General features: G+C 39.2%; 3 protein-coding genes and 1 long non-coding RNA gene across 4 annotated transcripts; 2 read left to right on the top strand and 2 right to left on the bottom strand.

Annotated features, from left to right (window-relative positions):
• Positions 1-24052: 24052 nt before the first annotated feature.
• Positions 24053-27988, bottom strand: LOC131696322 (uncharacterized protein K02A2.6-like). The gene has a single exon (XM_058984869.1). The coding sequence runs from the start codon at positions 27986-27988 to the stop codon at positions 24053-24055; it is 3936 nt and encodes a 1311-aa protein (XP_058840852.1).
• An 8055-nt stretch (positions 27989-36043) lies between these two features.
• Positions 36044-49104, top strand: LOC131696321 (uncharacterized protein K02A2.6-like). The gene is made up of 2 exons (XM_058984868.1): positions 36044-36964; positions 48964-49104. The coding sequence occupies exons 1-2, from the start codon at positions 36044-36046 to the stop codon at positions 49102-49104; spliced, it is 1062 nt and encodes a 353-aa protein (XP_058840851.1).
• A 112-nt stretch (positions 49105-49216) lies between these two features.
• On the top strand, positions 49217-52787 carry LOC131694035 (uncharacterized). The gene is made up of 5 exons (XR_009306382.1): positions 49217-49562; positions 51378-51542; positions 51595-51917; positions 51977-52651; positions 52716-52787. It is a non-coding gene; the product is annotated as an uncharacterized LOC131694035 (long non-coding RNA).
• A 1191-nt stretch (positions 52788-53978) lies between these two features.
• LOC131696320 (hemiasterlin resistant protein 1-like) lies at positions 53979-54329 on the bottom strand. The gene has a single exon (XM_058984867.1). The coding sequence runs from the start codon at positions 54327-54329 to the stop codon at positions 53979-53981; it is 351 nt and encodes a 116-aa protein (XP_058840850.1).
• Positions 54330-72089: the final 17760 nt, after the last annotated feature.

Here is a 72089-nt window from a genome sequence, read left to right as displayed (position 1 = left end):
TTCAGAACCTAAAATATTAAAATTTAAAACTTTTAGATTCTTAGATTTTGAAATCTGTAAATTTTTAAATTTTTGGATTTTCAAATTCTTAAATTTTAAAATTTTGGAATCTTGAATTTTTAAATTCTTATTTCTTAAAAATTTTAAACTTTTAGAATTCTTAAATCATCAGATTTTAAAATTTTCAAATTCTTAAATTTTTAAATTCCTGAATTTTTAAATTCTTAAGTTTTTAAATCCTTAAATTTTAGAATTTTTGAATATTTAAATTTTTAAATTTTTAGATCTTAAGATTCTTAAATTTCCAAATTTTTGCTATTTAAGAATTTTGAAAATAATTTTAAAATTTTTTGCTATTAGCAGTCAAAGTTGACCATGAAGGTAACCCCAGTACTGGGTACCCCCGGGGTTAGCACCCCGAATTACGAAAATGCTCGTGAATTGAAAAGTAGTGCATGTAATGATCTTATTTTTTTAGGCAACATGGGTCAATGAACTACTAATAAACTAATGTATTTTTACAATAAAAACAATGTTAATTTGAAAATGCGGAAGTTTTTTTCATTTCCTGTAAAAAATTCAAAATGTGGGTTAGCCCCTTTCGGACGCCAACCATTCAAATAACAAAATTCATTGTAAGGTGCACGCTCCACAACGCCTTGATATACTATATATATATATATATATATATATATATATATATATATATATATATATATATATATATATATATATATATATATATATATATATATATATATATATATATATATATATATATATATATATATATATATATATATATATATATATATATATATATATATATATATATATATATATATATATATATATATATATATATATATATATATATATATATATATATATATATATATATATATATATATATATATATATATATATATATATATATATATATATATATATATATATATATATATATATATATATATATATATATATATATATATATATATATATATATATATATATATATATATATATATATATGACGGCTTAAAATGTTAAATGCGCTAACTAGCTTCATGAATGTAGAAAAATGCGCCGCCCACACCTTTGCACTAATGGTGACATATCCCTATTTCATCGTGTTTTCTTCTACTAACAATTTATTTTACGTTATTAAAACATCTAGATGTTTGTAATTTGAAATTATATTGGATCACATAGGTTTCTACGACGTACCGATTTTGCTGTACTGGTTCACGAAACTTCTATAGTAAAATATATTGCGTAAGAGGCCTAAATGAAATTACAAAATAAAAACTAAAATAAGTCTTGTCTACAAACTTCACAATCTGCAAATCTTAAATAGGAAACATTGTTCGAATATTGGTATTTCCAACTTAAGTTTTCTAATATCCGCTCCGCATTCGGCGACTTTTGCTGAAAATTCCACATTATTCAATTTAAAAAAGATTCTGTTATATTTCAAGAAAAGGATTAGTTAACAAATTCTGTTTTGTTGGATTGGAAGAATTCTTTAACACACATCATTTGCTCCGCATTCGGCGACTTTTGCTGAAAATTCCACATTATTCAATTTAAAAAAGATTCTGTTATATTTCAAGAAAAGGATTAGTTAACAAATTCTGTTTTGTTGGATTGGAAGAATTCTTTAACACACATCATTTGCGTGTTTTGTTTTATTGCTTTGAACTGGTGTAATTTTTTTACATAAATATTGTTGATACGATCAATGCAAACAAAGAAGTTCGTTGTTTCAATAATAAAATATGACCACTGTTAGAATCAATAAAACGTTCGGTCGAATTAAGAAATATTAGGGTTCCACCATCATAGTATGCCCCTATAAAAACAATTAATGTTTAGTTGAATTGAAATATGCGCTGTTTGAGTCTGGTTGTAAACCCAAACGCTATCATTTCATACATTTTAACAGCAGTCGGGGTTAGAACATGCCTCAGTTTCGCTTCAAGCAAAAATGATATATTTGTCAACAAATCGAGAACATTCTTCCTACCGATGTACAAAATACAACCGGGACTCGCAAATAGCACAATAATATCCTACGTTACGGTGTTCATAAACAAATTTGAACATCCAGCTCGGAAACAAAAACAACGTGAACGTAAAATCGGAAGGAATCCTAGCTATCCCGGCATAGAATCAATTCCGCACCGGTTGGAGAACAAATCTGTCCACTATCTCATACGCGCCTCTGGTCAAGCCGTTCAAGCATGGGTAGAAGCAAAAGTTATTGACGATATTATTTTTCCTTTCTGAGTGGACGAACATGCTGTCCCACACCAGCAGAAGAATCATTTTACCTGCTTTGGTTCCCTCACACGTTCTCTCCTCTGTTCTAGCCGGTCGGTGGAGAAGCAGAAAAAAGTCGGAGAGTCTGTTCGAGGAATATCGTTGGCAACGATTCTTTTTTGCGTCGGACGCCCGACATGCTACCAACACCATCACATCAACAACCCGAGCGAATCCGAAGATGAAAAAGTCGGGTCGGATCGGATCGGATCGGATCGGATCGGTCTAGTGCGGATAGACCTTTATTCTGCGTCTATGCACGTCACTAGCTTACATTCGAATGCCGCACTCTTCTCTGTTCGAGAGCCGAACCCTATGTCACCACTCAGTCACTCTCTTCCTGATCCCTAACTGCTAACATGGCTGTACTAAGGGGTAGTATAGTATTCCTACAGCTTCCAATCTCCTTATTTCGTTGACGTTGGAAAATGCCTGTATATTTTTATGAAAATATAAGGAAATGAGCAGATTTTCTCCTTGTTTCTATTATCACCCTACCTGTTAGATCAGAAAAGCACCTAAGCCTAAACAAACAGCATATTTACTGTTGGAAAATAATTCAAACAATAATACGTTCAATGTTGCTGATGTATACCAATCACTTAAGGGACCATGTTTTTCTACGTTTTCTGACCCGAACACGAGAATGTAAAATATATTGAGGTCTCTTGCGTAATTAAAAACACACTTTAGTGTTTAAATACAATATTTAGCGACATGCAAAAACTGCTTTACTGCCTTCGGTACCTTGAAGTTGTTTAGGCAAAACAGATGAAAAGCGCAATAGTTGCAATGCGAATTTCGAGAGTCCACAGAGTTCCAAAACAAAGAATAAGCCATAACAGTTTTTGCAACCGGCCGAGACGGTTGTGCCTCCAGGTGGAAGGTTTTGTTCTAGAGAGAGTGACGGAGTGCGAGACGCTGTATGCGTTTTTGTGGGAGAGAGAGAGACCAGTTTGTTAAGTGTGAGTCGACAGTTGATACGTCGGAGGAGTGGTCAACGGCATCCTCGACAAGTGGTGTTTTGACAGCAAACCGCGGGTAGACGAATTTGCCTACCGCGGTGGCAGAAATCGACAGTGATCGTGCCTGTACACACAGAAAAAATATATTGTATTGGTGTCGTCGGGCAATTCTAATCGACGAGAGGGGAAGCGTCACAGGTAGACCCATTTGCTCTATTTGTCTACCGCAGAAGTGGTACGACGAATAAGGAAAACAAGTGGCACCGAAAAGTACCGCATCGACAGTGGGATTTTCGCAGCAAGCCACAGGTAGCCAAATTTGTCTACCGCGGTGGTGGAAACGGAGAGAGCGCGCTTGTGGTGGTGATACCGACGAGCAGCTTAACCGGAGAGAGTTTTGAAGTGTTGCAGGTAGGCCTATTTCTCTACTGAAGAAGCAACGCGACGAAGAAGGACAGCAAGTGTCACATTGTCAAACAACGGGCACCGAGTTTACAATGTAACACATGAGGTGTGTTCTACCGGTATAACAGGTATATTTTCACTCCTTTTTGTGGTAGTTTTTCTTGCTAGGTAAAATGGATGACGAGATGGGAGAACGAGTAACAGACCCTCCCCCTAAGCATGCTGAAAATGTATACCCGATTAGAATTAAAATTTACCCAGAGTCGTCAACGGGACCATGGATTGTATTTATTAGGCGTAAAGTAAAGGCGCTAAATATCATTCAAATTTCGAAAGATTTGACTTCGCGATTCTCGGATGTAAAAGAGATCGTCAAAGTTAATAAAGATAAAATACGCATTGTCGTTGGTAGTCTCAAACAAGCCAATGCAATTGCTTCTTGCGAGCTTTTCACGCGTGAGTATAGAGCGTGTATTCCTTCAAAGGAAATTGAAATTGATGGGGTCATCACAGAATCGAGTTTGACTGTTGATGACATAATTAAGCATGGGGTTGGTCGTTTCAAAGACACCATACTTAAAGACGTAAAGATACTTGAATGCATTCAGTATCACACGAAGGAGATAAAAAAGTTTATCGACTGTCTGACTCGTTTCGAGTGACTTTCGCTGGGTCTGCGCTGCCCAACTATGTCATTATCGATAAGATTTGTCTCCCTGTTCGCCTTTTTATCTCTCGTGTAATGAATTGCCTTAATTGTAAACAGCTTGGCCACACAGCCACTTACTGTTCCAATAAGGCACGGTGTGGCAAATGTGGGGGTTCTCATCAAGAGGATACATGCAATGAAAATTCAGAAAAATGTTTAATGTGCGGAGAAAACTCGCATGAGCTCCCTGCACGCCCCATTTATAAATTGCGCGAGGATAAAATTAAACGATCCTTGAAGGAGAGGTCTAAGCGCTCCTATGCAGAAATGTTGAAAAATGCTACCCCTAAACCCATCTTCTTATAAAACACTTACACATCACTATTTTCGGAACAGTCTGACTCCGACGGAGCGTGCGAAGGTACATCATTTGTTTTACCCGGAAATTCCAGAAAAAGAAAACAGTCTTCTTTTCCCAAACTGCCAAGAAAGGGCCTTAAAATTTCTCCACCAATAGATAAACTGCGCCCAAAACCGAAAAATTCCGATTCAAAACCGAAATCAATTCCGCCCGGTTTTGGGAACGTACAATCCAAACAGAACACCACTACTGGAAATAATAAAATTTCGACTTCCTCTGAGCCTCAGCCGGGCGTGGGATTATTGAAATTTTCTGAAATTGTTGATTGGATTTTTAAAGCATTCAATATTTCTGAACCACTAAAGAGTATACTTTCAGCTTTCCTCCCAACAATTAGAACATTTTTAGAGCAGCTGATTGCTCAATGGCCCATCCTTGCAGCAATTATATCCTTCAATGGTTAATTCAACTCAGGAGTGCTTCTAGGAATTAAAAAGTGCTATTCATTCTATAGAATTACCATTCCCAAGATTGCTGGTATTGAGGCTGTAGCAGTCCAAACGAATATTAAAGGCAAAGACATGTCTATCGCTTCTATATATATATATATATATATATATATATATATATATATATATATATATATATATATATATATATATATATATATATATATATATATATATATATATATATATATATATATATATATATATATATATATATATATATATATATATATATATATATATATATATATATATATATATATATATATATATATATATATATATATATATATATATATATATATATATATATATATATATATATATATATATATATATATATATATATATATATATATATATATACCTCCCAAAGTTCAAATTGGACAACGTCAAATTTTTGAGGTAGTGGAATCCATGGCTGCTCCGCGTCTGATACTGGGAGACTTCAACTCGCACGGAGTATTGTGGGGTTCCCTCTACAATGATAATCGATCCTCTTTGATATACAATGTTTGTGACGAATTTAATATGACAGTTTTAAATACTGGCGAAACAACACGCATCCCCAGACCTCCTGCACGTCCAAGTGCATTAGATCTATCTCTGTGCTCGACATCACTTCGGTTAGATTGCACGTGGAAGGTTGTACCTGATCCTCACGGTAGCGATCATTTGCCAATCGTTGTTTCAATTAACAGTGAATTAGGCCTTACGAATTCAATCAATGTTCCTTATGACTTAACACGAAATATTGATTGGAAAACATACGAAACATTAATTTCCACTTCTCTTGCTTCGACAGAAGAGCTACCCCCTACCGAAGAATATGAATTCCTAGCGGGTTTAATTATTGAAGCAGCAGAACAAGCCCAAACGAAATGCAATCCTGGAATGACAATAAATAGACGGCCCCCTAATCCTTGGTGGGACAAAGAGTGCTCTGATGCATATGAAGCTAAACAAGTTGCCTACAAAGAAATTATGAAACAGAAAGGGGGTATACGTGAGAACTTTGAAAATTATTTCATTTTGCAAAACAAATTTGACAGTATACGTCGTGCCAAAAAGTCTAGTTATTGGAGACGCTTCGTTGATGGCTTGTCAAGAGAAACATCAATGAGTACTCTTTGGAACACAGCCAGAAGAATGAGGAATCGAAACGTGACTAATGAAAGCGAAGATTTTTCGAATAGTTGGATATTTAATTTTGCCAAGAAAATTTGTCCAGATTCTGCTCCTGCGCAGAAAATCATTCGCGATGCTCCCACAAGTAACGATTTCATAGATTCGCCTTTGACAATGATGGAATTTTCAATTGCACTCCTCTCATGCAACAATAATGCTCCGGGACTAGACAGAATTAAATTTAACTTGGTGAAGAATCTGCCTGACCTAGCAAAAACACGCTTGTTAAATTTACTCAACAAGTTTCTTGAGCAGAATATTGTCCCGCGTGATTGGAGACAAGTGAGAGTTATCGCCATTCCAAAACCGGGAAAACCAGCCTCCGATCATAACTCGTATCGACCGATTGCAATGCTATCCTGCATCAGGAAATTGTTGGAAAAAATTATCCTACGACGTCTCGACAATTGGGTTGAGGCGAACGGCTTGCTCTCAGATACCCAGTTTGGTTTTCGGAGAGGAAAGGGAACGAATGATTGCCTGGCGCTACTTTCGTCAGAAATCCAACTCGCTTACGCAAAAAAGAACAAATGGCGTCTGTGTTCTTAGACATAAAAGGAGCATTCGACTCAGTCTCCATTGATGTTCTCTCGGAGAAGCTACATCAATGTGGTCTTTCACCGATATTAAATAATTATTTATACAATTTATTGTCAGAAAAGCACATGCACTTTTCATCTGGCGATTTGGCGACACTCAGAATAAGTTACATGGGCCTCCCACAAGGCTCTTGTCTAAGCCCCCTTCTCTATAATTTTTACGTGAATGACATTGATAATTGTATTGTCAGCCCATGCACTCTAAGACAACTTGCAGATGATGGGGTGGTTTCTGCTACAGGACCAAAAGCTATAAATTTACAACAACCATTGCAAGATAGCTTGGATAATTTATCAATTTGGGCTTTAAAACTGGGCATCGATTTCTCTACGGAGAAAACAGAGTTGGTCGTTTTCTCAAGGAAGCGTGATCCGGCTCAGCTTCAGCTTCAGTTGGTTGGTAGAACGATAGCCCAAGTCTTGACTTTTAAATACCTTGGAATTTGGTTCGATTCTAAAGGCACATGGGGAGGCCACATTAGGTATCTAATAACGAAATGCCAACAAAGGATAATTTTTCTGCGAACAATAACTGGATCATGGTGGGGTTCTCATCCAAGTGACATGATAAGATTGTATCAAACAACAATACTTTCAGTAATGGAATATGGGTGCATCTGTTTCCGTTCAGCTGCGAACACTCACATTATTAAACTGGAACGGATACAGTATCGTTGTTTACGAATTGCCCTAGGTTGCATGCAGTCGACCCATACGATGAGTCTTGAAGTACTAGCGGGAGTTCTTCCTTTAAAAGACCGATTCTGGGATCTCTCCTCTCGTTTACTTATTCGATGTGAGGTTATGAACCCACTGGTAATTGAAAATTTTGAAAGACTTGTTGAGCTTCAACCCCAAACCAGATTCATGACAGTGTATTTCAATCACATGTCACAAGAAATAACGCCTGCTAGGTATGTGTCCACATACGTCAATATACTAGATACTCCTGAATCCACTTTATTCTTCGACACGTCCATGCAAGCAGAGATTCGTGGAATTCCGGATCATCTACGCTCACGGGAGATCCCTAAAATATTCACAAGTAAATATCAACACATAGACTGCCTTAAAATGTTTTACACTGATGGGTCACGAATCAGTAAGGCTGGTTTCGGTATTTTCAACAATATTTTTTCAATTTCTCTCAAACTTGCAGAGCCCGCCTCTGATTATATAGCGGAACTAGCAGCAGTTCACTATAGTTTGCAAATAATAATACTTTACCCCCGAACCATTACTTTATTCTCACTGATAGTCTCAGCACAATTGCAGCTCTACGCTCAAAGAGGATTGATAATCAAGATCCATTCTTTTTGGGGAAGATACGAGAATCTCTGAGTAACCTAACAAGAAAATGTTATAAATTTACCCTAGTGTGGCTCCCCGCTCATTGCTCTATTGCGGGAAATGAGAAAGCTGATAATTTAGCCAAGATTGGTGCACTAGATGGTGAAATATATGAAAGACCCACCGCTTACAATGAATTTTATAGCGCTTCTCGACATAGGACACTTGCTAGTTGGCAAACATCTTGGGACAATGGAGATATGGGACGATGGCTACACTCAATTATCCCTAAAGTATCAACGAAGGCATGGTTCAAAGGATTGGATGTAAGTCGGGACTTTATCCGTGTGATGTCAAGGCTCATGTCCAATCATTATACTCTAGATGCGCATCTCCGTCGTATTGGGCTCGCTGAGGGTAATCATTGTGCTTGTGGAGAGGGTTACCATGACATTGAGCATGTTGTTTGGTCCTGCACTGAATATCGTGAAGCCAGATCACAATTAGTAGATTCTTTACAAGTCCGAGGAAGACCAATCCATGTTCCTGTTAGAGACATCCTGGCGTATCGCGATCCTCTATACATGGAACTTATCTATCATTTTCTAAAAACAGCGTCTGTTAAAATTTAATTAAATTCATCTCCTCATACTCTAATCCAAGGCTAATCATTCACCAATTAAAGTGTCCTAGAATATTCAGTTTTTACATTTAAACAATAACAGAAAAAAGTAAATAAATACACCCGAAAATACTAGATCATTATGAAATATAACAATGTAAGGAAAAAAGCAAACAATAAAGTGATTTCAGTGTTAGTTTTAGACAAATTACTAGTATAGGTAAAATTAGTCTTAAAGATTTTTGTAACGTGCTATGTAAAAAAAGAAACTGGCGTAAAAAGCTTTCGCAAATGCCGTGTCAAATAAACGTATGGAAAAAAAAATGCCAGCAGTCGCTACTTGATGAATGTAAAATTCACAAATTTTACATTGAATGCGGTGTTGTTTTTGTCGAAAGGAATTTTTTAACTTTAATTGGAACGAATTGGAATTTGAATTCGAGTTTGTGTAAAATTGGTCATTTCATATTCTAGAACTTATATGGACCTTAATCCAGTCACCAGTATATGCTTCCGAAAAAAACTCTCTGAGTTTTAGTACTGGATTCATGAAGTTTCAATCTTATTTTAGTTGTGATTTTCTACATGCTTTAAAAATTATTACAAAGGTTTTGAATCAGTTTTATCGATTGACCACATTATCATGTTGGCCAACCGCTTAAAAGACAGTAATATTTACCAAACTCTGAATTTCTAACAAACAATTTGGTTTCAAAAACATTTAAATATGGCTTAAAATAATTTCGAAATTATTCGTTACAAAAATGTTACACCTAACGAAGGCTAACATTTTTCTCGTTGTTTCACTTCATATAGTTTCGTAGTAGGTAAGGGAAAGTGGTCGGTTGCCGTCACTGGTCGGTTGTCGACAATTGATTCGTAGGTTCTGTACTACAATCAAAATATTTGTTGAACAAGTGAAAACCTGCTTAAAAGTTTTTCGATCATTTGCTTAGTGTTATAGAAAGAAGCGGATCGATCGAAAAAGTATGCCCATAGAATATTTACGAAGTGAATTAATTTTATATTGTGGTTCAAAAATTGAATGCCACTGAAACGCTCGCCATAATTGTTTTTATTCTGTTTTTAAAAAGGTTACTAAATCAGTTGTCGGTTCCCAAACATGGTTATGTGCACCCCATTTTTGTGGCAAATGCTTAATTCTCTCTAACCTAATCAATATGGGTATTTTCGGAACAGGCTTTACGAGTAGATACCAGAGATCGATTTTGGACGCAATTCTGAAAACCAAGTTGGCAACTTCCGGTGAACCGTTTTTGATAATTTACATGGGAAAAGCCCATGGGTCGTGTTTTCACCGATGGGTAGCGTTGTATACACGAAATTGTCACGACCAGAGAGACAAGGGGCCATTCATAAACCACGTAGACCAAAATTTGTGAATTTGATTGCATTGCTTGAAAATCTCCCATCACGGTATCACACTTAAATGAGAGCAACAGGAGCACGTCTTACCTGTGAGGCGATCGAAAGCAAAAAGATGGCCGGTCGAGGTTGCTGCGATCAATGAGCCCTTTGGCTCGTCGTTGCTAACGCTGGTGTGCGTATACGAGCAATGCATTAATGGCTCAAGAAATCGTGTTGCTCAAGGCATTTAGCTGAATACAATGCGGTCGTCCCGATCTGCCATGCCAAGCTTTATAGTGGTAATATTTTTTGCTGACGGCGATTTTGTTTTAGTCTTACGATTGATTATATGCAATTATGCGATGCCATTATGCTAGAACAAAAGGAAAACTATTTGTTTTGTGATTTTAATATAATGTGGTTGTGGACAAGTGTGGACAATTCCTAAACCTCTACCTTCTCCCTACGGTGTCCATGTGGACTTTCAAAAAATGGGTAGTTTCATAAAAAAGGGATTTAGAAGAAAATTTTTGTGGAAGACTAATATGAAGCATACCTTATGAAAATCGTTCAAATCTCAACGACTTATGATATTTTATATTTACATTTCAAAGATTCATCACAAAATTGAAATAACCTTTCAATTCTTGAATTGGTTCGCAATTTCAACCTCTAGCTATGAAATCCGAAAATTAATGTGATTAGACCATGTTACAGATGATTGCATCAAGTTATTTAGATAAAAAAAATCTGATTCTTTTTCGTGCGAGTTCTTATGATTTTTTGGATGATAGCTGTCATAAACGAATGGGACTTCCTGAATGGTTGACACGGTGGATATTGTCGTACCTAACCGAACGCTGTGCGTACGTTCGTATTGATGAAATGAGATCATCTCCGTTTGTGATAGAGTCGGGTGTTCCCCAGGGAAGTCATCTAGGCCCGCTACTGTTTATTTTATTCGTAAACGATTTGTGCTCCACTATACAGTCCCCTAAGTACATATTCGCGGATGATCTGAAATTCTTTCGTGTAATTGCTTCGGCAGTCGATCGCTGTGCCATCCAAACCGATATCGATTTGCTGCTAAATTGGTGCACACTAAACGGGATGGAAGTAAACGTACAAAAGTGTAATGTGATCTCGTTCTGTCGTAACAGGCACTTAACAACGTTTGATTATAGAATGTCAACAAGCATTATCAACCGTGTAAACACAGTTAAGGAACTAGGCATTCTTCTCGATAGCAAATTGAGTTTCGCGCAGCACATTGCAATGTCTACAGCCAAAGCATATGCCGTATTGGGGTTCATCAAAAGAAACACGCAACAATTCAACGATGTATACTGCCTAAAATCGCTCTTCTGCGCACTTGTACGTAGCATTCTCGAGTACGGTGTACTTGTGTGGGCACCCTATCATGCTGTACAAATCAACCGCCTCGAACGAATTCAGCGTCACTTTGTTCGTTACGCTCTGCGGTTACTACCTTGGACTGATCCTATTCGTCTACCGCCCTATGAACATCGATGCAATCTTCTACGTTTGCCGACTCTTGCAACTCGGAGGATAATGCTGCAACGGCTTTTCGTGTTTGATATTCTGGGAAACAATATAGATAGCCCGGAGTTGCTGAACCAGCTCCGATTCAACGTACCGCCTAGACCCACCAGACGAACTGATTTCTTTCGATTACCGATGTATCGTACTCTTTTTTCTCAAAACAATCCGTTCAATGTATGCTGTCGTAATTTTAATAATGTAGCTGACAAATATGATTTTAGCATTACTAAGACTACATTTAAACATAGAATTAATATTAATTAAGGAACTGTCTGTACGAGTAACTCGAAGACCAGTAAATAAATAAATATAATAAATAAATGTTTTCAATTTTCACACGTAATGCACACGCACATACTATGCAGTTATAAGCACTTGGACTATTTAAAAATCTTGAAAAAATTTGAATATAACCGCTCACACCAATGACAATACAAACTTGTTTCATTTTTTTATAAAAGACAAAAATATGATGACGTGGACATTACCCATACCCCCACTCCCATCCCAATGGACAAGCATGGACTTTCTCGTGACCTCTACCCTTTCCTAAATTGTCCACGTGGCCCCTAAGGTGATTTTTGCGAAATATAATATATGCATGCTGCTGTTGAGTTTTTTTCTTTGCAGGCTACAAAGCAGCCATTTTTCATGACAGGCGACCAAGCAGCAATTTTGCTAGTATGAAAAGGCACGTGGTTTACACGCTTTCATAATTCTTTTTGTCTTTCGAGTCGCCATATTGTTTTTGGGAAGCCTTTCAGTTTACACGCTTTCACTCTTTCCTTATTTTGGTTACCGCGTGGGGGATTCTAACTGGATTCTGTTTACAATAACCGGCAGGATCGCCAATGTAAGAATTTGATTTTTCCAATGCTCAATCTACTATTAAATTTATGCTACATCATTTGCACATCAATTTGTTCGAACTTTTTCTAGGTTATCCACGATACACAAAACTCTCGCCGAGATACACGCTTGTTTGGAATTATTATATTTTTTTAAAATTTGTGATCATTTATCATTATTCCCGAAAATGTGGTGGGGGAGCGGAGTTCCCTTTAGACTCTCCCTCCTTCCCTCTGGCTTCGTGCCAGCGTGGACTTCAGTCTGATTTGTCCTAATCTTTAGTTAAAATATAGGTTGCCTGAAACTCACTCAATTGCAATGAATGCGATCCGTCAGTGCAATAGTAGTGCGTAATATTCGCACCAGTTTTTCACATTGATACATATATTGTGCATCTAATGAAGTAAGATGTTCAAAATGCCTTTGATGGTAGTTGAAATGAATAAATTTCCTTTTTTTTAATGCAAAAGACTTAGATGTTTTTCTGAAATGCAATGAACTTAGAAGAATTTTGGCAGTTTATTTTTTGCGTGGATTTCGAAATTAACACGGTTTTTTCAAAAAATATTCTAAGTCCTTTTGAATGCAAAAGACTGGATATTTTCGGAATGGTCTTGAACTCCATCTTGACTCCATTTTTAAAACTAAGATGGCGACTTCCGGTTTAGCGAAATTTGCTATAACCGAATCAATGTGGGTAGTACAAATAGCTTTAATTAAACAGTTGAATTTACTTGAATTTTAGCAATGTGTTTAATTTGAATCAATTAAAACCCCCAACTCACATTACATACATCTCTTTTTTCTCTCATTTCCATTTTCACCGCACTTTTCTGGATGAACACATAAAAATATTTTACATTTCGCTGGTTTATGATTAGATCTTATATTCGAGGATGTTTTGGATGATCGCCCAGATTTTTCATTCGGGAATTTCAGTTAACCGGAAGTCGCCGTCTAGAATTTCTAAATGACGTCAAACATCGACATGTGTCTCCTACTCGTCAAAAACCATTCCGAAAATATTCATATTGATTAAGTTGTAGAGAATCTCGCTAAGCCGGAAATTACCATCTTGGATTTCAAAATGGATTCAAAAATCAATTTTTCGTGGACAACCTGAAGATGCAGATTTATTTATTTATTTATTCCTGGCACCTACTCGTTAAGACCATTCCAAAAATACCTATATTGATTGGGTCGGACCGGAAGTCACCATCTTGGATTTCAACATGGCATCAAACATAAATTTCGGGCACCTAATCGTCAAGACTATTCCGACAATACCCATATTGCATGGGTTGTAGAGAATTTCGCTAAACCGGAAGTCGCTATCTTGGATTTCAAAATGACACCAAAAATCAATTTCTGGCACCTACTCGTCAAGACCATTCCGAAAATACCCATATTGTTGAGGTGCGGGACATAAGGAGTCCAGACCCGTCTCTTCCATCTTTCCGAAAATCTTCTAAATCTGTTGCATTCAAAAGGACTAGGCGTATTTTTTTGCAAAAAACGTGATAATTGCGAAATCCGCGCAAAAAAACTGCTACAATTCTTCTAAGTTCTTTGCATTTAAAAGGACTTAGCATTTTTGTAGGAAAAAGTCTAAGTCTTTTGCATTCAAAAGGACTTATTTTTGCAAAACCGTATTAATTGCAAAATCCGTGCAAAAACTTTTAAAAATATTCTAAGTCTTGTGTTTAGTTTTTTTACGCGGATTTTCCAATTAACGTGGTTTTTTTACGCGGTACGTATCCCCCGCGTAAAAAAACCTTGGTGTAATACATTTTCATTATACATGACATGACAACTATATACAAGAAAAGAAATAAATGTTCGAGTTCTAAAATTTTGTAAAAGAAAAAGACCAAATCGAAAACTTGAACCAGTAATCAGCGGTTTGAGTTTGTTCGTCTTGATCAGCTGGTAGGAGAAGCAGGACAATGTTCGCATAATGTATAGGAAGGATACTTTATGCCCAAATGGTCTAAACACCAAAAATGGTTTGGTTAAATTCTCGATGTTTCACGCATTTTAAAGATATCCAAAGTTCGAATTCGATTTCTGATTTTTTTTTAGTTTATTCTTATTGTTTTATTGTTTTATTGTTTTATTTGGGAGCAGGGAAAAGCCCGCTGGAGCTGAAATCCTTTCAATCTCGCTCTCCAGCAGGCATAAAACCTCCTCATCTTTTGTACCAACAGATTACAAACATCCAAATGATACATATAAACGATTCACTATAACTAATACTACGAGTACAATATTTACGCTTACAAACTAACACTGAGATTATTATCGATATGACAGGGTATTATGGAACAATCGCTTTACAACATCTCGGGACAAGTGAAAATCAAAGACATTAGAACAACGATTGAATAGACGACACATACTAGCAAATGGCTCATTATACCCGTAATTGGTCCTGGCATAAGGTATTCTTAAAAAGGGATGAAATCGAAGACTACGAGGTTGAATATTGAAATCCACATATTGTAGGAGATTAGAGCAATCAATTCGTGATTGTAGCAGATCAGCAATGAAAACAGCTTTAGAGACATCTCGTCGAACGGACAGCAGGTCGAGAATAATAAGTTGACAGCGGTCCTGGTAACTCGGGAGGTTTAGTGGATCTCTCCATGGAAGTCGACGAAGAGCGAAACGAATAAATTTGCGTTGAATAGCTTCTATGCGCTGGATATCGATTTGGTAATATGGTGCCCAAATAATAGCACCATATTCAAGCGTTGAACGAACCAGAGCACAGTAAAGTGCCTTTAAGCAGTATATATCGTCGAAGTTCTTCGAAACACGAAAAATAAACCCCAGTAACTTAGAAGCCTTGGAAATTGTATATTCTATGTGATCCTTAAAATTCATTTTAGAGTCTAGTAGAATCCCCAAGTCTTTTACGGATGACTCTCGTTTGAGAATGGTTTGCGAAATCTTGTAGTCATATTTAATTATCGTGCGTTTGCGGGAGAAAGAGATAACGGAACATTTTGAAGGATTCAATACCATCCTATTTACGCTGCACCAATTTGAAAAAATATCCAACTGTGTCTGCAGAAAATCGGTATCTTCAGAATCTTTGATTAGATGAAATAGTTTGAAGTCGTCGGCGAATGACAACTTAAAGCATTCCAATGAAAAGTTTAAATCATTGAGATAGAGTAAAAATATGAAGGGTCCAAGATGACTTCCCTGTGGGACCCCAGAGGTCACTTCGAATGGCATCGTTGAGCAGTCTCCAATTTTCACAGTCATGTCACGACCAGTCAGATATGACTGGATCCAAGCCAGAAAGGAACCATTGAACCCAAGCCTATCGAACTTGGCCATTGCTATCTGGTGATTTATCTTATCGAAAGCAGCAGAGAAATCGGTATATATGCTGTCAACCTGAAGTCGTGCTTGTAAGGACTTGATGATGAAAGATGTATAGCAAACAAGGTTTGTTGAAGTTGACCGTTTGGGCATAAAACCATGCTGGGTATCAGATATGTATCTAGAGCAGTTGTGAGTGATGAATTGGAGCACAATAATTTCAAATAGCTTAGATACTGCACATAAGGCAGCTATCCCGCGATAGTTTGATATAAGGCATTTGTTCCCTTTTTTAAACACGGGAAAAATGTAAGAATGTTTCCATGAATCAGGGAAAATTCCCGAATGCAAAGAGGTATTGAATAGTATTGATAATGGTACGAGGAGACTGCTTATGCATTTCTTTAGCACTATAGATGGAATTCCATCGGGTCCGGCGCTTGACGATGACTTCAATTCAGAACATGCCGTGTTGACAATGGCAGTTGTGATGAGGGGGTGGGGCCCAATGGGAGAATGGGGAGGAATATTTCTGGTTGCAGCTAAAATTTGATGGCTAGTTAAAGTTTCTTTGGTAAACACACTACTGAAATGTTCACGGAATAAGCTGCATATTCCAGACAAGGTTGATGCATATGAATCGTCAAGTGACATCTGAGCGGGTAATCCGGATTCTTTCCTCTGCTCGTTAACGTGGTTCCAAAACAATTTTGGATTTGTTTTAAGACTATTCTGAATGCGACGTTGGTAAGCATAGTGAAGTTTCTTGTTCAGTCGCTTGTAACGATTGTTGAGCTGTATATAAAATGATCTCAGATGAAGGGTGGGATGCTTCGACAGTTTTCTGAGTGCTGTCCGTTTGGTGCATTTATATCGTTTTAAAGTTGGGTTGGACCAAGGTGGATGCATGGGTTCACGGCGTGTCTTTTTAGGAATAAACTGATCAATTGCATAAGATACAATATGCGTCCATAGCGTGGCAGCAGAATTACAATTCCCATTGGATAGAAGAGAGTGCCAGTCCAACCCTAACAGAAACCTGTTCATTGCTTCGAAATTTCCATTTTTATAATCGTAGTAAGTAGATTCACAGACTTCATTGAAGATAACAGGCGAGCAATTCTGAATAGTGATATGGAGAGGGGAGTGATGGCGACAAGTTTTAACAAGCGGTGAAGGTGCAGCGGTGATTGCACAAGTACCGGCGAACTCCTGACTGACAAAGCAGAGATCAAGCAGGCGATTGTTGCTGTTGTAACAATTATTCAATTGAATCACACCAGCGGTATTGTAGTCGTCCAAAAGCCTCCGAGAAGAAACAGTTTGTGAAGAGCAGTTTGCATCAGGGTACAAGTAACTGGACGAATTACTGGTCCATTTTATTCCTGGAAAGTTAAAATCGCCAACAATAATTATCCTGTCATTCAAAGCCATTTGTTTCGTAATCAGGGAAAGAGAGTTCAGATGCTGATCAATTATATCTAAATCATTCACTCGATCGGGCGGAATATAAATAACACAGACATAGAGCGTGTAATGTTGGAGCGAAAGAGCGACCCAGAGCTGTTCGACGTTACAGGTGACATTAGAGAGAGGCACCAGACGAGATTTGAATTTTGAGCGGCATGCTATCAAAACACCTCCTCCTCTCACCTTGGACCTCTTATATGGGAATTTAATGTGACCGGACGATTAACAGTTTATATTTCCGGAACCGTACAATTGATCCGTAGCAGGAAAATATACCTTTAATTTGAGGCATTTGTGATAATCGGCCAAACCATCACCGAGAAACTGATAATAGCAAAAATAACCCGAGAATAGTGAAAAACTATTTGAGCGCAATGAAAACTATCATACAACTGCGCGCATCAATTAGCAACCATTACCATCCTACCAGATGCGAGCCAAAGAGCACCAGAGATGCCAGGTACTTTTTTCAAATGTCTGCAATAATAATTTTAAAAGTCTGGGTAGAACAAAAAATGTCAGGAAAGCTAGTGTAACCAAAAGCCTTTATATTCAAAAATCTGCAAATATCTGCAACCAAACTAAAAAATCTGCAAATATCTGCAACCATACTAAAAAATCTGCAAATAGCTGCGTCATCGAAAAAATCTGCAGCTTAAATTAAAAGTCTGCGAATTTGCAGACTTGTCTGCAAATCTGGCATCTCTGAAGAGCACACTGACGGTGACGCCAAAACTTCGTTGACGGTACACGCATTCTTGAAAGAAGCTTATACAACAGGTAAAAGAAGCGAAAGAGATAGCATGTCTGGGTGTCGACCACGTGTTGTGAGAATGGGAATTTATTTCAGCCAACTGCATGCCCCCACCATCATGCCAAGAACGAATGAGATCATCTGTATGCGCACCGCGCAGTGCTACCAAAAGTACAGATTTTTCTATAAAGCTGCAGATTATTTGAATTGTATAGGTACGGATTAAAATGATGTCTAAGGAAACTACAGCATGGTACATATTTTTGGTGATAAAATGGTAAAACAATAGTTTTATTTGATATTTCTAATACAAAGTAATATTGAGAAATTGTATATAGGATATATAAATTTACGGAAACTGTTTTTCTTTAGTGTGTAATACAAATATATTTTGTAATTTGACTATTCCAAACAAATGATTTGCTGGCGAATGAACTTATGATTGAAACCTTAACAAAAGAACAAACGATTTTTGCACTAAGAACTCAGTGTTCTTTATTTATTATTGACGGAAAAATAAAGCGAGATTGGAAAGGTTGATGTTTAAAACGCCCAAATTAACCAAACATTATTCAACTAGCAAAACGTTTGCATTAACTTTCTTATTGCTGTAAATTTTGGTACAAATTTTCTGAAAAAGTAGCGCGATTTTTTATTTCCGGTAAATAGTATAAAATGTGGCATCACTGGTACCAGCTTATTTTAGTTTCTCTTTGCCGCTCAGCATCGAGAGGGGAATGGGTGTCGCAGCTCTCCAATGTGCAATGTTGCATCCGAAGTTTTGTATATTCACAACAGAGCAAAACTTTCTCTTTTGCTCACCGAAAAGAATCGCGGCGGCCATGTTTAACTCAACAATTTGGTCATCGATGACCAATTGTTGAGCAATGTTGAATTTCGAAACACGCCTATTATCCTTCTACATTCATCTTAGAGCTTCTGAGAAGATAAGACGTGCTTCCGTGTAATCATCAGTTTTTAAGTTTTTGGTGAAACTATCTACCAATGTTAAGCGGTATGGGACATCCGCATTGAAAGCGATAAACTGACTAGGCCTTAGTGAAAACTTGCTCGATACGAAAAGCGGGTTGGGACAACCGCTACCAATAGTTTTAGGGGAAAATATTCTAGAAATAACCTCGAGCGAGTTTGGACAACCGCTAAGGTAGCTGAAGAATGTTGATTAAAACGGGTCGGGACGACACCGCTACAAAAATACGAATGTAAAATATTTTCAAAAAAGACGAGTAGTCACCACGATGACGGACGATAAGAAAAAAAAAACGAATTGCAATATGAACACAATCTGATGTTTATTCATACGCCTTCGTTACAGGTATAGTACAGTACTACGTCATAAAACGAATTGTAATTGCAACACGATGGATAGAGGCAAATACGTGCGAGCCACCGAGCAAACGGAGGAAGACGGCAACGATGTAAATCACAAAGAATAAGTACAGAGCACGAGGCACTTGATCGTAACGGTGAAATCCGTGACGCTGACGTAGAACGCGATTCCGACGACTCTAATAGCGGCGATTCCGACAGAGGTAAATCGGGAAGCAACGACTCCGGTGACAATGAATTTGACGACGAAACGATTGGCACCGATGATGAACCAACACTTACTCCTGATCTACCTCTCGACGAAACAGTTAAGGCGAAAGCGAATATAGGCGGTAATCATGCTGCTATGCGTCAGTCGCCAGTTGCGAGTAACCTGAGTGGAGAGACTGCAAACTAACGAATGGATCGCACTGAAAAAGTCCTCGAGGGTATGGCATCAGTCATGAAATCTTTGCAAGCATACGACCGATCGATACCTTCCTCATCGCGCCCCGGAACCGAGCCAAACTGGAATGTACCAACCGATACCCCTGGCACGGTGGAGAGGAATCAATCCGTAATCCGATGGGATAACATCCAACCGTTCCCTCCCGGCATTCCAGCAAACAAGATGTGGGAGGAATGGAATAGATATATCGAAAATTTCGAGATCGCCGCATCATTGAGCAACGCCAACGACCCTGTTAAAAGAACGCAGCTTTTGTTTCTTTCGATGGGACCCGACCTACAGGCAATAATCAGAGCTGCAAAACTGCGCCCAAGCTTGACAGACGTCAACTGTTACAAAACATGCGTCGCGAACATCCATGATTACTTCAGAACCATGACGGACACAGCGGCGGAACACGAAGCGTTCTCGTCCATGAGACAGGAAAGAAATGAATCTGCCGTTGCATTTCATGCACGTCTGATGTGTAAGGTCAGATTGTGTGGGTACAACATTGAGGATCAGGAGCGATTTGTAAGAGCACAGCTACTGAAAGGACTTCGGAACAAAGAACTAGTTAAAGCAACCACAACGTACGGATACCAAACAAATTTTATCGTGCAGGCTGCTACTCGTGACGAGGCATATGAGGCCGAAACCACAGTACCTGCAGAACATCGTGTATTTCAGATGAGTCGTCAGAATACAACAAACAGTAACCAGAAACGTAGGAATCCAGATGATTCAATCCGCCATACACTGGCTAAACGTCGGCAATTTGACCATGCTCAAGGCCGACGTTCACGCTGTTCACGATGTAATCTCCTATCTCATAAAAACGGGCGATGCCCTGCGATTGATAAAAATTGTATTAACTGTGGCAAGCTAGGACACTTCGCAGCAGCCTGCCGAGGCAAACGCGTGAATGCAGTCCAGTATAAGCGAGAATATGTATCAAGTGACCATGATGATGAACGTGAAAATGAAAAACAGGTATCTAAATGTTAAGACTACATTGATTGTATTAATGAACGATATATTGTGTTAATATAATACTGATGTTAACGATGTGTTTTGTTCTTTTTAGCATATTAATGCATTATCCTTAGAAGACGTCTTGATCGACTGCAGCTTGGGGTCGGCAAGTTCAATTGGTTTCCTTATCTACTCCGGTGCTGACGTAAATGTCGTATGCGGGAACGATTGGGACCGCATAGAGGGAGACCTCGCATCAGGCATGGCAAAACTGGAGATGGTCGACAAAATTATTAAGGGAATACATGCGTATGGTTTAAAAGAACCATTGTCAGTGGAACGGACTTTTAGCGCTGAGGTTGCTGTACCGAATAGCAATAAACCCCCGATTACGGCAACCTTCCACGTCATCCGTAATGGGTTCAGGTCACTTCTAAGTAGATCGACAGCTAGCGATTTAAATCTTCTGAAAGTTGGAACCGCAATCAATAATTGCGGAATAATAGGGGCCGAGAAGGAATTCCCAAAAATGCCCGGCGTAACGGTAAAATTTAACGTGGACAAAACTATTGTTCCCAAATAGAATGCATATTACAATGTGCCAGCCGCGTACAGGTAGGCCAGTTTCGACTTAATATTCCCAATCAGTCTCTAGTATGAAGCACGAACACTATATTCAAACTCCATCACATTATTTATGTAAATCCATTGGTACTTCTAGGGAAGGTGTAAAGCGCAGACTTCTCGAGATGGAGGCACGCGGAATTATTGAAAAAGTAACTTCGGCACCCGACTGGATCAGTGGAATGTCGGCAGTTTCAAAAGGAAAAAACGATTTCCGATAGGTAGTAAATATGCGCTCTCCCAACCGAACAATAAATCGAGAATACTTCAGGCTCCCCCTCATTGATGAAATGAAACTGTACGGAGCGAAGTATTTCTCAAAACTGGATTTAAGCAACGCTTTTTACCACCTAGCCTTGTCAGATGAATCAAGACCTAACAACCTTTTTGACTGAGGATGACATGTACAGGTTTACAAGGCTCATGTTTGGAGTGAACTGTGCCCCTGAAGTGTTCCAACGCGAAATGACGCGAATACTGAAAGATTGCTGAAAGTCTACATTGACGACATCTTGATCTTTGCGGACACAGTGGAAAATCTTCAAAAAACCGTCGTAAGAGTCCTCCAAATATTGAAGGGGAATAACTTAACCCTCAACAAATACAAATGTGAATTTGATAAAAGTAGAATAAAATTTCTAGGACACGAACTCGACAAAGATGGCTTCCACATTGACGAGGAAAAAATCAAAAGCATTCACAGCTTCCGGGAACCAACTACCCTTTCCGAACTTCGAAGCTTTCTTGGCCTGGCGTCGTTCATCAGTCCGTACATCCCCAACTTTGCAGATATTTCCAATCCTTTGTGGGCAGCTACCACAGCGAAATCTTGGTCGTGGGGCTCCATGCAAACGAAAGCGTTTAACCTTCTTAAGCAACGAATCGTCGAATGTACGAAGGCATTGGGTTATTTCTCCGCAACCGATAGAACAGTCCTTTATACCGATGCGTCTCCTGTTGCGCTGGGAGCAGTGCTGGTACAGGAAAACGATAGTCGAGCCCCGAGAATAATAGGGGAGACTGAGGAGACTTGATCCCCTTTTTTAATTTTCAGTCCAACTCCGTGGAATGATAAAAAACTATGTATTTTTTTGGAGTTTTATATTGTTTCTAGGGATGACTAATAATCATAAAAAAATTACATGGAAATATTATACTGGACATGAGCTATGAGCATTTCTGGAAAACAACAAAAAAATTGAAAATTCTTAGATTAGTGGAGACTCGATCCCTAATTTGGGAACACTTGATTCCTTTATGAAAACGTGTTTAAAAGAGCATGTAGGGTAATTAGCCTATTTTTGCCCTGTTTCTATTATCATCCTACCCATCTGAAGCCTTTGGTTAGAGCAGCGTCTGCCATCTTTGCTCAACGCATTGACTCAAATGGTATTGCGATAATGGGGGTACTCGATTAGAGATTTTGCTGCGCTCAAACAGAAGATTTTCACCATTCTCAAGACAGTTTTGTTATTATATTGGCTCTTAATAAGAGGCGAATGACCTTAACGTTAAAACCTCTATAATCGAAATAAAAAATGGACCTTAATAACAAATCAAAGAAGCTGAAATAATAAAATTATTGTAGTAATAATGTGGTACCCTTCTTAATACGGCAAAAACGGGTACATTACCCCAATCAATTTTATAAATGGATCGTAGTATTGATTAAATTGTCATGATTAGATATTGTTATTTTTGTTACTACATATTACGCATCTCTCACCTGATTTTTTTACGAATTCCCAAAATCTCCGTGCAATTATTTGAAAGCTGTCTTTATTATGGTTGAGGAACGTCAAATGTGGGATGAATGGTTTCTACGTATACTGTAGTCAGCCCGGGGACAACTTGACAGATAGTGCTTGTTTCATATATGTACCACCGATTTGATGGTGGCGCTAGTATGCCTTTTTTGTACGACTACCACGAACAACGACACGAAAAAGTTTCAAGAGAAAAGCGTGTTTCGTTACGTGTGTTATGAACGCCGTCAATGCGGCTAGAACAACATTTAGAAAAAGCGTATTCCAAAATGTGGATAAAGAAAAATATTATTAGAGAATAAATTTATCCCTGATTGGAAACCGTCAGCAAAGTTACATAAATCTTATTATAGATTTAGTTGGAAGGTGTTGTTTTTAGCAACCGGCTCTCTTCCTTCCTAAAAATGTTTTGGTTTTCTTGTTGTGTGAAGTTTGTGTGCTTTTATCAGAATTCTGGCATCAAACCAGTAGTGCTCGGTTTCAACAAGAATGCTGCCAGGAATGTGTAAATGAAACGACTTGTTTATGCGAGTGACTAACAATCAATGATTTATTCTTCTTTTGAATACATGGGTATGCGCGTGTGACGCTTTCCTATCTGTATTACGGGGGGATATTCAATGGTAATAAAGGAGCTATGCTATTGTAATTAATGGAAAGTTAATAATATTCAAATCTACTATCTCTTCTCATTCGAACTTCTCTACCACTTCTCGTTCTTACGAATTCTTCTGTTGATGGTTGTACAGCAATTTCTCCGTCGTCTCCTTCATCTGAATTTGTTTGATTGTTTCTTGTAGTCGTTTCAGATTGCTCACTCTGCCTCGGAACGTAGGTGGTACACGAATCACCATCTTCATGTACAAGTGGATTCGTTTTAGATGCCTTTATGTCTCGAACATTCCTGCGAAGATGGCGATTGTTAGAAAACTTGACGATATACGATCGCGGCTGATCTAGTTTGCGATTGATAGTCCCTTTTTCCCAGAGGTGCGACTTCGTATTTTGCACTACCACATTTTGACCCTCCACAAATTCAGGAGCCTTGGAAGTTCCACGATCAGCATACGTCTTCTGTTTGTCTCGAAGCTGCCTTAAATTCTCCGAGACGTCTTTGACCAACTTAGGTTGTAACACTTTCTTCGTAGTCGGTAGGGTTGTTCGCAAAACTCGACCCATTAATCGCTGATTAGGCGATAGCAGTTGTTGGTCTCGAGGTGTGTTTCTTCGCATCAGAAGGGCGAGTTGTACATCGGAACCATCATCTGTGCAACGCCTCAACAAATTTTTCGCAGTTTGTACGAATCGTTCAGATAAGCCGTTACTCCTCGGAAAATGCGGACTAGAGGTCACATGATCAAAGGTCCACTTCTTGCTGAAGTTATTAAATTCAAGTGAAGAGTACTGTGGGCCATTATCTGTATAGAGTATTCTAGGAATTCCAAACATTGAGAACCACCGTTTAAGCTCAACCATCACTGATTTCGATGAAGTTTCCCTCAACTCTACAAAATCGAAATATCCAGAATAACTATCTGCTATCAAAATGTAATCTCTTCCTTGAAAGTGAAATAAATCTGATCCCACAATTTCGAACGGTAAAGTCGGAATTTCGTTTCCCAAAATGTCGTGTTTTGTTGTAGAACGTTGATGTTTCTCACATACAGAACAGTTTTCAACCATCCTCGTAATATCGTTATACATTCCTATCCAAAAGAGCATTTGTTTCGCTCGCCTTATACTTCCTTGGGTTCCTGCATGTCCCGCGTGGATTGAAAGCAACATTTTTTGCCTTAGAGTATTAGGTACCAAAATTTGATGTGCCCGGAAGACCAATCCTTCGTAAACCGACAGCTCATCCCTAAAATTCCAATATTTTCTTATTATTTCTGGAACTTCTAGTCTATTATGCGGCCATCCATTCATTATAGTGGATATTAGTTGACTCAATTCCGGATCCTGTGATGTCTCCTCCGTTATTTCCGATCTAGCTATTTTTGACATTTGTAAAACGACATGGACCTCAAGCTCATCGAATGTTTCTTTTTCGAGACAATTATCAACATCTCTACTTAGTATGTCGGGGATGGGGATTTCCGTACCTTTCTTGTATACTATTCTGGGAGCATATTGAGATACATCTAACAGGATCCTTTTCAAGCGTGGAGGTGCACGGTCTAGTGTTTTTTTGCTAATGGACTCCAATGGTTTGTGGTCCGTTTCGATGATTAAGTTTTTCCCGTAAACATATTCATGAAACCTATTGCAGGCAAACCTAATAGCTGCAGCCTCTTTTTCGATTGGAGGGTAATTTTCTTGAGCGGATGTGAGCGATTTGGATGCGTACGCAACTGGTTTACCATTCTGTAGTAAAACTGCCCCTAGAGCCTTCGAACTTGCATCAACTGACAACGTTATATCAGCATTGATGTCATAAAAAGCTAAAACCGGAGGAGACTGCATTAGGTTTTTGATTTTTTGAAATGATTTTTCCTGCTCTTCGCCCCAAAGCCATTCAACGTTTTTGATCAGCAACTGCCTGAGAGGTTCTGTGATTGCTGAAAGATTTTCAATGAATTTTCCAAGATATGTTATCATTCCCAATACGCGCTGAAGTTGAACCTTATTTTCAGGGCGTTTGATACGTTCAATTGCTGCGAGTTTGTCGGGATCTGCCTTAAGACCCTCTTGTGACACTATATGACCCAAGAACTTCAGAGACGGTTTAGCAAACACGCATTTTTCTCGATTCAGCTTTAAACCGGCAGCCTCTAATCTACGCAAAACTTCTTTAGTTATTTCGTTTAACTTATCTATTGTCGCAGCATGTATCAAAATATCATCCATGGAACTCTCCACCCCTTGCAGACCATCTAAAACCGTGTTCATCAACTTCTGAAACACTTCCGGCGCGGAGGCTAGCCCAAATGGTAATCGTTTACAGGTATACCGTCCCCAAGGGGTACCAAATGCTAGGTACTTCTTTGTTCGTTCTGTAACTGGAATTTGCCAGAAACCCTTTCTGAGATCTAGCACGGTGAACCACTTTGAATTGCAGATTCGACTCGAAATTTCTTCAATAGTGGAGAGTGGATGAACACGTCGAAGTATATTTTTATTCACTTGTGAAGGGTCAATGCAAATACGAAGCTTACCTTTTTGCCTGACAATTACCATTGAGTTCAACACAGGCGTAGGCTCGCTGATTTTCTCGATCACACCGAGCTCCTCCATGCCGTCTAGTTCGGCTTTCACTTGATCCCGAAGTGAATGTGGAATCCTTCTTGGAGGATTGTACTGAAACGTTGGATTTTCAGCCAGATCGATATCGTATTCGAATCCATTCACGCATCCCAAACCACTAAATAACGATTTATCCATCGACAATTGTTCCACTTTTGCAACTAGGTTTAAACGAACGCAAGTTTTGCGACCAAGGATGGCCGCCACGTCACCGTCAACTATTTTAAATACTGCAGTATCTGGACGCCCTTTGACGATTACAGGAAGAACCGCTTCCCCTTTCACTTCCAACTTATGGTTACTGTACGACACTAATCGCTTTGTTGGCGATGGCATCAATCGACCTCCTAGCATACAAAAAATACTATATGGCAGTACATTGCACGCCGCTCCGGTATCGAGCTTCAAGCGAACGTTTTTTCCGTTAATTTGCACTGATTCAAACCAAACATCATCACTATTTTCATCATCGTCATTTACCGCTCCGATGTACAGTTCTTCCACTAACAGTTCTTCAGTTTCATTCTCATCTTTTTCACATGACACCGTTCGCACATAATTATTGCATCGCTTCTCACTGCCGCCCAAACCAAAACATCTTTCCGCAAAATGACCTTTACGCTTGCACTTTACGCACACTTTGTTGAAAGCCGGACATGATTTTTGTCTGTGTTTATAGCCACATCGGTTACACCAAAATGCTTCTTCGTTAATAGTGCTTCGCTTCTCAAATTTCTTCTGTTCTAGCGAATCCACCTCAGCACTCGATTTTTCTAGCATCACTTGCGTTTGTTTCACTGATTGTTCGTGGTTTCTGCATATGTCAATTGTTTTTTGCAGATCTAGATCATCGTTGAGCAGCTGAGGGATCAATTTTGTATGAACAGTTCCAGAAATAATTTTATCTTTAACCATTGAATCACTAAGCACGCTAAATGCGCACTTTTTTGCTTGTTCGCGCACACGAGTTAGGAACGTATCAAATTGCTCTCCTGGATGTTGCACTATTTTGCCGTACACATATCTTTCGTAGGTCAAACACGATTTCGGCACGAAGTATGCATTGAACCTCTCTCTCAGAATGTTTATGTCTCGTTCTTGCGCTTCCGTGAGGCCAAAGGTATCCATCACACGAATGCAGTCTTCACCAATACAACTAAGCAGCATTGCTGCTTGCACATGTGGTTGTTTACTGTCCAACTCGGTTGCTACTGCATACCAGTGGAACTGACGCCACCACTGTTTCCACTTTAACGCCATATTTTCATCTATTAATAGTGGCTTCGGAGGCTTAATCACTGCTCCTAGTGATGATATAGCCTTCTGCTCGAAGCTAAAATCTTCGTTTGCCATTTTTTCAGACAATTATTTCAATAATTTTTGTACACTTCTGACACCATGTAAATGAAACGACTTGTTTATACGAGTGACTAACAATCAATGATTTATTCTTCTTTTGAATACATGGGTATGCGTGTGTGACGCTTTCCTATCTGTATTACGGGGGGATATTCAATGGTAATAAAGGAGCTATGACATTTAGTAATTACTGCTATGTTTTATCGTCACAGAATGTACAATTTTGTTCGACTTCGGCCAGAGTTTTGTTCGATTTTTGCAATAATTCTGTCCGGAAGATGTTGCGAAGGTTTTGGTATTGATCCCTTCAGAATTATTCTGGCATTTTCCTCGGCTCTACCGGAGGATGCCTTAGGAGATGTTGATTAGTTTCGGAAGATTTTCGGAAATTCCAATATAAGTGGTAGTGGCTTGATTTTGAAAGTCATCTTCTTGTATTTCCGAAAATCGATTTATTTTCTTTCGGATTTTTTAAATTCCAAATGGAATCTATGTTTCTGTTTAAGTATGGGGGAATGAGGGCAGTTTCTAATGTGAACAGCGAAATAAATTTGATGAAAGAAATGGTTAAATTGATTATTTTTTAGATATGGAAAATAGTAAATGGGATGCGCCTTTTTCAAATTTTGCTCCATTCGAGCCGCCATGACATCACCAAATCACCACAAAATTTGCTTATGAGTTCAATATATGGGAGCTGTCAAGTTGTCCCCGGGCTGACTGTAGTAAACAATTACAGTTATGTTTCTTTACGATGAAGCGTTCATTTTTGACATTTTTTATGACAATGACTTCAATTGTTCTGGTGTGAACGTGGTTATTTTCAGTGGTGTGTATGAAGTATGGCGAAGGGGATCAAATCTCCACGAATTTGAAGGGATCAAGTGAACCCATAGCATCTATTTCAGCAAACTTTAGTAAAAATATAGTTGATCAAAAGAATCAGCTCAATCATAACGTATTCATATAACTGACATTCTCCTGTAATTCTGTATGCAAAAGTAGAGTATGTAGTGGGTGATTTTATCAATTTTATAAAAGTTTGAAAATTTGAAAAATAAATCTTCTTCGGTTCTTCTGAGACTTTTTTTTAAATCGGTAAAAATTCGGTAACACAAAAGTCCAATTTCTTTTTTCTGTGTTAATGAAATTTCTGTTTAGATAAAACTACGCAACTTTATAGTATATTCGATTAATGTATTTTGATCCGCCTTTGAGTTACAATGATGGGATCAAGTCTCCCCGGGGATCAAGTCTCCTCAGTCTCCCCTAAGCTTTGCTTCAAAAGCTTTAACCCCATCTGAGAGGAAGTACGCCCAAAACCAGTGCGAAGCATTGGGCGCAGTGTGGGCTGTCGAACATTTCTCTTATTTTCTCCTTGGTAGACATTTCACATTGCGCACTGATGCCCAGGGTGTGGCGTTTATTCTGAACAGGTCGCTGTGATATCTTAGAAATTACAATGTAAAATACCTTATAATTACCTATTTCAATGTGGAGTAACCTCCAACCGTTTATTCACTCACTGACATAACACACTGTCTGTCGTTTTGCTCACAGACACACGGACCCGTTAATCTCTAGATACCACATCCTCCCCTGGCAAACAATGAGAGACAAAACATCATGTTGCTATGAGCTAGTGTCCCAATGCGCCTTCAAGCTCCAAGCTGTCGATGTACCTTTGTGGTCGTTTTATTGTTCTGCCATTGCATCGCCTTGGAACCGGCTCATCATCGTTCAATTCTTGACCTTCAATGCACTGGTCTTCAGATAAACGTTTCATAGATGATCTTTGATTAGAACTGCGTTGAGGTTGTGTCGATGATTCCGGTACGTCGTCCTGCGGTTTTACTATAAATAAATGAGAAAAAAAATTAGAGATTGTATAGGTGTAATTCAGCTTTTTGTTTTCACCATTGGAATTCGACTCGTCCTTTTTAACATATTTCTTCAAATCTTTAACATTTCTGTCATATGTTTTGTTTGTCGTCATATCCACGATGGTGGCTCTACCAGCTCCAGTTATTTGTACCACTTTGTGGAACGCATTTTTGTACGATGAGTCAGTCTTGTCTCGTTTCTGTTGAGCAACTAACACGGTATCGCCCTCTCTGATTTGTGGCTCGCGAGCACAGCGTCGTGTATCTTCCCTGGAATTACGAGTGAACTTCGCTTCTTTGTCACGATCACGTAACTCATCATCTATGATATTTCGTCGATCTGTACGCACATCCGGTAGCAGGCTCCTGACAGCTCGTCCAAACATGAGTTCCGCTGGCGGTACTTTTGTCACATGGTGTGGCCACGAGTTATACGCAGCTACATAGTCAGCCAAAACATCTTTCCAATTTTGCTTTCCAAGTTTTGCAATAGCCGAGATTTTATTTATACCTTGCATACTTCTTTCAACGAGACCATTTTCCGTGGGATTCATTGGAGTACTGTGGATAAGTTTTACGCCCCATTTGTCTTTTAGCCATGTTTGGAGTCCTGCACTATTAAAAGGCGGCCCGTTGTCTGCTTTCAACGTTTTTGGAATGTAGTAGGTGTTGAAAACCCTGTGAAGTACTTTTTTTACGGCTTCGGTATCGGTTTTGTCCATAGGAATCGCAACAAGAAAACGAGAGTAGTTATCAGTCAGGACTAAGGCTTTCCAACTATGCAGATCGGAAGCGGTTGAAAAATCCATTGATACATAATCCCACGGATTTTTAGGAAGTTCAGTCATCGTGATGGGTGGAGGATGACTGTGTGTAGTAACTAGTTGGCATTCTGGGCAGCTTTTGACAAACTCTTCAACTTCTCGGTCCATCTTTGGCCACCATAATCCTTGTCTTAGGAAATTTTTCATTGTGGACATACCAGGGTGACTTCGGTGCGCTAACATTACAGCTCTACTTCGTAGTGTTTTTGGTATCACCATTTTCTCCTGCTTCATGAGTAAATCACTCTGCATATATAAATCTCCTTGAAATGCTTGATACTGCGAAATGTGAGCTGGCCATTTAACACTTTTGTTGAGCCATTTAATGACTTCCTGAAGTTCTTCGTCTTTGAGCAATTCCTCTCTAACTTCTTTGTTAGTCATCGCTAAAAGTTCCTTATTCAGGGTAGCAGGGTTGGCTGTTACATTGCATAGCTCATATGGTTCCTTTTTTGCCCCAAACTCTTTATCGTTTCGCTTGACACACATTCTAGAAGCAGCATCAGCAATGTTATCCTTTCCTGCAACGTGTTCAAACGTATAACAAAAATGATCCATTCTAAGCAGCCAGCCTTCAGCTCTCGATATTACTCGTTTACCCACATCTTTGTGGTATTTATTCTTAGTCATGAACATTAAAGCTTCGCTATCAGATCTTAAAATGAAACTCCGTCCAAGAAGATAATAGGAAAATCTTTCCATAGCTCAAACGATGGACAAGGCTTCGCGATGTAGTTGTGGATATCGACATTCTACTGACGTTAAACTTTTAGATGCACAAGCGATAATACGATATTCTCCCGAGCACGTCCTTTGTTGCGCTAAAACTGCTCCAAGGCCCCACGGAGAGGCGTCTGTATAAAGGATAGTTTTGTCATTTTCGTCAAAGTATCCTCTTTTTATCAAATCATATTCTACAGCTTGCTTTAGCTCGTCAAACGCCTCTTGGTGAGGTTTATCCCATGTGAAACTTCGATTTACCGTTAACAGATCTCGTAACGGCTTGGTTCTGTGCGAGAAATGTTTAATGAACGGGCTAATGAAGGTTAACATCCCAATGAAACTACGAAGTTCATGAACATTTTTGGGCCTCTCGAACAACTGTATATCTGAGAGTTTCTTTCTCGTTGGGAGGATTCCAGTACCATCAATGGTGAAGCCGAGAATGTCTACCGTTGTCTGGTCATACGTTGACTTCTCCTCGTTAATTGTAAGGTTGTTCTCAGTCAGCCTTCTCTTTACATCTTCCACATGCTTCCTTAGTTCCTCTAATGTTCGACCGTAAATTAAAATATCATCTAGATACACGATGACGTTTTTGCATTTAATCATGAGTCTCTCCATCACCTTCTGGAACAGTTCCGGGGCACATGACAATCCGAATGGTAGTCGTTTAAAACGCATCAAGCCATTAGCGGTCATGAAAGTGGTAAGATGACGGACTTCTTCATGCAGTTCTATGTGAAAGTATGCATCTTTTAGATCCAGTTTTGTAAAGAATAAAACCCCATCACCGTTAGGAATATCTGTCCAGATTTTCTCCAGAGATGGCATGGGATACGGTTCGCGAATAATTGCCTTGTTGACTGCTCGATAATCTACGACAATCCGAAAATCGTTAGTACCTTTCGGAACTAGCACCAAAGGTGAAACATAGGTAATTAAATCATTCTCATTATCTGCTCTTTCAATAATTCCTTTAGCTTCCATAACCCTTAACCTTTCATTTGTATCTTTTTCGAATGCCTTTGGTATATTGTACCGGATAATTTGTTTCGGTGACACTGATTCGTCAACTTTAAATTTAACGCCGTCGATCGGAATTTTAGGGAAATCTTGTTGTTTGGCCGTCGGATTTGACATACATGGTCTAGAAATGTCGCCTTCTGTGACCCTACAGATTGTTGAGTCATCGTATTCATTAACGAAGACTTGAGATCCAATACGTATTAGACCCAAACTGCATGCTGTCTCATAGCTGATATCATATCAGGGCTCCATTAACTACGAAAAACTTGGCAAGTTGTAACGGGTGATGGCCGTTCGTAACGCTAATATAAGCTTTAAAGGAGCACTCGATATCCAGTGGTTGCTGATTTGCGTAACTTTTTATAACTTCTTCAGGATGGATAACCAGATCTTGAACTACAGTACGACAGTTTCGTTTAATCCTTTCCCATACATGCGGTGTGATTGTATTCACAGTAGCCCCAGAATCAATCATGAATTGTAGGCTTTCAGTTCCGATTGTGCAATCAATATACCTAGGGTCATCGGTCATTCGTGCGAGGTTTTTACTTCCAGTAATCAACTGTAATAAATAAATGAATAAATGCCAAACGTTTATAACTTATATTAAAATGATTTATTTCTTTAGCAGGATTAATTTTCTCTACTTGGACCTATCTAACTATCTTGTGATTGCTCACTATCTACCTGGTTGCTTCTGCCAGCTTCATTTTTTACTTTTTCACGGTGATCGGCATAAGTCTGGATTCTGTGGTGTGTACCATTGATATTTGATGATCGGCAAAAATCGGCGAAATGACCTAATTTCCCACATCCGAAACATTTTACACGAAAAGCTCTGCAATGTTTTGGTCCATGAGTTCGACCACATTTCGAACAATTAAATACAGCATCCCTGCCGCGCTCGATTTGCGTTTGTGGATTCCATGTGCGATGTCGTAAACCAGATCGTTCGCGCTCAGAACGAAAATTACGATAGGGTTCGTAACGATTTTGGGCGGATCTTGGCTTATGTAAATGCAAAGCATTCAACGGTTTCACCTCGACTGCTGTTTCACTAGCATACCTGTCACTTTTTGTTGACGTTGCTTCCTGAGCTTCAGATCTGATAAAATCAAGATGATTTCCATGGTTAATGATTTTCTCCAAGTTATTGTTGAAGATACTGGATATCTCATATAACTTTTCTGAGATCATTGGAATCGATCTTCTCAACAACGCTTGAATGAACTCTTCTTCCCGTTGCTGCTCACCGAAATCGCAGAATTTTGCTTGAGTTTCCAAGCGTAACACCCAATCAGCAAATGGTTCTGTCATTTTCATTTGCAGTTCCCGGAATTTCATTCGCTCTTTCGTCGTGTCGCAAGTTTGATTAAAATAGTTATTAAGAGCTGTGAGAGTTGCTTTGTAGATGTCTTCCGAACCACCCGGAACAAGTTTCTCTTGCATTTCAATTATAGTCAATAAGTAGTTTCCTGCAAAAATTTTTAACCCGGTTAGCTTCGTGATGGAATCCACAGGCGCCTTGCAAGAAACGATGCGTTCGTATTGATCACGAAATCGGATCCATTCCGCTTTACGCTTATTATTCGTTAATGAATCGTCGAATGGTTGCAGTGGCCATGACCCTGAAAGAATGTTTAATGTGAGACGTAGATTTTACTTTAAATTGCGTCATCAAACCTGAAAGCCATTCCGCTTTTCGTTCCTTTCCTGCATCAGGCTGTTGATTCATGTTGCAATCGGATGTATTTTCCGGGATCATCTGCTGTCGTTCTTCGATTCCGCCTAGCTGGTCAATCTCGTTTTCTGACTTTTCCGTGCGCGAAACATCGCTTACATGCCAAAACCCACTCATTTTTTTCCTTCCTCCGAAAAATGCAACTGATGGTGCATAGGTTGCTTGTACAATAAATCCGTTTTTTTTTTACCCGTTCCACATTTTAATGCTCTCGACATACGTCCACGCCAGTTATTGTTGTCTTCTCACTCTTCCTTATTTGGAAATAGCTTCTAAATAGATCAGTGCAGCAGTTTACATCTGTGCACCCGACGTACGTTTCGATTGAGTATCTATTCGTCTTGTTCTTTGGTATGCTCCAGCTTTATGAGAACACATGCACTACACACATACCTATTGGAATAGAAAAAGACAAGTAATGTAAACGCCAGAATAATTTCTCTGGAAATGGTGAGCCTCAACCTATCCCAGCAAAAGGACTGGCGACTAGGTGGTTTCAACTAAATGCTGGCAAGCGGTAGGCAACTAGAACTTGGTTCTGGGCTACTCGCTGTAACCTGCCGCTTTATGGAAAAATTTGTTTGGGATGTTTTGCGTGCGGGTAGTCAGATAGAGTAAACAGATGTGATTAAATGTCATTTTGAAGGTATTAGTAACGGAATGAAAATTAAAGGTGTATGGATATCATATTTGGTCACGTCACAAATTTATAGTAAGAGAGAGAGAGCAATAGCGTTGGCTTACTTCTGTAAAATGCACGCCATTGGTTTTGATTGTTGTTTTCAGCTTTTAGAATGTATGCTGTTTCTTTTAGCTTGGGTGTATTATTTAATTTGTCTTGAGCTTTACTCGACGAAATTTATCACCGGTCTTGGGCAAAACCCGACTCAGTTGAAAGTTATCTCTTGGCATTGAGCTGAAACTCTGCGCAAGTTTCGCATTGAATTTCTCTTGGCTTTAAGCTTAACTCAGCGCAAGTTGGATTTTGTACTTCTCTTTTGTGCTTCTCTCTCCCTCTTGCATTCCCATTTCTTTCCGTCATATGTACTTGCGATTTTCAGCGCTTTTGTATCATTTTGATGGCTCATTACGTTGAACTTTATATATTCAATGAAATGCAACTATCGTGGCAGGATCGCCAATGTGATATCTTAGAAATTACAATGTAAAATACCTTATAATTACCTATTTCAATGTGGAGTAACCTCCAACCGTTTATTCACTCACTGACATAACACACTGTCTGTCGTTTTGCTCACAGACACACGGACCCGTTAATCTCTAGATACCACAGTCGCGAGATAATTCGAAACGAGCTCTAACTCGCGCAGATGGTTGGGCTCTTCGATTAAGCCCATACAGTTACGACATAGAATACGTACGAGGCCTTGACAATATAACTGACAGCTCATCAAGGCTATACTGTGGCTATGATGACCCCTTCGAAGAGGATGTAAGTCCTTGGGAAATTGCTTGTCTAGAGGCAAGCACCATAGAATTCCTAACCGAAGAGGACATCAAGGACAGTACTATACACGATGAAATACTTCAAAAGGTAACCCATGCCCTAGAGACGGGAAAATGGCCGAGCGACTTGCAAAAATATAAAGCGGTCGAGAATGACTTGACAATTCGGAACGGAATTGTAGTCAAAACTGGATGTGCTGTAATACCGGAAAGACTCCGAACAAAGGCTCTGCAAGTAGCACACGAATGTCACACCACAACCGCCAAAATGAAGAGCATTATCAGACAGCGTGTCTGGTGACCTGGTATTTCGAAGGATGACCAAAACTGGGTGCAATCCTGCAAAACATGCGCCCTTAACGGAAAACCGGAGAAGACGACACAGATGGAACGGGTGTTTGTTCCAAAAGCCGTATGGGAAACTATTGCGCTCGATTTCAATGGTCCCTACGTCAAATTTGGTGGCATTTCGATACTCGTAATCGTTGATTACAGATCCAGGTATCTCATAGCAAGACCGGTTAAATCAACTACTTTCGAGTTTACAAGAAAGATACTTGAAGATGTTTTCGAAAGAGAGGGCTACCCGAAAACCATCAAATCAGACAATGGTCCGCCGTTCAACGGGGACGATTACAAGCGATACTGCGCTCAGCGAGGAAAAACTACGATTTTTTCCACCCCGTTATTTCCGCAGCAGAATGGGATGGTGGAATCCTATATGAAAGTCATTAATAAGGCTATGGCTGCCGCTTCCGCCGATAAAACGAATTTCTTTGAAGAGCTACGAGAAGCAATTAACGCGCATAATTCAGCAACTCACAGCGTAACAAAGGTACCGCCAGAAGAAGTTATGTTGGGACGCAAGGTGAAACGAGGACTACCCCTACTGCATCACGAGAAAGCGTCGTATGATGAAAAGCTCTTTGAAAGTTCCGATCGACAATCAAAAATAGCCGGAAAAACACATGAAGACGCCAGACGAGGAGCCAAAACATGTAAAGTGAAACCTAACGACACGGTAATAGTGCAACGACACACCCGCGCTAAAGGAGAAACACGTTTTCTTCCCAAGCGGCACACCGTATTACAAGAGAAAAACGGTAACCTGGTGCTTGATGATGGGGACGGGCATGTTTTAAAACGGCACGTATCGCAAACCAAAAAGGGGCACCAATGGCGTGACCACACCGTACGCGAAACGGAAAAATTTCCAACCGATACTAAAGGTAATAAGCCTGGCGAAGAAACTGAAACTACTGGCAATCCAACTGATGCAACTGCAACTACTGGCAATCCAACTGATGCAACTGCAATAGGGAGACTGAGGAGACTTGATTCCCTTTTTTATTTTTCAGTCCAACTCCGTGGAATGATAAAAAACTATGTATTTTTTGTAGTTCTATATTGTTTCTAGGGATGACTAATAATCATAAAAAAAATACATGGAAATATTATACTGGACATGAGCTATGAGCATTTCTGGAAAACAACAAAAAAATGGAAAATTCTTAGATTAGTGGAGACTCGATCCCTAATTTGGGGACACTTGATTCCTTTATGAAAACGTGTTTAAAAGAGCATGTAGGGTAATAAGCCTATTTTTGCCCTGTTTCTACTATCATCCTACCCATCTGAAGCCTTTGGTTAGAGCAGCGTCTGCCATCTTTGCTCAACGCATTGACTCAAATGCACAGTGGTCCAGATCGCTAATTTAGGAGGAATTTTTACTTTCTGACAAACCTGTATAATTTAGCCGTATCATGTCTTAGGATGAATTTGTGTACTTTAGAAGATGCTTCTTTTTATTGGAATAGTTATTAGGGTGGTTCTAATTTATCTAAAATACGAAAATAAACTTTTTACTGATGAAAGATAGAGCTCCACAGTCTTCCACAAAGTTGTAAAGTAACTTATTTTGAATAAATTTGTTGAACATATTAAAGCTCTATCTCTTTTAGTTTTTGTTATACAAGAAATTTAAAAAAAAAGATTAGGGTGTTCCTGAAAAAAACGTTTTTTTAGTATAACTTTCGTATCCTTTACTTTTTGTTAACACAACCTTTGAACAGCTTATTGAAAACTTCAAGCCGAGTATTTTTCTCCAAGACACCGAAGGTCTAACTTTTTTCTTTAAAAAGTTATGGACACTTTTCGTTAAAAAAATAGCCTATTTCAAGGCTCAATATCGCTGATGCGGGCACCTAAAATTGAATTCTGTTTCCGCCACATGAAAGACCATACTTATTAGTATATTTGAGCAAAAATTGGCGAATACGATATTTTTTTAAAATTTGCAATTTAGATTTAAAGTTTGTAGTTTTGCAGGTTCAACGCATTAAAGCATTTACACACATATCGTTGTATTATGAAAAAAGCCACTTTCAAATATCATTCTCTCATCGCAGCAAGCTTTGCATAAGTGAAATGACTGTCAAAAAAGGTTTCTGATTTTATTCGTTTTAAATAAAACTAGTAAATATGGATATTAGTCGAAGAGAGTTGGCGAATTTGCTTATTGCTGGTAAAAAGACAGATGAACTGCTTAAGTTCATTACAAGTAGTAATCCAAATGTAAAATTGAGACTTGTTAATGTTCGAAAGAAATTTTATATTTTGTTAAAACAACCTTTGAACAGCTTTTAGAAAACTTCAATCCACGTTTTTTTCATAACTCTGAAAGTCTAACTTTATACTTTCAAAAGTTATGGAAACTTTTCGCTCATAAATAGCCCTTTTTCAAATGTCATTATCTCTGATTGGGGCAAATAAAAGTAAGTTCGGATTGAACCATAGAAAAGAACATACTTTTAAGCATATTTGAGCAAAAATTGGAAAATATTATTTTTTTTAAGCATGTAATTTTAAATTTACTAACCAAAGTTTTAAATTTTATCGCATAGCGACATAAAAGAAATTGCCTAAAGCCTTTGTATTTCCTTTTCTGTTTTGCTTACATATCAACAATACAGAATGTGTTCATTAAAAATAATTTGGCTATGACAATAATTTATGATTTATATAAGGAGAATTTATTCAATGCCAATTAATTCAAAAGTAGATGCATTGCATTTTCAGGTATATCCAGCGGTGCTCGTTGAATTCGACGTTTACATTTAAGAGAAATTATAGGATCTGATGAAACAAGAAGTCTCTTGAAAACGTCATCAAGATTGACGAGTCGATCGAATTTGCGTGCGTGGAATTCTCGGAATCTGCGAATACTTTTATTCCTGGTTTCTTGAACTTCTTCACTGCACATACCTACTGGCAGCATGTTATGTTGAATAATGCTTCCTCCATGGACCAGGAGTTTATGCACGGTTGGTGAGAGAGCGTACCAACCATACAGGCGTACATAAAGCAATCGTGTATCTTCGGCGTAACTCCGGTAAGCATCCGCGTTAATTCCCAATTTGCTGTTGATGATTGTTAATAGCACATACATACGTTCTAGCAACATTTCGTCCAACCCGGTTTCTTCTGCAACGACATCTCGGTTTCTGAAAAATTTTCGAGCTGTGTTACCATCGTTAGAATTTCCGCCACCTGGCAAAGGTTCGCTAATACGAAGACCTAAACGGTCACGTAACGCTTGTCGAATTTTTATTTGTCGTTCCTTAAGCTCGCTGGTATTTTTGCCTACGCGCCAACGCGGTTTTGCTAGAGCTAAACGGTAAGCAATATTCAATAGTAACTCCATTGCTCGTATTAATGCATGTAAAGGTGAAAAAACATATAAACTATCCGGTGGATCGCTGGCTTCCAGTAAAGGATCATTCAATCGCTTTCCGGAGCGTTTGCATATATAACACGCTTGAGACGGTGTGCCTGTTACGTCATTCACTACCTTCGTATCAACCATGGAAAATATGAAGCTTGAACTAATCGGAATCTTGCGCATATTAACATTTACTATAGTCGGGACTAATTCATCGATTTGCTTGTTCATCGCGGCAACTTCATCCTTTGTTAGTTCAGGATTTTCCTTCTTGAAAATTAATTTTACTGGTCGGCACAGGGATACTGAAGATGGAAAATCATTATTCCAAAGAATGCAATCTCTTGACTCATCTTTCCGGCGACTAACTACACGTAAAGGTACTATAGATAGAGCAAATATATGCGAATCGTTATACTCGAATAGTTCTCCATTTTCATCTTCGTCAACGCACATTTGCTTGTATCTATGTTCAAGTGGAAAAGAGACTGTCAGTCAAAGTTTAGAAGAAAAATAATGTTGCCTACCGGGAATGGTTGCTGCTTCCATCGCAGCCCCACTTAAAGATAACAAACGTATTATCCTCAGGATGCAGTGGTAGAACTCCAATATTCAGAAACGAGATGAGTCGTTCCACGGTATGGTTAACAAGAGCTTGAAGGGGAACATACGCACAAGAAGGCTGAACAGAAATTCCTGAAAAAAATTGTTGATTCAGGGACGAATCTTTGAGAATAGTACATACCGATCGGATAGCATAGTTTCTTTTCTTCTACTATTTTATTATACGCGGGATAAATGTCCAAACCCTTCTGCATAACTGAGCTGCGTATGTTTTGGTACTGCGCCTTAGAAAAATCATTTTCACAAATAAATCTAAGTGCCTCCTCCGCAGTAAACGCTTCTGCAATCGGGACAGCCATAGATCCTAAATTCTCTACGGTAGATCTGACGGGACTTTTCGACAATCGTTCGATTTGTCTGCCAACTAAACGGAAACCAGTAGAATTAGCGTTGACGGCTGACGCTAAACCAAGTTCTTCCGTGGAATACTTATCGCGCAACTTTCCTAATCTTTTTATTTTGGCTCTGCGACATATTTCGGAAAATGGTTTCCTCTTTCGGCCTTTACCTTTACCTTCGACTTCGAATCTTAGCTTTCCTTCAAGCCACACAAAATTTTCCAGCTCAAACCGAATTTGCGTGCGCTTACTCCGAATCCACAACCTTCTAAATTCCAACATGAAGATTTTTATTTTCTTCCGAGCACTAACAAGTCTCAATTTTACATTTGGATTACTACTTGTAATGAACTGAAGCAGTTCATCTGTCTTTTTACCAGCAATAAGCAAATTCGCCAACTCTCTTCGACTAATATCCATATTTACTAGTTTTATTTAAAACGAATAAAATCAGAAACCTTTTTTGACAGTCGTTTCACTTATGCAAAGCTTGCTGCGATGAGAGAATGATATTTGAAAGTGGCTTTTTTCATAATACAACGATATGTGTGTAAATGCTTTAATGCGTTTAACCTGCAAAACTACAAACTTTAAATCTAAATTGCAAATTTTAAAAAAATATCGTATTCGCCAATTTTTGCTCAAATATACTAATAAGTATGGTCTTTCATGTGGTGGAAACAGAATTCAATTTTAGGTGCCCGCATCAGCGATATTGAGCCTTGAAATAGGCTATTTTTTTAACGAAAAGTGTCCATAACTTTTTAAAGAAAAAAGTTAGACCTTCGGTATCTTGGAGAAAAATACTCGGCTTGAAGTTTTCAATAAGCTGTTCAAAGGTTGTGTTAACAAAAAGTAAAAGATACGAAAGTTATACTAAAAAAACGTTTTTTTCAGGAACACCCTAATCTTTTTTTTAAATTTCTTGTATAACAAAAACTAAAAGAGATAGAGCTTTAATATGTTCAACAAATTTATTCAAAATAAGTTACTTTACAACTTTGTGGAAGACTGTGGAGCTCTATCTTTCATCAGTAAAAAGTTTATTTTCGTATTTTAGATAAATTAGAACCACCCTAATAACTATTCCAATAAAAAGAAGCATCTTCTAAAGTACACAAATTCATCCTAAGACATGATACGGCTAAATTATACAGGTTTGTCAGAAAGTAAAAATTCCTCCTAAATTAGCGATCTGGACCACTGTGAAATGGTATTGCGATAATGGGGGTACTCGATTAGAGATTTTGCGGAGCTCAAACAGAAGATTTTCACCATTCTCAAGACAATTTTGTTATTATATTGGCTCTTAATAAGAGGCGAATGACCTTAACGTTAAAACCTCTATAATCGAAATAAAAAAATGGACCTTAATAACAAATCAAAGAAGCTGAAATAATAAAATTATTGTAGTAATAATGTGGTACCCTTCTTAATAGGGCAAAAACGGGTACATTACCCCATTCAATTTTATAAATGGATTGTAGTATTGATTAAATTGTTATGATTAGATATTGTTATTTTTGGTACTACATATTACGCATCTCTCACCTGGTTTTTTTACGAATTCCGCAAATTTCCGTGCAATTATTTGAAAGCTGTCTTTATTATGGTTGAGGAACGTCAAATGTGGGATGAATGGTTGCTACGTATACTGTAGTAAACAATTACAGTTATGTTTCTTTACGATGAAGCGTTCATTTTTGACATTTTTTATGACAACAATGACTTCAATTGTTCTGGTGTGAATTTGGTTATTTTCAGTGGTGTGTATAAAGTATGGCGAAGGGGATCAAATCTCCACGAATTTGAAGGGATCAAGTGAACCCATAGCATCTATTTCAGCAAACTTTAGTAAAAATATAGTTGAACAAAAGAATCAGCTCAATCATAACGTATTCATATAATTGACATTCTCCTGTAATTCTGTATGCAAAAGTAGAGTATGTAATGGGTGATTTTATCAATTTTATAAAAATTTGAAAAATAAATCTTGTTCTTCTGACTTTTTTTTAAATCGGTAAAAATTCGGTTACATAAAAGTCCAATTTCTTTTTTCTGTGTTAATGAAATTTATGTTTAGATAAAACTACGCAACTTTATAGTATATTCGATTAATGTATTCTGATCCGCCTTTGAGTTACAATGATGGGATCAAGTCTTCCCGGGGATCAAGTCTCCTCAGTCTCCCCTACTACCACGGAGCAATCGAAAACGGAAAACGCCCAACTATCTAGACGATTACGTACGTTCGATGCATAACGATTTACCGTGACAATAATAATCAAATTTGTTTAGTTTTTACGTTGCAATTAAAGAGTACTATTTGAAATAATAATTTGATTTTTTTCATACCCTTATCCAGAATTTTCGATTGGAAAAACACAAATCCGTACTACCTTGGTACTACCTAGGTTGATCTGTTTCCAACATTTTTTCATCTTTCTGAGAAGCTATAGATGACAGCTAGCGGTAGGATATAAATTATTCTACTCCCAATAAAGAAGAAATGGGGTCGAATTTCTTCGTAATGAAAACAAAAGGTTTTGCATTGCAAAAACTGCACGAGTATATTTTCGTAGTATTTCGTGATGAAAACAAACTAAATTCCTTTGGCATGACTTTGCATCTGTGCACGGAAAAATAAAAAAACCCGCAGAATAAGTTCTTTTAACTTTCGTGATGAAAACAAACTAAATTCCTTTGGCATGACTTTGCATCTGTGCACGGAAAAGTAAAACAACCAGCAGAATAAGTTCTTTTAACTTAAATTTAGGTAGTTTTGAGTCTTGCGTCGCTTTCGCACTTATTAGTGTTGTCAAAACTCAGTCGAGGCCTTCCATGGAATAAGGTACTTTTGAGTTGTTTGAGGTATACTCAAAATTAGGTAGATTCAACTTAAATTTAGGAATATTTAACTCAAGGTTGAGTATATAAAACCTGTCAATGAGTTGTGGTTTTTGCCGTGGTTAAAGGGAAACTACCTTCAACACGCTTTACCTAATTTTAGCTTATTCCACGATACCCCGAGATTGAGTCAAAAGAGCTCAACTTTTGGTAGTTTTTCGTGTCCATGTGGTTGTAATAAGCTGTCACAAATCCTAATACACAGCCCCAGTGAGAAAAAAACTACGCAAATGAAATGTTTGTGCAAGGTTTTTGTTCAGACACGGGTTTACTCAAACGTGGCATTTCAGTGATGCCAGATGTGAAAACATGTCATCATTTTGAAGACATTTGAAATGAAGTGTAGAGTAATTTTACATTTTGAACACATTTTTTTTATCGAATGTGAGAACATAAAAAAATATATCTGGTATCCTTGGAACGGACACCCTCTATTAGACTACAGAGGGATACAACCGAGGATGATTTAAAATGTTTACAAAGAACCCGAGTGTTTTGGAGACTTGAATAAGTATTGAAATTTAGCACGGGCACGCATTAAATCAAGAGTGTTATGGAAGCAACTTTTTTGCTGTTTTAATTATATTAGGAAGAGCAAAAATAAATCGAATTTTACATATTTTTATTACATTACAAAATTACATATTTTTTGTGAGGAAGGGAGATGTGTGGCGCATAAATACTGCAGTGTAGTATGTGCTTAACTCGAGCGAATTTACCCAGCACATCGCACCGTTCGCCCCCAATTACATTAATGAGAATGTGTACGTGATATCCGGTCAGAGCAAGCCAGTGCCGTCGAAGCCTCTATTATCCTTCTACATTCATCTTAGAGCTTCTGAGAAGGTAAGACGTGCTTCCGTGTAAACAGCGCTGGGTGATTCCTTGGTGATCACCGACTATTCATCCAATATTGAACGCCATCACTCTGACCGTTCCCGCTACCGGAGACGTTATTCAGGGATTTACCTTATTGCTTGATTGTTGGAGAGGTCAGGCAATTATCCTGAAACAATACCTTTAATTCGTCCTTCGAAGGCATTTTTCCAACAATTTGCTGTGATAACTTGAAGAAGTCTGCGTCCGTCACCAACAACTTCGCGCTCCTGCTCGAACTGATCACAGAAGCTACCTTCTTCGATATTCAGAAATATTAAGGATTGCAGTGGTCTCCGTCACTGTTATCTATCCGTTGGCCATCTTCGCTATCTCGATGCAATGACTTCATATTCCTCGGCGAATTAACTAATTAGTACAAAATGTCTTTATCAACAAGGACTGAATTTTGTAGATGAAAAAATGTGACATGTCGTGAAAACGTGTCTAGTTTTCACCAAGCCTACTATCATAACAAAATTTGATATGATATAAGATAAAAGTAAATAAGATATAATTTTTTTCCAACCTTTATTGCAACCTCTGTGAGAGATTAAATACAAACTGTGCTAGATACAATCATCTAATGACATAACAGATTATGTTATAATATTGATAGTATATAAAACTATCCGCAATCCACTTTCAATTCCGTTTTCTGCGTAAAACTCCTGTTCGTCACTGTTGTGCTATCTTATAACAAACGTCATTTTGGGGTAAACTGAGTTAGATATACCATATTACTAATCTAAAAAATCTCTATAAAGTGGCTTTTTCAGAATTTGACATTCTGCTTGGTTACTGAGATATAGCGAGAAACGCGCTGAGAATTTTTTAAATATTTTGCTTCAAATGACTGTGTCTGGGGATAGGCTCAAGTTATCTTGATGCGTAAGATGTTTTTATGGGTAAAACTATCTGATAAACACAATGGCATAACCATTTTCAAAATAAAAATACACGAATTGAGAGAAAAATGCAGTTTAATTGATGAACAGGAAATATAGCATATTTGGCAACACTGTAACCAAAAATAATTGTTTTTTCTAGATTCTCTGACTCATTCAAAATGCATCTCACCGATTGTTTAAAGACCAAATGAAGCCAAGAATATGAATAAAAGTTAAGAATCTATCATTTTTTTCTATGGAAAATTTTCCATGCACGATTATGACACGCCATACAAATTTTGTCATCAATACACACACGGTTAAATAAAACAACCTGCAGCATAAGTTCTTTTAACTTACTTTTGAGTTGTGCATCGCTTTCGCACTTATTAGTGTTGTCAAAAACAAAACGAGAGATTCGACTCAGTCGAGGTCTTCCGTGGAGGAAGGTACTTTTGAGTTGTTTGGGGCATACTCAAAATTAGGTAAATTCAACTTAAATTTGAGTATAAAAAATCTATCAATGAGTTGTAATTTTTGCCGTGGTTAAATGGAAACTACCTTCAACACGGTTTACCTAATTTTAAGTTCCCCCACGATACCACGAGATTGAGTCAAAGGAACTCAATTTTAGGTAGTTTTTCGTTTCCGTGCACCTATGACACGTGTGAGTGCGACTTTTGTTTACATTTCTAGTAAAACTCGCAACATAGTCAGTCGATCTTCGTAATATTTGAGAGAATAATACAGAGTAGATAGAAGCATCATTTGTCTTCTTTGAATTGTTTATACCATGTATAAGTTTCAAGATAATCAATCTCAAACTTTAAAAATCGTTTTTCTCGAAATATGCTAAATGGCGCTTGTCATAAGATAGCACAACAGCGACGAGTTGCTATAAATATCAACCATAGTTATAATATTGTTATTGTTTTGTTATGCTCTTCTGATCGGGCAATTATTAGGTCCGAATTTGACCAGGTCCACTTACTATACAAAAACATATATACGTAATTCTGGCTAAGATAGAAGCATTAAATGCTCTCGTAGCTAAAATTGAATACAATGTTAAGCTGATTAGGTAGGATCGTTTTATACGTTATTCGTTAGCTATGGCTATCACAAGCGAGAAAGCACTGCCGTGTGGAAGTTTTTGCTCAGTTTTCTATAAAAGTTATTCTACATCACTTTTACATCAATTTGTTCGTACATTTTCTAGACTATCCACGATACATAAAAATCTACACGCTTGTTTAGAATTATTCGATTATTTTTATCGTGACTAACGAATTATCATTCAATATAGGGGCCCCTTCCCAAAATTTCGGAAGAAAAAATATGTAAGGTTTTGAACGCTTATAACTTTTGTTGTATTGAATGGAATTAATCAATTTCTTCGGCATTTTGTCGAAAATATATGTAGCAATGTATTAAATTTTGGAATATGTAAGACATGTATTATCAACAGAAAAGTAGTGTTTAGAAAAATCTTTCCAAAACGACTCATAAAGTGAAAATTTTCAGCCCATCCCGGACAGAGTCGTCTACATGGTGCACAACCCGAACAATAAAAGGACGAAAAGTTTTAAATATAGGTCCGCAGATTTTTTTCTATTCTCACAATCTGCACAATACCGAGAAATAAATATATGAGAGCTGTACACGCATGGTTTATGTCGTTACGTGCTACTATCAGAGGCGTCATTTTCATTTCCTATGGGTGGAAGATAGCACACGAAAAAAACCGATTTTAAATCATCTGGCCGAAGTTAGTTTGTGATTGGTTCCCGCTAATTTCATGTACAGAGCTGCAAATCTTGATAAAAAAATAGTGATTTCAGTCGGTTTCAGCAAATTCACTTGTCAGATGTCCGAGGATTGTATGTCAACACCGGGAGAAAAGGTGATTGTTAGGATTCATCTTCGTGGATTAATTTGTGCAGCCCCATGCTAGTAACCAGGACAAATTCTAACAAAAGTTTTCCATCCGGAGAATAATTTCTTTGCTCAACAAATTAGCTCTAATCAGCGCTACCAAACAACTCAAAAAAAAACAGTCCATCTTCTGACCTCGCAGAAAGCAGAAGCAAAAAAATCGCTACGCTATAGCAGGCTAGAGGCACCAGTGAATAAAGCCAGCTTTTGTTCTATATCAGTGCACAAACAAATTGTATCGTTGCCCCCGGCTGCGGAGTGAAATGAGTTTACCAAATGAAACAAAAGTGCCCGTGCTACGGGATAACACGATTTCGATCGACTTTAATAAAACTCGTGTTAGACCCACAGTTCAGGAAATGGAATAGTTAGTTAAGGTTAAAATAAAGCTTAATCTCGCTGAAGTTACGTACATTCAGCTACACCACGTAAAAAAACTGTGTTTTGATCACGTTTAGAAGCTTAGCACAGGCAGAAAACATCATTGCAAAAAAACAACATGGTTGCACGAGGTCGAATTTAATATCACCAGCTTCAAGATCCCGTGCATATGGAAAACGACGTGTTAGACGTGCGTATCCATGATTTGCCCTCGCGCACAAGGGATGATTACATCAAACGAATCAGTAGAAGTAGAATCTATTACGAATGACACCTGGAGAAATTTTCTCACCGGCATTTCCAACGGCGTTCGTATTGTGAGGATGCGAGTGACTAAACCAATACCTTGTTACATGACTATCGAATGTAAATCACCGAAGGAAGGCGTGATCTATAAGCAAACAGCACTAATCACATAGCCTGGGCAGACCCCAACATGCCAATTCTGTAAACATACACCCACTACGGAAAAACATCCGCCGAAGCATCTAGTCAACACCCATCGACTACAGCCAACTCTAACTAGCAGCCACCGACATGTTCAGATAAACCAAAAACTGGGTTAACCAATAATAGACCTTTCTCGTCAAAAAATTTTATATTCAGAACAGCTTCCGTTTTCATCGCTGGATCAATTCTGAATACTGTCACGTTAATTTGGTGTCTCTAACTATTGAAAAAATCAAAAATTCTTCGAGCTGCCCATTTTACTCTGTATTCCGCTGTTCTATTTTACCTCGATTCTCCATACTTTTTCACCATTTGGATGAACTTCGAGTGGGGAATATGAAATAAAGTTACGGCGGGTAGCCTATAACATAGTTCCAGTAGCCTACCGCTAGCCGGCATCTGTTTTAATCTGGCTATTCGCCGTTTCGTTTACTGGGTATGAACTCCAAGAGTTCATTCCAATTTGTCAAAAACATTGTTTTGACGTAGATGAACCCCAAAACAGTGTTGCAGAATATCCCGATTTATCGATATTTAAACCGATTTTTAATTTCAATACCAATAATGTTACTAAAAATACCGATTTCTTTTTTCTTACCAAAAAATCACGATTTTCATATAATAAGATATAATAAGATCAATATTATTACGTATGGGCCTTTTTAGAAAATGTCTTCACCTTTCCACATCAAATCATCCGGAAATTGATTCAGCAATCTGCCAGGTTACCAAATACAAATATGTTAATACGGAATGCTCTGAGGATTTTTTGAGGACACATTTTATGACCCAGGTACACTGTCAGAGTGACAGCATACTTTGATGAAATTGTGCTAAAACTGGCTGCACTGATAGATTTGTTTTTGATTGTTTGACACTTCTAAATATTTTAGTTTTCTGCAGAAAAAATCTCAGAAAACTAACGACTGATTTTTGTCGACGTCGGGCACTAGTTACAGTTACAGTTTGAAATTATATCTCACCGATGAACGCGCCCGTTATGTGTTACCCCGCAACAGCTGACTTAACTGATTGTTCAAATCCTCGAATTTATCCTGCTCGCTGTCGTTCATGTTTTTATTACTTTCCCCTAGTTCTACACAATCATTAGCCATTGGATCGGTTCGTGATTTTAGGGAATAGTAAACGTTATGAAAAAATCCATTGTATAATTTAATTATAGTGTATAGTTCATGAATCCGAAGTGGTTCAAAAGGATGTCGCTGTACAGATTCAGAGCGGCCGCTTCCAGCTCAGCAAAAGTGAAAACCACTTGACGGTTAAATTCGTAGTGTGTCCGCTGATAGCGCTCGGGGACAGATAAATCTCATAGGTCAGAGTCGCTTCCGACTTCGTTACCGTCAACATTAAACACAACAGCAAGATACTTGGAAAGGACTCTCGTTCGGTAAGTTTTTACCATAAGCTTCCCCCTGCAACATTCTTTTTCATGTCTAGATGGCCTTGTTGATTTACAGAACAAACATAATGGAAGCGTATTCTACACGCACATATTCACTCGGGCCAACCGTGTGACTCATTTGGAAAAAGGACTCATCGTCGGTTTCATGGCAGCGAAGTGAGCAGACAAAAAAGGCATCGTTTTTTTTCCACATGATCGTTCTGAGCAAAATTCAGCGATTTGCCAGGCATAAACCACCGATGAGACAGTACCCGTTCGGATTCAGGACGTTTTCCCATACATTGTACCCGGTCGAAGCGATGGCAAGCGATGTAGATAACTGGGTCAAAAAGGCGGAGGTTCTGGGAATTTCTGCACTCGTAAGTGTTCTTTTTGTCATAACCACCCCCGGGGACAACTTGACAGCTCCCATATATTGAACTCATAAGCAAATTTTGTGGTGATTTGGTGATGTCATGGCGGCTCGAATGGAGCAAAATTTGAAAAAGGCGCATCCCATTTACTATTTTCCATATCTAAAAAATAATCAATTTAAGCATTTCTTTCATCAAATTTATTTCGCTGTTCACATTAGAAACTGTCATCATTCCCCCATACTCAAATAGAAACATAGATTCCATTTGGAATTTTAAAAATCCGAAAGAAAATAAATCGATTTTCGGAAATACAAGAAGATGACTTTCAAAATCAAGCCACTACCACTTATATTGGAATTTCCGAAAATCTTCCGAAACTAATCAACATCTCCTAAGGCATGAAATCCTCCGGTAGAGCCGAGGAAAATGCCAGAATAATTCTGAAGGGATCCATACCAAAACCATCGCAACATCTTCCAAACAGAATTATTGCAAAAGTCGAACAAAACTCTGGCCGAAGTCGAACAAAATTGTACATTCCTGGTAGCATTCTTGCTGAAACCGAGCACTACTGGTTTGATGCCAGAATTCCGATAAAAACACACAAATTTTATTCAAAACCAATTTTGCTAAATGTGTAGAAAATCCTACGTATATTGTTTATTCTCCCAATCAAAATGCTAGAATTCTTGACGTTCTTAATGAACTTGAAACAAGATGTCGCAGGTTCACGAATTGTTAAGCTTGGTGATTTACTTTCATTGGCCAAAAAGTTTTTCATTTATATTTCATTTATAACACCAATGATTTACCGATTACAAACTTCACACAACAAGAAAACCAAAACATTTTTAGGAAGGAAGAGAGCCGGTTGCTAAAAACAACACCTTCCAGCTAAATCTATAATAAGATTTATGTAACTTTGCTGACGGTTTCCAATCAGGGATAAATTTATTCTCTAATAATATTTTTCTTTACTTGTTCAAGCCGTCATAGTTCCTTTGCTGACCTACTGTGATGTCGTGTACTATCCGGGTCTATCAGTAGCACAAAAAGAACAGCTTAACCGTTGCTTCAAAGCATCCGTTCGATTTGTTTACAACTTGCGTCGAAGAGAATCTACCGACACGGTGCGTAGTTCAATACTTGGACATGAACTCGACACAAACTATCAACACCGAATCCTCTGTTTTATGCTACAAGGATACTCCGGAAATCTACCAGAATATATCCAACAACATCTGCAAAGAGGCCAACTAAACCGTACGAGAAGCTTCATCGTTCCACAACACACCACTTCGGGAAGAAAAAGCGTGCTCGTTGCTGGTTCTATCGCCTGGAATGGACTACCTCTAGCCCTGAGGCAACAACCGAACGCTGTCGCGTTCAAAACAGCCCTTAGGAGACGTTAAACTAAACTAAACTAATTATCATTTGTCACCACTAGTTTTCAAAATGTATGTATCTCAATCGTAGTTTCCTTGACCTGACAAATGGTACAACCACCAGGGTATCGTTAATGCTAAATAAATTACAATTTATCCACATTTTGGAATACGCTTTTTCTAAATGTTGTTCTAGCCGCATTGACGGCGTTCATAACACACGTAACGAAACACGCTTTTCTCTTGAAACTTTTTCGTGTCGTTGTTCGTGGTAGTCGTACAGAAAAGGCATACTAGCGCCACCATCAAATCGGTGGTACATATATGAAACAAGCACTATCTGTCAAGTTGTCCCCGGGCTGTAACCACCTAAACTATTTTTGGAGCCATCATTGTTCCATGGGATTTAAATTTTCCTTTTCAATAAAAATAGGTTAGCGATCTGAGTATGACCAAGGACAAGGAATCAGAACCGGCGACTGACAGTCCAGAGAAAGAGAATGCGGAAAAACCTTCTAGTCCATAGCTCCTGAAGAAAAACGAGCTGAAGCGAATATGGAGAAACAGTTTCCTCCACGGAAAATGCAGAGGCATGCAAGTAAGTCGAAATATTTAGTGTCAGCTTTAAAATTACCCGATTAATCTTTTAGCGCGGCGGATGCAAGTTTGCTAATTGAAATTATTCGCAAAGATCTAGTAGAATTAAAACTGGAGGTGCTGCGAAACGATCCTTTTTCGACGCTATACTCGGTTAAAACTATCGACGCTTTGCACCTGATGCCGGAACTGCCCACCCCGAGAGCAGATGAGCGCTGGGGAATGTTTTCAGCCACCTGGAGGAGGAAGTTCAGCGCGGAAGAAATGTTAGCAGACTTCGCCGATCTGGTATCTGGACATTTTTGATGATCTCATAGAGATTGGGTGTGCAGATGGGCGTTTAAAGTTCTGGGAGGGAACGACTGGTAACTTTTAGGTAAATTGTTTGGAGTCATTTGTTTTTTATTACAACTATTGACGGACGTTTCATTGCAGGATATATATGAAGCTGAAAACAACCACAACAATGGGGTAACTAACATAAACCTCGCCGGTGACAAAGTGATAGTCGCACGGTTGAGTGAACGAATCGATTTTCTGAGACTGCAAACGTACACGTAAGGTTTTCAGATCGATTGGGGATTTACGTCTGCATATGGGCGAAGTAAGTTCTATGTTTCAAGCAATTTTTTAAGCTCACCTAGGGCGCAGACAGATTTTACTTGTTCTTTTAAAATACTGTATATTCTAAGTCATTTAATTTTCAGTCTGTAATGAGTATGTCATCAAGTGCCTTAATTCTTTTTCTTTTTAGCCCACGTACGCAGCGGTTCGGCAGGAAGCATTAGTTTATTTCAGCAACCCGCCGGCTCAAATCCGTCCACAGCGTTGCCAGCTCAACATCACGCATCCGAGGAGGAGCTTCGATGTATCCTGGAGTTTCACCAGCAGGGTCACCGGTGACATGTTTGGAAGTGGCGGGCGGTACAGTCATTACTGGCAGCCAGGGCCACACTGTTAACGTGTTCCGGCTTGATAGCCACCTATTGCAGTTCACCCTAAACGGCCATTGCGGTCCTATCACATGTATTTTCATAGACCAGTGGCAGGCCGAGATGGGCGCATCTGGTTGCCAGGATGGTGTGCTATGTGTGTGGGACTTGATACGGGGTATGTCAGCCAAATTTACGGTATGGCCTAAATCTACATAATTAAATTGATTGGTTATTTATAGGTGCCTGTATGTACAAAATTGAAGCCCATGACGACATGACGTCGCACTTGCCTGTTCCCCGAGTTACGCAATATTGCTCGGACTGAACGAACGAATACGGTTTTGGGATAGATTTCAGGGTCAGCCGCTCAACACCATGACCGTCAGTCATGCATATTCATCGCTTGTGATGCTGACGCTTCTGAACGAAGCCATTGCTAGCGCGAGTTTTTGATTTGGAAGGATAGTTGCTGAGGACCATTCTCACAATAGTATAAAAGTTCTAACCTCAAAAACAGACAACAATAAAATGTATTTCTTTCAGAGTTTGTAATATCCATTACATGATCAAATGCGCTGATGGGTTAGGCGTTGGATTCGGCTATATTCCATCGTCATTGAAGCTAGATCATAAAATCATGTTAATTTGACAGACTGCAAGTGTTATTAGTAGCACAAACAGCTAGCAGCCCAGCTAGTATTGATCTTTCTGCTTGCAACCAACCTGGTTATATTGATGTCAATACTAAATTCGCTGTTGCAGCTGTATGGTCGCTATACTGTTCCATGTGTTATAGGATTCGCTATTAACATGGGACACTTATGCTTAGAGCACCAGATTCTAAAAGCGACCAATTTTGGCCAATCACTGGAGACAAAATCACGCGTAACAATTAATAATAAATTAAATTGTTGCTGAGTAATTTTTGTTGTACATGAATAAAACACCGATTGCCTCGTTACCTATGCTGCCGTGATCCGCGTAACAGTCCCATTTGGGTTTCCTATGCAGATGGGACAATTATGCGTATCACGGCAGTATGGCTAAATAACCATTAGAAAGGTTATGAGCTTATGTTATCGCATTTTATAATCATTTATACTACGTAACAATTAATAATAAGTTACATTATTGCTGAGTATTTTTTGTTGTACATGAATAAAACATACCGATTTCCTCGTTACCTATGGCTAAATAACCATTAAAAAGGTTATGAGTTTATTGTTGTCGCATTTATAATTATTTATACTACTTTCAAGTGATCGATTTTAAAGATACGACTCGCACTTTAAGCACCCCTTCACCGCGCCATCAAAATAAAAATAAGTCATACTCCTAATTAACTAATATTTATTAAAATATTTACTAAATAAAAACATAGACCTGATAGTTCGTTTGCAAAAAAACACCGAAGCACAGTGAGTTGGTGTTAATGCTCTATCTGTGATCCTATAGTGCTGCAGGATTTGGCCAACATTTATACTTTTTTTATTCAATCAACTTTAAGGAAAATGTATCACGTGAACGATATATATATGGACTTCTATACTTGGTAATTGTTCCGAGTCACACTCGACCTGGCCTTGGGTACAAGATATTTGCTTGATCTCCCACGAGCATGGTCCTGCCGGAGTGTTTGTCTCGCCCGATACCGGGGCAGCCTGTCCTAGCGAGGCTGCCTCTTGTGAATCGGAACCGCTGAACATTCCGATGAGGGCATGTCCAACGGTGTTACCGACGAAGCCGATCGCTACACTACCAGCAGTAGCTGCGATTTGAGCAATTAATCCAAAGGCCTGGTTGGGAGCTACCATTGGTGCAGTGACAGCCGAGTGTGACGCAGACTGGAGCATCGGCGAGGTGGAGCGGCTGCAACTGGTGCGGACCTATATTGCGATGTATATAATTTCAAGGATTACTAGAGATTACCAATTACCAGAGATCATCAAAATGTTTTGTGGCTAATGTTGTAATTCAGCAAAAAAAACAAAACAAGTTAAATTGATCGCAACAAATAAAATCGCTTTCTTCAACGAATCGTGGACAAGAAAAATCTAAATGCCAAATTTAATGGAACATTGCCTAATGACGTCAAATAAAAATGAAAGCCTAGCGAGCTTGTTAATACAAGATATTCGCATTTAAAAGTAAACCAAATCAAGTTTCTCATACTGTGGTCGAATAAAAAAAAATTCTAAGCCTATGTAAACAAGCTCTGCGAAATGTCAAAAAAGTGAGGTTAAACATTTCCATCCAATGCATCCAATGTTCTACAGCGAGAGGTTCATTTTAGTTTGTTTACATTGCTAATGAATTTTGTACTGCGATTCACCACTTCATTTACCGCGTTGCCAAGAACTTAAGTGAAAATTTTCAAAACAGTGCTGCCCAAACGCACATTTTAAGTCCCACCATTCTTGCAGAGGTGAAAAAAATATTCAACATTCTTGCATATTTCAAATTTTTAAAAATCATTAAAAAATCATGATAGCTCCTAAAAATCTCATTTTTACGGAAATGTTCTTATAATTGTGTAATCTTTCGATTAAAAATAAGAAAAACAGGTGTTAGGTCTGACGAGAAAGGTCTATTCAGGTACAACGTCCACGACAACCGGTCCCAAACCAACAACTAGCATTGCCAATAAAAAAGCAAATACTGATGAAGACGGATTTACAACAGCGACCCTTAAGAATAACAATAAGATGATGACATGGACGGGAACGATAACGCGAGAGAAGGCAGACTGAATGACAACCAAGCGGCTTCACCACCAAGGAAAAGGATCTCAACACGCAGTAGCAAACTGCGTCAACAAGATCTGGCAGACCGACATTCTTAGATATTTTTTTATTTTTACTTGTAAAAAAATTAAAAGACCCACGGCTCAGTTGTGCTAACGTATAAAGCTGTTTCAAATAAATCACTAGATTAAAAAAAACACTCAAAAGAATTTAATTTGAAAATATTTTCGTTCGCCAACTAGTATTTTTGTTTCCGGTGGGTGGAAAGATGCATACATATGGGAAAAACCGATTTTAAAACACCCGACCGAAGATCGTACCTAATTGGTTCCCGCTAATTACATATACCAACCAGTAAACATTTTCTTTGGAAAATTAATGAGCCCTTATCAGCGCTATCATATCGTCGACCAAGAATTAAATTTGAAAATCTTAATCGGAATTAGCATACATGAACGGAAAACCCCGATTTTCAATCATTTGAAGCTCATTCCTTATTGGTTCCCGCTAATTACATGGACCGAGCCGCTAATTACGAAGTTTTTGTTCGAAGCTCCTCCTCTTTGCCGATCGAAGCAAACGGGGATCATACGATGGCCTGCCCATTTGCCTCCAAACGCCAACTGAGCCAAGTACAAAACCGAGGGTCGTGTGCGAATGGAAGCATCTTTCGTATGTTACAATCGTGAGCCTAAAAAATGACATTTCTGCGTGAACTTGAAAGAAAACGAAATTAAATTTATGCCCGCTGCGATGAATGAAATGTTTGGTTCGTTTCTCTCGTCATTCTTTCTCCTGACGCAGCGCATTCAGATTCGGACATGTTCGGTTTCATAAGCAAAGTGAATTTTGTTTTTATGCTGGCTTTGAGAGGGATTATTGATCATAAGTGAATCAGATATAGATTACTGCAGTTCACTTATGCTCGAAAATGTAGAAGATGCCAACTTTAGCCTTCAAACTGTCGACATAATAACAAATGAATGCTTTGGTTGGTGAATGAATTTTTACTTCCTCTGCACTCAAGCATTCGATTCTGCATGAAATTTCAGTCAGTTGGAATGTGAATGAATGAGAGAGGCGTTGAATCAGAATGTCGGTTTCGCTAAATGCAAGCAGAAATGGGTAACTGATCTTGAAATTTCGTGGCTCTGCTGGCAACATACGCTTGTCCGGTTAGAAAATGCAAACATTCCGCTTGGTTCGTGCCGGTCTCCAGTTTCCTGTCTATCGTTTGCTAAGAGTCACTACGCCGAGCGTGTCGGTGTCGGAGCACTCGTCTACATGGCAGCAGTGAATATTTTGCCATCGTATCGGAGCTGACAGGAAATGCTGCCCGTGATAAAAACCTAAGTCTTAGTCTAGTCTTAGCACGGAAGCAAAAAATACTTTCTAGTGGATAAATGAACCGAAATGCTGGCTGGTTCTAGTTCGCATTCTAGCTCCAGTGATTCAACCGAGGGCCCTATTCTCACAGTCACGTCACCTAGTGACTAGAGGAAAATTTCCTTCTAGTCACCAAGTGACGTGACTGTGAGAATAGGGCCCCTGGACTTTTACTCCGGTTTGCTACCACAAGAAGAACAAAGAGAAGAGAATACAAGAAAGGTTTTCTACCTATTTGCTTCCTAGGAATGCGCAATGTCGCTATGATTTTTAAAAATCGATTTTTTGATTTCGAAAAATCAATTTTTTGGATCCGATCTTTTTGATTCGCTGTTTGACAACACCGATCGCTCTCCATATGTTTGCTGAGTAGACTAGCAAGCGTACTTTTGCAGTATGAATCTGAAGAATAGACTTCTGCATTGCTTCGGCACCGGTGTACGTCGTAATTATGGTTGTCAGATACTGCTTTCTTTCTGCACAGTTTTGTTGAGACTCGAAAGCTTTTCACAAGATCTGGGAAAAGGTTCTGCTCAAGTTGCAGACATCGAAGGGACAATGAAGAGAGTTTGCCGCTATTAGCTAATCGGCCTGGCCTTGAAATCGTTTAGGGATTCAATCATTTTTCAGAGCGAAATAGCGTGGTGAGCCTATTTTCGCTCTATTCCTATTATCATCCGAGCAATTTTCGAGAAATTTTTCATTAGACAAGCGTCTACCAGTTATAGTGCAAATATTGAACGTTAGCATTCGTTTCGAGTTTTTCGTTGCGCTTAAAAAAATACTTTTCTCCATCTACAGGCTGTTTTCTTTATTATATTGATTCTTGGAAAGGAACCAAAGAGTCTGATGCCAATTTATACACATTCCATCGATTGAAGCTGCATAAAAAATAGTTCAGCACCATTCCTAAAAGTTGGCTTTTTACTCTACTTTTACCCTGAGTTGTAATTTTATCGTAAATAATTTCAGAGTTCACTCGTCGCGATTGCTTTGCTAAAACTTAGTGACATATTTTATTGATTTGATGGATTTGTTTCGGGATATATCACTGATTTGTCGTTCTTGGCTAAATGCAATTTGGCATCAGCAAAATGTACAAGGTTTCTTTTTGAACTGCTAAAGCAAAAGTGACAGATACTTCCGGGGCTCACGTAGGAATATTATTCGGCGTCTCCTAACTATCTTTTATCTTTTACAAACAACTTAATCCTATGCTGGCCAACTTCGTCGTTTGGTGAGATTGAGGAGAATCGTTGTAAAATGAAAAATACGCAATTTTATTACGTCACCTCCACTAAAATCTTTTCCAAACACTCCAACCTATCATACAAATACATTGTCCGCGTGTTGAAATCATAATGTTTGCGCCAAATTCTTTAAATTTTCTAATTTCAACCAAAATGTATTTTGTCCTAATTCTTGAATGTAATTTTTAAATCGTATGTTTTGAGTCACCCTAATCTAAATGTAAAGTATCATTGTGTATCCTAGTAATATAAGCAAAATCAGCACTAATAAAGAATCCAAACAAAAAGTAACAACCGCGAAACCTGCAGTTCAGTTCGATGCCGAAATAGTGTGTATATCTTTCTCTCCGAAGACCCGTGATCCCGCTATCAGTTTTTCGATTCAAGTGGCTTACAGAGTGGTGAAGGTGCAGGAAAATCCGCGAAAGTGTTGACACCTACGTAAATACTGTGTTGCCTAAGTGAACCATAGCTCCGATTCGCCGCAAGCTATAGGCAATAAAAACCTTCGGGAAACCGGAAATATTAAGATCCAGCGCGATCACATTGTATAAAATGATATTTGAATTGAAAGCAGAAAATTTGAGGAAACGAGAAAAATTAGGGCTAGGTGAAGTCCGGAACAAAACCGGGGTGTTGAAGTAGGACATTTATTTTGTGTGAAAGTTTCTTGTATAACCATGAAAATCTTGACTAAAACACGTTACTTTTATTATTAATTCGTAAAATTAAAATTTCGAATAACTGAACCAGTTAGCTTTTTGCGGTAGAAATTTATGTGAATTAAATTTAATGTGTAAATTTAGATATTTGAAAGAGATACAAGCAGAATTTTAATAATATGATACGCCAACGCATAGTCCTACGTAAACACCGCGGTTATGTCCCTAGTTTTTCGTTACGCGTAATTTATCTTCGTACGCTAGAAAAAATATGCCGATGGATGTTTCGAGAGATTTTAATATTGACATTTCAAAGAAAGAAAGCTTGAAATTTGTTCACTTCATAAATGAATGTCTGAAGCTCCATTTTATCTCTGATCCTTCACAAGGTACTACGATTGGATGTACATGCATTGATATCGTGTTTACCAGAAACGTTAACACTTTGTTTTATTGATCCAAAGGTTTAATTTAAATTCTACAATATACAACACATCATAAAATTATAGCCGAATGACGATCTACAGCTATACCAATCTTATCCAAATCACTATAGCGAAACAACAGAGCAGCTTGAACATAAAGGACAGAAGTCAGCAGCATCCAACGAGCTTCGAATCCAGTGCTTCACCTAGCAACGCTGACGCCAACACAAATGTTCTTGATAACAGTTTTTGCAACCGGCCGAGACGGTTGTGCCTCCGGGTGGAAGGTTTTGTTCTAGTGAGAGTGACGGAGTGCGAGACGCTGTATGCGTTTTTGTGGGAGAGAGAGACCAGTTTGTTAAGTGTGAGTCGACAGTTGATACGACGGAGGCGTGGTCAACGGCATCCTCGACAAGTGGTGTTTTGACAGCAAACCGCGGTTAGACGAATTTGCCTACCGCGGTGGCAGAAATCGACAGTGATCGTGCCTGTACACACAGAAAAAATATATTGTATTGGTGTCGTCGGGCAATCGTCACAGGTAGACCCATTTGCTCTATTTGTCTACCACAGAAGTGGTACGACGAATAAGGAAAACAAGTGGCACCGAAAAGTGCCGCATCGACAGTGGGATTTTCGCAGCAAGCCACAGGTAGCCACATTTGTCTACCGCGATGGTGGAAACGGAGAGAGCGCGCTTATGGTGGTGATAGCGACGAGCAGCTTAACCGGAGAGAGTTTTGAAGTGTTGCAGGTAGGCCTATTTCTCTACTGAAGAAGCAACGCGACGAAGAAGGACAGCAAGTGTCACATTATCGAACAACGGGCACCGAGTTTACAAAGTAACACATGAGGTGTGTTCTACCGGTATAACAGGTATATTTTTCACTCCTTTTTGTGATAGTTTTTCTTGCTAGGTAAAATGGATGACGAGATGGGAGAACGAGTAACAGACCCTCCCCCTAAGCCTGCTGAAAATGTAAACCCGATTAGAATTAAAATTTACCCAGAGTCGTCAACGGGACCATGGATTGTATTTATTAGGCGTAAAGTAAAGGCGCTAAATATCATTCAAATTCGAAAGATTTGACTTCGCGATTCTCGGATGTAAAAGAAATCGTCAAAGTTAATAAAGATAAAATACGCATTGTCGTTGGTAGTCTCAAACAAGCCAATGCAATTGCTTCTTGCGAGCTTTTCACGCGTGAGTATAGAGCGTATATTCCTTCAAAGGAAATTGAAATTGATGGGGTCATCACAGAATCGAGTTTGACTGTTGATGACATAATTAAGCATGGGGTTGGTCGTTTCAAAGACACCATACTTAAAGACGTAAAGATACTTGAATGCATTCAGTATCACACGAAGGAGATAAAAAAGTTTATCGACTGTCTGACTCGTTTCGAGTGACTTTCGCTGGGTCTGCGCTGCCCAACTATGTCATTATCGATAAGATTCGTCTCCCTGTTCGCCTTTTTATCCCTCGTGTAATGAATTGCCTTAATTGTAAACAGCTTGGCCACACAGCCACTTACTGTTCCAATAAGGCACGGTGTGGCAAATGTGGGGATTCTCATCAAGAGGATACATGCAATGAAAATTCAGAAAAATGTTTAATGTGCGGAGAAAACTCGCATGAGCTCCCTGCATGCCCCATTTATAAATTGCGCGAGGATAAAATTAAACGATCCTTGAAGGAGAGGTCTAAGCGCTCCTATGCAGAAATGTTGAAAAATGCTACCCCTAAACCCATTTTCTTAGAAAACACTTACACATCTCTATTTTCGGAACAGTCTGACTCCGACGGAGAGTGCGAAGGTACATCATTTGATTTACCCGGAAATTCCAGAAAAAGAAAACAGTCTTCTTTTCCCAAGCTGCCAAGAAAGGGCCTTAAAATTTCTCCACCAATAGATAAATTGCGCCCAAAACCGAAAAATTCCGATTCAAAACCGAAATCAATTCCGCCCGGTTTTGGGAACGTACAATCCAAACAGAACACCATTACTGGAAATAATAAAATTTCGACTTCCTCTGAGCCTCAGCCGGGGGTGGGATTATTGAAATTTTCTGAAATTGTTGATTGGATTTTTAAAGCATTCAATATTTCTGAACCACTAAAGAGTATACTTTCAGCTTTCCTCCCAACAATTAGAACATTTTTAGAGCAGCTGATTGCTCAATGGCCCATCCTTGCAGCAATTATATCCTTCAATGGTTAATTCAACTCCTAAGGTGAAAGACTCCATCACTGTTTTACAGTGGAATTGCAGAAGTATCATACCAAAAATTGATTCCTTAAAAATTTTACTGCATAATTTAAAATGCGATGCTTTTGCTCTATGTGAAACATGGCTTATCTCAAACATTAATTTCAACTTAAATGATTTCAACATTATTCGCCTAGACCGAGACACCCCGTATGGAGGAGTGCTTCTAGGAATTAAAAAGTGCTATTCATTCTATAGAATTACCATTCCCAAGATTGCTGGTATTGAGGCTGTAGCAGTCCAAACGAATATTAAAGGCAAAGACATGTCTATCGCTTCTATATATATATACCTCCCAAAGTTCAAATTGGACAACGTCAAATTTTTGAGGTAGTGGAATCCATGGCTGCTCCGCGTCTGATACTGGGAGACTTCAACTCGCACGGAGTATTGTGGGGTTCCCTCTACAATGATAATCGATCCTCTTTGATATACAATGTTTGTGATGAATTTAATATGACAGTTTTAAATACTGGCGAAACAACACGCATCCCCAGACCTCCTGCACGTCCAAGTGCATTAGATCTATCTCTGTGCTCGACATCACTTCGGTTAGATTGCACGTGGAAGGTTGTACCTGATCCTCACGGTAGCGATCATTTGCCAATCGTTGTTTCAATTAACAGTGAATTAGGCCTTACGAATTCAATCAATGTTCCTTATGACTTAACACGAAATATTGATTGGAAAACATACGAAACATTAATTTCCACTTCTCTTGCTTCGACAGAAGAGCTACCCCCTACCGAAGAATATGAATTCCTAGCGGGTTTAATTATTGAAGCAGCAGAACAAGCCCAAACGAAATGCATTCCTGGAATGACAATAAATAGACGGTCCCCTAATCCTTGGTGGGACAAAGAGTGCTCTGATGCATATGAAGCTAAACAAGTTGCCTACAAAGAAATTATGAAACAGAAAGGGGGTATACGTGAGAATTTTGAAAATTATTTCATTTTGCAAAACAAATTTGACAGTATACGTCGTGCCAAAAAGTCTAGTTATTGGAGACGCTTCGTTGATGGCTTGTCAAGAGAAACATCAATGAGTACTCTTTGGAACACAGCCAGAAGAATGAGGAATCGAAACGTGACTAATGAAAGCGAAGATTTTTCGAATCGTTGGATATTTAATTTTGCCAAGAAAATTTGTCCAGATTCTGCTCCTGCGCAGAAAATCATTCGCGATGCTCCCACAAGTAACGATTTCATAGATTCGCCTTTGACAATGATGGAATTTTCAATTGCACTCCTCTCATGCAACAATAATGCTCCGGGACTAGACAGAATTAAATTTAACTTGGTGAAGAATCTGCATGACCTAGCAAAAAGACGCTTGTTAAATTTACTCAACAAGTTTCTTGAGCAGAATATTGTCCCGCGTGACTGGAGACAAGTGAGAGTTATCGCCATTCCAAAACCGGGAAAACCAGCCTCCGATCATAACTCGTATCGACCGATTGCAATGCTATCCTGCATCAGGAAATTGTTGGAAAAAATTATCCTACGACGTTTCGACAATTGGGTTGAGGCGAACGGCTTGCTCTCAGATACCCAGTTTGGTTTTCGGAGAGGAAAGGGAACGAATGATTGCCTGGCGCTACTTTCGTCAGAAATCCAACTCGCTTACGCAAAAAAGAACAAATGGCGTCTGTGTTCTTAGACATAAAAGGAGCATTCGACTCAGTCTCCATTGATGTTCTCTCGGAGAAGCTACATCAATGTGGTCTTTCACCGATATTAAATAATTATTTATACAATTTATTGTCAGAAAAGCACATGCACTTTTCATCTGGCGATTTGGCGACACTCAGAATAAGTTACATGGGCCTCCCACAAGGCTCTTGTCTAAGCCCCCTTCTCTATAATTTTTACGTGAATGACATTGATAATTGTATTGTCAGCCCATGCACTCTAAGACAACTTGCAGATGATGGGGTGGTTTCTGCTACAGGACCAAAAGCTATAAATTTACAACAACCATTGCAAGATAGCTTGGATAATTTATCAATTTGGGCTTTAAAACTGGGCATCGATTTCTCTACGGAGAAAACAGAGTTGGTCGTTTTCTCAAGGAAGCGTGATCCGGCTCAGCTTCAGCTTCAGTTGGTTGGTAGAACGATAGCCCAAGTCTTGACTTTTAAATACCTTGGAATTTGGTTCGATTCTAAAGGCACTCTTTGGAACACAGCCAGAAGAATGAGGAATCGAAACGTGACTAATGAAAGCGAAGATTTTTCGAATCGTTGGATATTTAATTTTGCCAAGAAAATTTGTCCAGATTCTGCTCCTGCGCAGAAAATCATTCGCGATGCTCCCACAAGTAACGATTTCATAGATTCGCCTTTGACAATGATGGAATTTTCAATTGCACTCCTCTCATGCAACAATAATGCTCCGGGACTAGACAGAATTAAATTTAACTTGGTGAAGAATCTGCATGACCTAGCAAAAAGACGCTTGTTAAATTTACTCAACAAGTTTCTTGAGCAGAATATTGTCCCGCGTGACTGGAGACAAGTGAGAGTTATCGCCATTCCAAAACCGGGAAAACCAGCCTCCGATCATAACTCGTATCGACCGATTGCAATGCTATCCTGCATCAGGAAATTGTTGGAAAAAATTATCCTACGACGTTTCGACAATTGGGTTGAGGCGAACGGCTTGCTCTCAGATACCCAGTTTGGTTTTCGGAGAGGAAAGGGAACGAATGATTGCCTGGCGCTACTTTCGTCAGAAATCCAACTCGCTTACGCAAAAAAGAACAAATGGCGTCTGTGTTCTTAGACATAAAAGGAGCATTCGACTCAGTCTCCATTGATGTTCTCTCGGAGAAGCTACATCAATGTGGTCTTTCACCGATATTAAATAATTATTTATACAATTTATTGTCAGAAAAGCACATGCACTTTTCATCTGGCGATTTGGCGACACTCAGAATAAGTTACATGGGCCTCCCACAAGGCTCTTGTCTAAGCCCCCTTCTCTATAATTTTTACGTGAATGACATTGATAATTGTATTGTCAGCCCATGCACTCTAAGACAACTTGCAGATGATGGGGTGGTTTCTGCTACAGGACCAAAAGCTATAAATTTACAACAACCATTGCAAGATAGCTTGGATAATTTATCAATTTGGGCTTTAAAACTGGGCATCGATTTCTCTACGGAGAAAACAGAGTTGGTCGTTTTCTCAAGGAAGCGTGATCCGGCTCAGCTTCAGCTTCAGTTGGTTGGTAGAACGATAGCCCAAGTCTTGACTTTTAAATACCTTGGAATTTGGTTCGATTCTAAAGGCACATGGGGAGGCCACATTAGGTATCTAATAACGAAATGCCAACAAAGGATAATTTTTCTGCGAACAATAACTGGATCATGGTGGGGTTCTCATCCAAGTGACATGATAAGATTGTATCAAACAACAATACTTTCAGTAATGGAATATGGGTGCATCTGTTTCCGTTCAGCTGCGAACACTCACATTATTAAACTGGAACGGATACAGTATCGTTGTTTACGAATTGCCCTAGGTTGCATGCAGTCGACCCATACGATGAGTCTTGAAGTACTAGCGGGAGTTCTTCCTTTAAAAGACCGATTCTGGGATCTCTCCTCTCGTTTACTTATTCGATGTGAGGTTATGAACCCACTGGTAATTGAAAATTTTGAAAGACTTGTTGAGCTTCAACCCCAAACCAGATTCATGACAGTGTATTTCAATCACATGTCACAAGAAATAACGCCTGCTAGGTATGTTTCCACATACGTCAATATACTAGATACTCCTGAATCCACTTTATTCTTCGACACGTCCATGCAAGCAGAGATTCGTGGAATTCCGGATCATCTACGCTCACGGGAGATCCCTAAAATATTCACAAGTAAATATCAACACATAGACTGCCTTAAAATGTTTTACACTGATGGGTCACGAATCAGTAAGGCTGGTTTCGGTATTTTCAACAATAATTTTTCAATTTCTCTCAAACTTGCAGAGCCCGCCTCTGATTATATAGCGGAACTAGCAGCAGTTCACTATAGTTTGCAAATAATAATACTTTACCCCCGAACCATTACTTTATCCTCACTGATAGTCTCAGCACAATTGCAGTTCTACGCTCAAAGAGGATTGATAATCAAGATCCATTCTTTTTGGGGAAGATACGAGAATCTCTGAGTAACCTAACAAGAAAATGTAATAAATTTACCCTAGTGTGGCTCCCCGCTCATTGCTCTATTGCGGGAAATGAGAAAGCTGATAATTTAGCCAAGATTGGTGCACTAGATGGTGAAATATATGAAAGACCCATCGCTTACAATGAATTTTATAGTGCTTCTCGACAGAGGACACTTGCTAGTTGGCAAACATCTTGGGACAATGGAGATATGGGACGATGGCTACACTCAATTATCCCTAAAGTATCAACGAAGGCATGGTTCAAAGGATTGGATGTAAATCGGGACTTTATCCGTGTGATGTCAAGGCTCATGTCCAATCATTATACTTTAGATGCGCATCTCCGTCGTATTGGGCTCGCTGAGGGTAATCATTGTGCTTGTGGAGAGGGTTACCATGACATTGAGCATGTTGTTTGGTCCTGCACTGAATATCGTGAAGCCAGATCACAATTAGTAGATTCTTTACAAGTCCGAGGAAGACCAATCCATGTTCCTGTTAGAGACATCCTGGCGTATCGCGATCCTCTATACATGGAACTTATCTATCATTTTCTAAAAACAGCGTCTGTCAAAATTTAATTAAATTCATCTCCTCATACTCTCATCCAAGGCTAATCATTCACCAATTAAAGTGTCCTAGAATATTCAGTTTTTAAATTTAAACAATAACAGAAAAAAGTAAATAAATACACCCGAAAATACTAGATCATTATGAAATATAACAATGTAAGGAAAAAAGCAAACAATAAAGTGATTTCAGTGTTAGTTTTAGACAAATTACTAGTATAGGTAAAATTAGTCTTAAGGATTTTTGTAACGTGCTATGTAAAAAAAGAAACTGGCGTAAAAAGCTTTTGCAAATGCCGTGTCAAATAAACGTATGGAAAAAAAACACAAATGTTCTTTTCAGAACCACCATAATTATTATAAAGATTAATTTGAAACATTCTCACACATTTTTTTCATTGATAACATTCGATTTGAATTACGCGTCAAACGTGCAGTCACAACACTTCGGCTATGTCCTTGACATTACCCACCCATTTTCTTTGATTTGTGATCATTTACAATTTTTTCAGAAAATTTGGTGGGGCGGGGTTACCCAGTAGACCAATCCTCCTCCCTCTTGCAACGTGTCAGCTTGAATTTCTATCTGCTTTGCATGAAGCTTTAGTAAACAAATGGATTGCCTGAAATTCACTCAATTGCAGTGAATGCGATTCGTCAGTGCATCAGCGTGCATAATATTCGCACCAGTTTTTCACACACACAGTTTCGGAAGTCGAATCAGCTTTAAACGAGTTTACCGGTACAGACCTTTATCCGGTTGAGGAAATGGCTGAGTCAATCGGCCTATCAGAGCTGCGGAAGTACGTCGTCGCGAAAAAAAAGTTGATAGGATTGGCGCGGTCATCGCTTAACACTGTTCGACATGTGACTAATTATGCCGCTTTGAAGGAGTTTTTACTGTGAGAGTTCGGCTGTAGGGAAAACAGTGCTGTGATTCACGAACAATTAAGGAATCGGAAGAAGAACCCAACGGAATCTGTTTTCGAGTATTATCTAATGATGAGGGAGTTGGGTGCGAAAGCAGATTTGGACGCTGAAGCGATTATATCGTACACGGTCCGCGGAATACCTGACGGCGGGGCGGAAAAGACAGTGTTATATGGTGCAACAGTGGATGATTTTAAGGAAAAGCTCCGTGTCTATCAAAACATCAAAAATAGCAGACATCCAGCTGAACACTCGCAGGTGTTGGACAGGGACAGAAACCCGAGTAGAAGCGGTGATCGTCATAATCTGGGGCGACCAAAAGTAGACGCATGGGAAAGCAGGCGTCCCGTTTGCTACAAATGTCAAGAGCCGGTCATGTGATGCCAAACAAAACAGAATTCAGTAAAGTTGTGTAATGTTAAGACTGTCATCGACGGAGGAACTTTTTTGACTGTAAGAGTGAACTTTATCTTTATGGAAGCTTTATTTGAGTGTGGTGCTGCGGTTTCACTAGTTCGTGAGTATGTGCAAAAGAGACTAAACTTGCAATAAGCAAGAATTACACACCCTGAATGGCCCCGTTTGGTCGTTAGGGTCCACAGTACTGCAAATTGAAATAGGCGAAATAATAATTGAAGTTCTGCGTGATGTCAATGGTGTACCTGAACATGGAAATGCTTCTTGGTAGAAATCTCTACGGCGATGTTAAAGTGTCAGTTGATGGATCCAAGTTCTTTCCAAAAGAAGACATTTTCGTACGCTGTATAGAAATTAGTCCCGATGTCACTGAGCATCCTTTTTCGCATATAGTGGACCCCATAATAAAGGAGAGAGTGCAGAAGATGGTAGAAAATTACTGTCCTCGGAATGTAAGAAAAAGCAACGTCACACTGAAACTAACCTTGAAAGACAAAATGCCAATTCAGCAACCCCCTTCCGCCTTGCGCCATTGGAGAAGGAAATAGCACAAAAGCAAATAGACCAATGGCTTGACGATGGCAACATTCAACCAAGTTCTTCGGAATTTAGCAGCCCCATTGCCCTTGCACACAAACAAGATGGATCGAGGAGACTTTGTGCGGATTACAGAAGATTGAACAAAGTACTCGCTCGCGATCACTTCCCTCTTCCGTTAATCGAATTTGTAGCCAGCCCTGGTCGATCCCTAGCAAGCGTGCAGCTTATGCGCCATTCCCGTAGGAAGACTGCACGCCAAGATTTGTTTGCCCGGATGAGACTCTTCTTAGGGCGAGTCCCTGAAGAAGATTCACCTAAAAGAAATTAATCAGGATCGAACCAGACAGGCTTATCAAAAATTAGCCTCCAAAAGTCGGGTAGACGACCCTATTATCAACTAGCAGCAATCATTAAAAAACCTCATCACCCTCAGATAATTCGCAGTAAGAAATTCCCCATACCTAATATATCATCACTGGAACTGCAGCCACACACCACCAGGTGGCACAAACATGCAGAAAGCGAAGCTTTCACCACTGATCAAATTCCGCCAAGCGGAAGACAGCGAAAACAAAACGAAAACTACAGCGAACGAAGTGACGTAAACATACTAGAACGAGACTAAACTTACGGGAGTACTACATGAATACATGAATGTGCGTGTTCTCTCCCTACTTGTGCTCATCGACCTTAGCTAATGTGCTTTTCTCTTCTCCAAATTTGTGACGTCACCTCACGGCTCCAGCGCTCAACGGGTATCGCTTTGCACCCAGGTGGCTAATTAATTAAAGAGTTGTGTGTGGCGTTCATAAAAAGTCGGCTAGAACATAATGGCCGACACACAACCTATCAGTTTTAACCGTGACAATCTTCAGCGGGCTACGCTGCATCGTCAGTCCATATCTTTTGGCAATATCGGTCATGCTCGTGACACTGACGCTTGCTCCAGAGTCGAGTAGAGCGTCGTAATCGGTGACAAAAATCTTCACGGTTACTTGAGGGCTGCTCTCGGTGTGGACCCTTACTTCACACGCCTTCAGAAACGGGTCCTCAAACGGACTAGAACTGGGAACATCGTTCGTCGGCGGAATGCTGTTGTTCCCTACTCCGCATTCCTGACTTAGTTTCCCGATGGATTACCTATCCTGTCCCGGTCAATCCGTGGGTGGTTCTCGCAGGTCACCGTCGTCTTACCGGGTGTTCCACAGATGTAGCAGAACAACTGCTTTTCTTGTCTGCAGTTTAGCCAAATATGTCCCGTTCTGCAGCAATTCCAGCAAAGGGGACCATTTTGCTGTTCGACTGCCGGCGTGGTACTGGGTTGCTGAGTACGCGTTAACGGTTTGGACTGCTCCTTTGCTCGCCGATCACCATCGAACTTCTTTCCTAGAGCGTTCACCTCTTCTGCTTTGGAGTAGGATCCCGTTGACTCTTCAGCCTCGATATTGTGTAGACCCGTCGTGTTACGTGTTGGTCCTTCTCGACACTGCCTGAGTGCCGGATCGTTCGCATCGATGCGGTACGCATAGTACTCAAGCTTTCGCACATCTCGTACCGTTCTACACGCTAGTTTTGAACGGTAGTGTGGGCGCATATTGTCCCAGATGACCTCGAAGATTCATTCCTGATCTAGCGGTGACGATAGAAGCTTGTTTAAGCGCTCTATCTCAGTATTGAACGTCAAAAAAGGCTCGTTCCGAAGTTGTTTCCGCTCGTAGATTTTCTGACGGTTTCCTTGGTCCTTATTTGGGTTACCGTACATGTAACGGATTTTCTCCTCGAAGTCCTGCCAATCTAGGAACTCGTCAGCGTAGCGCAAGTACCAATCGTAGGCATCTCCCCGTAATATGGTATGCACTCGCTGCAAGAGAATGTCGTCTGCGATCCGATCCATTCGCGCTAGCCTACGAATCTTATGGAGAAAATCTTCCAACGATCGATGGCGGGGGTCGCCACTAAAAGTCAGATGCCATTTCTCCATACGCCGGTCTGCGTCCTGAATCTCACGATCCGCGATTCATCGATTCACACGACGTCTTGGGCGAAACTCCTCAGTGTCATACCCATCTTCGTCCTCGCTACTCTGCAGGATTACTGCACTCTGCCTTCGTTGCAGGCCACCGGAACTGAGAAAAACTCCGTCTGTCGTTCCATCGTCTATCAGCTGGATCCTCCCGTTCAGCTATTCTCGTCTCCATGCCACACATTTTGCTCAACCGTCGCGCTTGCTCCTGACCGTCTCGTGTATCGTAGTACGAACGGTCGCTTACTGTCTCCATCCGTCGCTCGACTGATTCCTTTTGAATCGCTCGTTCTCTATCGGACTCATTCTATCTCGTCTGTGGAATGCCGCAATATCGTTGTTGTGGTACCTCTTCTCTCAGCCTGCGTTCGGTTTCTGGACGGTTGACTCGGTTGTACGGTGTCAGTTGCGCTTCTCTGTCGAACTCCACCCTACTCATCAGCTCAGGAACTTGAAGCCCTCGATTGGAAGGGTTGACGAACCTCGTCGGATCCGGTATCTGGGTTGCCAGTCTAAATTCTGCCAATTCTCGTCTCAACTCAGCCACTTGCATTCTCGGCATTCTGTTTTCGTTGTTTAATTGGTTTTCCCTCTTCAGTTGTTCCTCACTTGCCGTTTTGGGAATAGCTCCAAGGGATCGCTTCGAATGCTCATCAGACGACCTGTCTTCGCGTTCTTGTCCGTCGTCTCGATGCTCTTCGTCTTTCCTATCATCATTCCCTGACTCAAATGACTTTTGCTGATTGTTGACAACTTCTCCTGAGTGAGAATCTTCGGAACCCTTCTTCCCACTAAATCTGTTCAACACACTCCGAATTTCCCTTATCAGTTCTTTACGCATGGCTTCGGATCCAGGATCCTCAGCTATGCTTCGGGCGACCCTAAGCGCGTAATGTTTTAGTCGGGAAATGCACCTTTCATCTGGACCTTTCTCCAACTTCCCTCTCAAAACATCGATTATACTTGATACGCGATCGAACTCTTGTTCGATAGTAAACTGCGACGGATAATCCCGATTTTTCCTCACATCTTCGTAAAAAAGGTTTCGTAGTAGTCGGTATTTGGCTTCCGAATCAGTTTTAGTTTCCTCAACCTTACCACGAATCATGAGCTCGTAATCTACTTCCTCATTGGTTAAGTGGCCGGCTCTCGGAAACTTAGAAGCCATTTCGGTTTATTTTTGAATATGTAAAAAATAATTAATATTATAGAAAATGTACAAAAAATTGTAAATATAAACCCTTATCTCATATAAATGTTCCCACACAACGATGACATCACACGAATATTCCTCAGAATCCCAAAAATATTTCTGTATCCTCAATAAATTTCTCCAAAAAAATATGCCTGATGATATTTCTCCAAAAATAAACGGTCTCCAAAATACGCTACATTACCTTAAATACTACATAAATTTCAACATGAACCTAGAATAACTATGTACATAAGAAAGAAAATAAATGACGAAAACAATCATAACTTCAACAATATTCTCCAGATTATTCTTCAAGACTTCCGAAAAAAATCCTGCAGTTGGGCGCCAATTTGTAGCCAGCCCTGGTCGATCCCTAGCAAGCGTGCAGCTTATGCGCCATTCCCGTAGGAAGACTGCACGCTAAGATTTGTTTGCCCGGATGAGACTCTTCTTAGGGCGAGTCCCTGAAGAAGATTCACCAAAAAGAAATTAATCAGGATCGAACCAGACAGGCTTATCAAAAATTAGCCTCCAAAAGTCGGGTAGGCGACCCTATTATCAACTAGCAGCAATCATTAAAAACCTCATCACCCTCAGAGAATCGGCGGTAAGAAATTCCCCATACCTAAATTATCCTCACTGGAACTGCAGCCACTCACCACCAGGTGGCACAAACTTCTTAAGCGTTTTGCGCTCTGGTGTTTCAAATCACTGTGGCGTCCTCCCTGGACGCCACCCTTCACTTTTAATTAGCAAGAACGATACGACTCACCAGTTTTCTGCTACTGTTGGTTTCTGCTGCTGCTGTCGATCGTTCTGCTGCGATGGCGGGCGATGATGGTCGATCACATCGATCGGCCGCGCCGGTTTCTGACCAGCGGTTGTTGGTTGCTGGTTGACGATTTATCGGCCGGAAAAGTTGCGATGGTTTTCCGGTGGCTGAAGGAAGCGGTCTGTCGATGGACCGTTCTTCCTTCCGGCGGCGTATCGGTGCCGGGTTCAACTTCGTCCTTTGCTGGAATTGC

Source organism: Topomyia yanbarensis, chromosome 1 (genome assembly GCF_030247195.1).
Source record: "Topomyia yanbarensis strain Yona2022 chromosome 1, ASM3024719v1, whole genome shotgun sequence".
Classification (NCBI taxonomy): Eukaryota; Metazoa; Arthropoda; class Insecta; order Diptera; family Culicidae; genus Topomyia; species Topomyia yanbarensis.
The sequence above is the reverse complement of the archived record's forward strand: the minus strand, read 5'-3'. Positions and strand labels throughout refer to the sequence as shown.

Coding starts and splice junctions, on each gene's coding strand:
- LOC131696322 (XM_058984869.1), bottom strand. CDS start 27,988: ATGGCAAACGAAGATTTTAGCTTCGAGCAGAAGGCTATATCATCACTA.
- LOC131696320 (XM_058984867.1), bottom strand. CDS start 54,329: ATGCTCCAGTCTGCGTCACACTCGGCTGTCACTGCACCAATGGTAGCT.
- LOC131696321 (XM_058984868.1), top strand. CDS start 36,044: ATGGAACGGGTGTTTGTTCCAAAAGCCGTATGGGAAACTATTGCGCTC. Junction 36,965..48,963: donor CTACTGGCAATCCAACTGAT/GCAACTGCAATA, acceptor ATTTAATTATAG/TGTATAGTTCATGAATCCGA.